The following is a 72,089-nucleotide window of genomic DNA, read 5'->3' on the forward strand; positions in this document are numbered from 1 at the left end:
ACAGGAGTGCACTTGAATTATGCCAGGAATCCTCTCTCGGTTGAAAGAAGGAAGGGACATAGCGTGGTTCGTTTAGGACATTTATTAAAAGAAAAGTCGGCATGACCGGTTTCGGCGTCAAGCCGTTTTCAAATGCCGCAGTTCGTAAAAGGTGTTTCCGTCAGGTTGATATTGAGCTCCTCCCATGCAGTGATGAAAGGCCCAGCTGCAGTGCATTATTGTGCTGACGTCCCAGCAGCCTCTGCCACGGACTGCTAATACCATCATGCACCTTGTTGGTATCCAATGAGCCGCAGCGGAAAGTGACCCACGAAAATGCTGGAAACAAATGTCCTTGGGTCCCCTACTCCCTAGCCCCCATAACCGATGTCACCAAGGCTGGAAGCGTAGGACAAATACACATATATGTATGTATTTTTTATTTATGAATTTTGTTAAATTCATTCTAAAGCTGTGACCAGTTCAGACCTAAACATTACCACCAGTATCCACTGAAATCATTATGAGGCCATTATCATTACATAGTATGTTCAAAATTGCTGCTATTAAACCATGCAATGCATTTTCGAGGTGGGCAAGAGCATGCCATGGATGACCAAAATTTGACAACAAAACACCAGAGTCAAAAGTTTGCAAGGAACTGCGCCTTTCCTTATCATCGGGGGATGCAGACGCAGCAGAACAGCAGGGTATATCAGTCAACTCCTAAGTGGTTGGAGGTTTTCAGGCATGGAGCACTAATCTGAACTGATCAGCGTTGTAGCTGTAATCATGTCCAAACGTCGTCCCTCTGTGTGCGTGGGTGACAGCATATGCTAAGTGAGACACAGTACAGTGAAGGGTCAGTGTCAGCAGGAAGCTGTTGAGTGGCATCATAGGCCAGTGGACACAGCTAGGGTCGGAATAGAAAAATAACTCAGCCCACCAAAGAAATGTTTAAACCAGCACCACTCTGCAAAAGGTAGTAAGTACACTGGACCATGGTAGCACCAAGACAGTCCATGCTGCTCTGAAATCAGCCACATAGCCTGTAGCCTACCAGGAAAATGCCAGAGTGGCGGAATGGCCAGTCCAGCCCCACCTGGTTAGTCCGGTGAACCTGAGCACAGTGACAGCATGTTGCACAGGGGCAACGCAATGGGTGTACAGTGGTAGGGCACTGGCAGCAGAGGGGAAGCACAATGGTAGTAAACATGGAGGAAGTGGGGCACAGCAAAAAGGCACTGATAATGAGGGGCATGGCACTCAGAGGGGCAGAGCATTGAAACCATGGTGGCATCAAACTCATGCATAAAGCTATCCATAGCAAAACCTAAAAGTAATTGATTAGTACAGCATGTCGGATGCCATCTAGGGGTCGCCAGGGGTCTCAACTACGGCCCCTGGCTTGCCCCCTGCAATCCCCTGCACTGCCTTTGCGACCCCTGGTTTCAGAGGTTGCAGAATCAGTGCTGAGATCACAGGTGCTCGGCATTCCTTACTGTCTGCCTGTTTTTTGAGAATACTAATAGTGATTAATATTGTATTATTTATTGTTGCTGCAATAAAAAATGGAGCATACTTAGGATCTCTGGAGGCCGCTGTGGGAAGAAAAAAGGGTTTTTAATGTATTTCGTGTGCGTGCTTGCAGATGAGAGTGTGTTTAAGTGAGCGAGAGTGTGTATGAGTGACAAAATGTTTATGTGTAAGCATGTATGTGAGTGATAGTGAACGAGAGTCTAGTGACAGAGTCGTGAGTGGGATTGTGTGAGATGGCGATCCAGTTTACTATTCTTTGACACAAGGCAACACTGCACCAAAGTTGCTGCACTGCCTTGCACCAAAGAGGGAGAGAAAAAATGTGCCACATTTAATAAGATATGCTGCATTCTTTCTGTCTCCATGCCCTGGTACACCTTTGCCAGCCATTCACCAACACACACATCCTTATGCCAGAGTGCAAAATGCTTGAATTTTCAGAAACATAGGTTTTGTAATGGAAGAGGTAATGTCCAGTACAAAAGACTATGCTTAAAGGCTTTTGTCATTTTGTATAGGACTGTACAATGCAGCACACATGCTAGGTTGGAAAAACAAGGAGAAATGCAAAAACTTCTCCTCGTTATACCTGCCTCAAGAAGGCATAAGATTCTGGTGCAAATTCCTGTCTACCAGTGTTTGTAGAGAATTGCTTCGAAACCCATGGGTGTTTGCATGGCAATTCCCATGCAACATCTATGGAGATCGCCCTTGTTCAGGGAAATCGGAAGGATTTTGGGGGCCCTGGGCCAAACGTATTTTTGGAGCCCCTGTTCAGAACAGCTCCAAATTTATGATCCAGTTTCAGCTCTTTCTTGCCGTCTTTGGCCAGGCCACTGTTAGTCCACAGGCACACTGGTTCAAATTCTAAATGTGTTTATATCTAATATTCAGGGATGGTGACACATGTTTTCAATATTGTAACACAGCAGCAGCTCACTAATATTACTGCAAATAATCACTGTGACATCCTCCCATTTCTCATAAGCAAGGTGTTGTTTTGATCTAAAAGATTTTTGTTTATGGATGCCGCATGAATCATAAACAAAACATTTCGCTATGAAATGTCTGCAATAGCCACTCACATCTCACCCACATTAAAATTAATTAAAGGACAACAGCATTTAACACAACATGTTTATTCAAGGCCATCAGGGCCAGCATCTCTGAAGAACAGAACTGGCTCTATCAGGGGGGGGCCTGAAAGACTGGGGCCCTGGCCAGAGCCCACTTTGCCAATGCCTTGAAACGTCTCTGCCCTTGTTACACAATAATACAAAGCAGAATGTAACACACCTTTGCGTTACTTTATGATATTATCTAACACCAACTTTGTGTGACTTTGTGTTAGTATCCAATGCAAATTTTCAATTGTTGTGATGTTAGGGTCTTGTGACTTGCCTTCCTGGAAAAATCATAGTCAGAGGTCATGTGATGTTACTCCCTGTGTTGTCATTAAGATCAAAGAGTGATTTTGGTGAATCAACACTCATGTGTAGCATGTGTATAAAAATAAAATAATGCATGCTTATGTGCCTTCTTTAATGAGATGAAACTCTTTTCTTCACAGTGGTGCCATGCTGCAACTCGCTCACATTGTTCAAATACAACAACAACTAGCATTCAAACTATTACCAAGATGCTGGGTGAGGTACTGAGGAAAGAAGGATTAGTGGATTGGAGATGAGTAGGTAAGTAGGCAGGAAAAGGAATCTCATAGGAAACCTGTCATGTCCTCACCTTGATTCGAAGAGGTCAGGGGTCTAATGCAGCATGCACATTTTTGGCTGATCCTAGAAGAGTAAAATAATTTCTACTGATGCTTCTCTGCTGTCAAGATTTACTGTGGCATGAAGGCCTCCCTAGGATGGGCTTTGCTCTTGTAGGTAACCAGAAGCGAAGCAGAGGGGTGCACAAGAGAACAATAGGGATGAATGGCCCTTATGCAAAGCACCATCACTCTACAACAAAAGCTATTGTTCCCTCCAGCAGAGCAGCACCGGAAGTGCTGTGAGGCATAAGTCACTGGGCTGGGAAGATCCGGTGTAGCAGAGATGCATCAGTACTGAGGCAGAGGAAGTCAGAGCAGCATGTAGCGCTGGCTCCTGTGCTACCAGGACAATCACGATTTCGGGGGTAGAGGGAGAGTATTTTCTGATGCAGGTGGAAAGATGCCAAATTGTGGATGCCTGGATGCCATGTGACCTTTTAGCCAACCATGGTTTCAGCTCTCAGCGGATTTCAATTCAGATTTCTTCATAGTAGTTCTGTGCTTGTAAGAAATTGGGTTACAGATTGAGGGGGGTGGAACCCTACTTAAGCAGAAGCACAATCCTTGCCAGGGCGAAGCGACGACCAAATCTGTGCTCAACCCTTTGGTAGTTTGACACAGAGCATTTTGGCCTAACTTAGAGGCAATGTGTAAAGTATTTATGCAGCACTAAATACGTGAAGACCAAAATGACAAAAATCCAATCAGAAGAATGGAGATATGCGATTTAAAGATTTCAGTGAAAATAGTGCCAAAAAGCACAAAGTGCCAGCTGTGGTTATCTGGTCGCACTAGACCCGGACAAAGTCACAAGATCAGGCCAACCGCAAAGGAGTGCAGACCAGCTACAGGGACCCAATTAGGCCCGCTGAACAAGAATGCCTTAAATCCTGGTTGAGCAGAGAGGCAGAGTCTTTGTCGAAAATGCTTTGTGCATCAGAGGCAATGAGAGGTCCAGTCGAAGAGCTGAATCATGGAGTGGTAATTCTGGGGAGCTACGAAGTGCAAGGCGATGTCCTTGTGTGGAAATGCATCATGCAGTAGCGGTTCTGATGGGCAGCATTGGGCGAGGCAATGACCTGGTGTGGAGAAGCATTACCCAACCGCAGTACCAATGGTCTTCTGTAGACAATGCGGAATCCTTGTGTCAAAGAAATCTGTGCAGTAGAGGCTATGCATCGGCTCCGAGGGTAATGTGTCAAGCAGCAGAGGCGATGTGCTGGTTCTGCTGGGTCAACAAATGGGCTCACATCACTTTCAGACCCTTTTCTAATAGTCCAGGACTGAGGTGGCACCACTTGGCAGAGTAAGACTCACAGTTGCATAGTTCAGGTGCTGGTTGCAAAAGACAAGCTCTTGGAGTCACTCTAGTGGTTCTGGGTACAGGTTGCAGGTCAGGTCTCACCCAAGCAAGGGGAAGAAGGGCAGCTGGTCAGCACATTAGGGCTGCAGTCATTGAAGGCAGAAGTCCAGCAGAGTGGCAGTCCTTTCTGCAGCAACAGCAGTCCTTCTTCTTGGCAGAGTCTTCCTCAGGTCCAGAAGTGTAGTGAAGAGTTAGTGTCTGAATTCCAATGTTTATATTTATACCTGGTGCCTTCTTTGAAGTGGGAGAAGCTTCTAGAGGATTCACCATAGTTTACTGTCTCCCCTGCCCTAGCTCCAGGCAAACTAGAGGGGGTATGCAATCCTTTGTGTGAAAGCTGGGCACAGCCTATTCAGGTGTAAGTGGGGCCGTGTCTAGCTCCATCCTCCCATCTTGCCATGGATGGCCCTACCAAGCACACAAACTCTTTATTGTGTGTGGCTGTCTAGGAGAAAAAACCAAAGACCAACTGCCAACTACACCTAGTCATGTGACGTAGAAACAGGCTACAGGCACAAAATTGTTAAGGCAGGAAAATGTCAACTTTCTAAAAGAAAGTATACAAAAATTGATGGATGGAATGCTTGAATTCATCTCAGCCACTTGTAATTACTCCTTGATTGCTTGTGTTCCAGTTCAGGGAGAGCCTGACTTGCCATTTCAGTCTGGACTGTTCCCATTAAAGCAGGCTCAAGACAGATTTGAATATAGCTGGGTTCAAACTGAGGTGGCATGGTGTAAAAAAAATGACGGACTGGGATATGTTACCGAGTAATTATCAGGGGCTAAGATTAATTCAAGCATTACATCCATCGCCTTTTGTAAACTTTCAACTTTCTCAAAGAGTCATTTTTAAAACTGTAATTGAAAATCCGCCTTTACCATAAAATATGATTTTTCATTACAGTTCCAAAGACACCAAACATGAACTGTTAACTTAGGCCGATTTGAAAGATATCCTTATTAAATGTAATAAGGTAACTCCAAAGTTATCCTAAAGGAGAGGCAGACCTTGCAAAAGTGAAAAACAAATGTAGGTGTTTTTCACTATCAGGACACGTAAAACTTAAAAGCACATGTCCTTCTTTTAAAATACAATGCACCCTGCCCTGTGGGCCGTTTAGGGGGTACTCTAGAGGTGGCTTATATGTACTAAAAAGGAAGGTTTAGGCCTGACAGGAGGTTAATTTTGCAAGGTGGTTATAGCAGTTTAAAACTGCACATGCAGGCTGAAATTGCAGACCTGAGAGAGGTTGCAAGGACACTTAAGAAGATAGCACACCAAATGCAGCAGGCACACTAGTAGTGTTTAATTGTACAGGCCCTGGGTGCATGTAATACAAGTTTACTAGGAACCCATCAGTAAATTAAATATGCCAATCGAGGATAAGCCCTTGCTACCATGTTTCAAAGCTTGAGCATACACGCGTTAGCATTGGTTAGCAGTGGTAAAGCGTCCTGTGTCCTAAGGCCAATAAAAACAAGATCATAAACATATGGAGGAGTAAGGCTTAAAGTTTAGGGAAAGACCACTCTAAGGCTGGGAGGTGTAACAGGGCTGCACCCCCCTACAATGTTCAACTACAAAACAATACATGTCATGATCAATATAACTGTATTTATGTGCACACAGGCCTGTGTATGTGCTTCCCAACCTGCTATCACTAAGAAATACTTTTTTTATGTAAGCATCCATAATAAGTTGCTTGCCTATCCAAAACATGACAAGCAGCCCAGGAATGTGTGAGCCGTGAATATCGAGGCCAGAATATCAATGGAACCCAATATTGAGAACAAGATATTGAAATAAAACTATCAACAGGAAAGTAAGTCTAGATTTTCTATACCTACTTGCACATATATACATCTACATACATCTTTAACATACGTAGATCTGGAGTTATGAAGTGTAAATCAATACTTACCGTTCAATCTTTTGTCCCTTGGGATTCTGTCCTCAGTATTTAAGTGCCACGAGACTCTGGGGGGGGCAATATTCAGTAGTTCCATCAACCAGGTAGCCGATTCATGGAAGTAGTTTACACAAACAAGCCAATGGCAGAAGAAAGATAACCTAAGTCTACTTTCTGAATGTTCTATGCATTATGGTGTGTAGTATTTGCAATGGTGACATGAAGTTTTGCCAGACAGCTAAACCCGACTTCAGCAAGATTTCATAAATATACATAAAGAGGGTTTGTGGGGGGTTTTCTGGACGGACTGGTATGCAGCATTGAACATATTATGGCACAGTGTTGAATTCTGATGTCATAAATTCAAGTTTTGATTTTGCTGAAGATATTCTGTGTGATCTTGTACAGATGCCTTTTTACATCTGTGCTGAGTTGTTCACTGCAACATTTGTCCCCTTTGTTTTCTGCTGCAGTTTATATAGACTCATATCTTTCAATCCTCTCTTCAACTAGTCTTGCTTGAGCTTTCATATTGCATAGCTGTTAATGGAAACTCAAAAACGACCATACATTGAAAAGGAACATGTTAGCTGTTATGTGCTTAACTAGTTCCCATCTCTGTAATAGGGAGGAAGTCTGCCACTGCAGTCTTGGTAAAGTAATGCATTAATCTCCAAATTCTGGAGAAGGAGGCTAAGTGGGATCAGCAACGATGTCAGAAAAATTATATGCAGAACTATATCATTTTGTGACAAGTCATCAAGTATAAAGATCCCCAGTCTTTTCTGCTTGCTCCAGCAACATAATGCCGGTTTGCAGTGTTTTGAAATAACTACATCTCGACTATGCGGCATACACTTCGCACTGGCCCTTCCCAAGCCGTGAAGCAAGGGGATTGTGAACAGTTCCTAATTTAGTCCCATGCTACAAGAAACCTGTCAGTTAGCAAACTGAACATTGCTTACTCATGGCATTTGGGATGAGGAACATACTGTGCTCTTTAATATGTGCACAGCATTGTACTCAAACTTGCAGCAGAATAGCGCATTAGGTATTTGGCCTTTGGGATGTGTCCTTAGTGCCGACGGACATTTCACCACCTTCACTGCACCGCATAATTAAACAACACAGCAGGAGGCGAACTGCAGGTGAAAAGAAAGAATGGTGGTGCATACATCACATTGGGGTCAGCACTCATGCCTACAGTGTGTCTGTGTTTGTCCCATGGTGAATGTCCACAAATAAGCCCAATAGGTAGGATTTATTATTAAAAAAGCTATTGTGTTGTAGCGCTCATATTTTACCCTGGGGGTACTTAGGAAGGCAGAGGAAGGTTGGAGTCAGTCACACACATACTCCTGTTTTTCTGTGTCGATGACACCTACACTGTGTCTGACACTGCACTAGTCCTGGGCAGAATTTCAATTACGCCGGAGTAATCAGAATAATATTGCTAAATCGGCATTATTATTTGATGCAGAATTGCCAATAATAACACAATTATGCCCAGTTGCGTGATTAAAAGCAATTTGGGGGGAAAAACTCCAATCGCAAGAGCATATTTATCTGTAGTTTATGTTCTGTTGCATTTTGCAATAAGAAGCTAATGCTAAATGTCAGGAGTAAGTGTGCATATCGGGGCATATTTACAAGGGCTTAATCTCCACTTTTTTGGCTTACAAAGCCAAAAAAGTGGAGATAAAACCAGCGCCCTATTTACAAGAGGGTGCTAACATGCATATTCGCATGTTAGCACCCTTTTCCCCAACACCTCCCTTTGCATCTCCAATAAGATGCAAAGTGGGCGTTACTGGGTGTAACCCCGATGGACTACCTTGCAAATATCACTGATGTTTACATCGCGATATTTACAAGGCAGCCCACATGATTTTAGCACATGTTAGATTTTGGCGAAAACGGTTGTTATCGCCAAAATCTAACGTCTGCAAAAATCCTGACTTAGCCACCCCTAACATAGGGGGTGGATTATGCTGATACGACCCTGTGGGTCGTATCAGCAAGGTTTATCGCCAATCGTTATTGCCAAATAGCCTATACAATACGATAGCCAACATATCAATCAATCAATCAGGGGTTTTGTAAAGCGCGCTACTCACCTATGAGAGTCTCAAGGTGCTGGGGGGGGGGGGGAAGCGGCTCCGGATCAGTCGAAGAGCCAGGTCTTGAGGTCCTTCCTAAATGTGTGCAGGGTCGGGGTGCGTCTGGTGTTCACCGGGAGCTCGTTCCAGGTTTTGGCTGCGATATAGGCGAAAGCTCTTCCGCCGTTTCTGTTTCTGCGGATGCGGGGGACCTCTGCCAGGGCAAGATCGGTGGAGCGGAGGTTTCTCTTGGGTACGTGGAAGGATAATCGCTCGTTGAGGTATTTGGGTACAATGCAGTGGAGGGATTTGTAAGCGTGGGTGAGGAGTTTGAAGGTGACCCTCTTCTTGACGGGGAGACAGTGGAGCTCTCGTAGGTGTTGGGTCATGTGCTCATGGCACGGTGTCCCGAGGACGAGTCTGGCTGCGGCATTCTGGATGGTCTGGAGCCTGTGCAGAAGAGTCTTGTTGATTCTGGCGTAGAGGGCATTGCCGTAGTTGCTAGTGATGAGTGCGTGGGTGACGGTCCTTCTGCAGTCTGGGGGGATCCGCTTGAAGGTCTTCCGGAGGATGCGAAGGCAGTTGAAACTAGTGGAGGCGACGGCGTTGATCTGGTGGTTCATGGACAGTGAAGAGTCAAGGATGATGCAGAGGTTCCGAGCGTGGTCTGTGAGGGTGGGTGGGTTCCCGATGGTGGAGGGCCACCAGTTGTTGTCCCAGGCGGAGGTGCAGGGCCCGAGGATGAGGACCTCGGTCTTCTCTGAGTTTATCTTCAGGCAGCTGTGCTTCATCCAGGCTGCCACGTCCTTGATACCTTCCTGGAAACAGAGTCTGGTGGCCTCTGGATTCTTTGTGAGCGAGAGGATGAGCTGGGTGTCGTCGGCGTAGGATACGATGCTGAGCCCATGCGGTCTGACGATGGCGGCGAGGGGGCCCATGTAGATGTTGAAGAGCGTGGGTCTGAGTGATGATCCCTGTGGTACTCCACAGTTGATTTCAGTGGGTTTGGAGAGGAAGGGAAGGAGTCGGATCCTCTGGGTTCTGCCGAAGAGGAAGGATTGGATCCAGTCTAGGGCTGCTCCTTGTATTCCTGCTTCGTGCAGTCTGGCTGCAAGAGTGCGATGAGACACGGTGTTGAAGGCTGCGGAGAGGTCTAGAAGGATGAGGGCCCTGGTCGAGTAGTGTGCAGATGTCGTCAGTGGCAGCGAGGAGGTCGGTCTCGGTGCTGTGGTTGCTGCGGAATCCAGATTGGGAGAATTCTAGGATGGCGTTCTCTTCTATGAAGGTGGTCAACTGGGCGTTCACGAGTCGCTAGGTGACTTTGGCCTCAAAGGGGAGGAGAGAGATGGGCCGGTTGTTTTTCAGGTCCGTTGGGTCATCCAACGGTTTTTACTTCCGCCCGTTTCCAGTCATCTGGGCAGATGCCTGAACTGAGGGAGGTGTTGATGGTGTGTCCTAGTTTGGGTGCGATGACGGTGGAGGCTCTGTGGAAGATGTGCGGAGGGCAGGGGTCAGTTGGGGCTCCTGAGTGGGTTTTCTTCATTGGTAGTTGTGATGATTTCAACGGTAGCGGGATCCCAGGTCGTGATGGTAAGCTTATTGTCGAAGGTGGGTAGGGGGGTGGTGCTCGTCATAGGTTTTCTGAAATTGTCGTAGAGAGCCTTGATCTTGAGATGGAAGTAGGAACTGAGCTTGTCGCCGAGTTCCTGGGAAGGTGTGACGTCCGTGGCTTCGCAGGTGGGTTTTGCGAACTGCTGTATGACGTTGAACAGTTTGTTGGTCTGGATTTTGTCTCTTATGAGGGTCTGTTTGGTGTCTCTTATGCGCTGGTGGTATTCCTTTAAGGCATTCTTGTGGTCGTTCCGTGTTTCTGTGGTTTTCAGGCTTCGAGAGGTTTTTTCTAGGCGTCTGCAGGAGCGTCTGGCATCTTGGAGTTCTGTGGTGAACCAGGCAGCTTTCTGCGGGTGTTGTTTGGCAGGGGGCAGAGGGGTGCAAGTTTGTCGGTGCAGCAGGAGATCCAGCGGTGAAACTCTCTGGCTGCAGAATTGGTGTCGGTAGCAGCTATGGGAGGACATTGACAGGGGGGGGATTTGAGGTGCTCCTCTGTGACCTTGCTCCAGTTCTGTCATGGCGGGCGTGGGGCGGGTTTGGGTATGGGGGCGGTGTTGAAGGTGAAATGGACGCAGTTGTGGTCAGTCCAGGGTGGCTGGGTGGTGTGGCAGAAGCGGAAGTTAGTTCCTCCCGCAAAGATGGGGTCGAGGGTGTGGCCCCGCTCTGTGGGTGGGTGTGTCGACGAGCTGTTTCAGTCCAAGTTTGGCGAGGTTGTCGAGGAGAGTAGTTAAGTCGGGGTCTTTGCTGTTGTCGAGGTGCAAGTTCAGGTCCCCGAGTAGAATGTATGTCGTGGAGGTAATGGCGTAGGGTGTGGCGAGCTCGGTGATGGTAGTTGCGTGGTGGGCGCGAGGTCCTGGGGTTCTGTAGATGTGGGTGCCGTGTAGGGTGGTCCTGGGGCTTGTCTGGATCTGGAAGTGGATGTGTTCTGTGTTGGAGTGGGGGTCACTCGTGCTGGATGTGGAGAGTCGGAGGGTCATTTAGTGTGCAATGGCGAGTCCTCCTCCTGGGCGGTGTGGACGGTCCTTTCTCTGGATCTTGTAGCCGTTCAGGGTGGCGATATCGGGACCGGAGGTGGTGCTGGTCCAGGTTTCCGTGAGGAAGGCGACGTCGGGGGAGAGGGTGTCGAGAAGGTCCCAGATCTCAATGGTGTGTCGGTGCAGGGAGCGCACGTTGAGCAGGATGCAGGTCAGGGTTTCGGTGGTGTGTGTCCTGGGCGTTCCCTTGGTGGTCCCAGGGCCTCTGTCGACGGTGAAGGATTTGCGGCAGGGTCGGCAAGAGATCTGCCCGTGGGTGGTGTCCGGCGAGGATCTATTGCAGTCGACGTGGCTTCCCGGGTTGAGTGTGTGAAGGGAGGTTGAGTCATAGCGGTTTGGCCCCGGAGGACCATGGTTCCTGGCGCTGGTCGTGTTCGGGTCACGGACGGTTGCAGACGGGTTTGCCTTAGGCGCGTCTTCGGCACGACCGCATAGCGGTCGCCATAAGTAGGGGAGGGGGGCGGGGCGGGACTGTGTAGCGGGGGGGGCTACAAGTGCAGTAGCAGCGGGAAACTGACCAAAACAGCGGGAATGTCAGAAAAAAATAAACAGTAACAGCGGGGAAGAGAGTGAAACTGGAATAAAAGGCAGTAATAATCTAAATAACTCTAAACACCCAAGTGAATACAGTAAAACCGCCAAATTCGGTAAAACGGAGCGCAAGGAATTGCGGATCAGAAGGCAGATGGAAATACAACCTGAGTGCAGGGGCGGGCTGCCGGCTCGAACTCTGCTGGCGAGGACACAGGTGCTCAACAGCGGAGTGACCGATGAGGTGGAGCTGCCGGGGAGAGTGCTAGCCTGGGCCAGAGGTCAAGGGTTCACACAGGCTCCCCCGCAGCGGTCGCCATAAGTAGGGGAGGGGGGCAGGAGCAGGTAGGAGGCGGGAGCGGGACTGTGTAGGAGGGCGGGGCCGCAAGGGCAGTAGCGGCAGGAAACTGACCAAAACAGCGGAAATGTCAGAAAAAAATAAACAGTAACAGCGGGGAAGAGAGTGAAATTGGAATACAAGGCAGTGATAATCTAAATCACTCTAAACACCCAAGTAAATACAGTAAAACCGCCAAATGCGGAAAAACAGAGCGCAAGGAATAGCGGATCAGTAGGCAGATGGGAATAAAACCTGAGCGCAGTGGCGGGCTGCCAGCTCGAACTCTGCTGGTGAGGACACAGGAGCTCAAGAGCGGAGCAACCGATGAGGCGGAGCTGCCGGGGAGAGTGCAAGCCTGGGCCAGAGGTGAAGGCTTCACCTAAACCAATAAACCAATCCTATAAACCAATGTAATGACAATGTAGACATCAGCGATATGGCTGTTACAACATAACAGCCAGCCAATGTCGGACGGAGGCTCGCTGAAACCAGCCAATGACAGATGAGGCCTAAACGAACATGCTATATGTGTATGTGTGCTGTTTGCTCTGTGTTGAATGGTGTGATGTGAAGGGTGTGTAGTAATTGAACGAGGTCTTGACAGATAGTTAAAGCGGTCTTTCGCAAGACCGGGAAACTGAGCCAAATATGTCGGTATCCTTCTGAACAGTGGCAACTCCTCCGTAATGGCAGAGGAGCATCGCCCCCCTGCCTGTCACAGAGACAGCAAAGAAAAAAAAAATGATAGCACTGTTTTATTTCTCGTTTGCCAGCTTGTGCATGGAGCGGCAGGGAATGGGAGGGGGAGGAAGAGTGCTTCTGCACTCCCTATTTTTTAAGTGCTCATGTGTGTTTGACTGGTGGTCTCAGGCCGACCAAAACACACATGTTCACCTAGGTTTCTCCAGACCGGCTGCCTTCAGCAGCTGGGCTGAAGAAACCCCTACAGACTCCCAGGTCCGAGGAGGGCGTCTTCACCGCCTGCTCAGACCAATCCCTGTGCTGCTCTGCAGCAGAGCAACGTAACGCTGGAGGGGGCCGGCAGCGTCAGGCAAGTTAAAAGAAAATATTATTAATCTCCCCCGTGCTTGCTTTTTCAAAATTCCCCCCCCCCCCCACTCCCCGCATCCGCCCACCACCCTTTGTTACCAGTGGCTGCCACTGCTTCTGTACCCCCCCCATGCTTGTGCACGCAAACACTACAATTTTAAAAAGCATCCTGCCTTTATCTATTTACAATTTATGTGCCCAAGTGCCAAATTGTTCCTGGATTTGCCAGTGAATGCAGCATTTGCAATACGAAATTAAACAGACTATTCCTATACTAAAATTTAAAAACAAGCCTGCGCTCGGCAAGTAGCGAAAGATCCCAAGCCTGCTATTTACACGTATTCTACTATATATTATTATCCAGCCATTTACGTGTGTTCCTTAAATATGCCCTTCAAATTTCCTGTTTTAATGACAGCGTGTTATAATACTGGTTTAAATTGTCTGCGTCTTAATGAACAATAGCCTTTTGTTTGAATTACAATTCAATTTCTCTGATCAATTAGCAACCCGTTTTTCAAAAAGGAAAGGACTGAATGTATAATCCGCCCACGGGGGACGTTCTTTTCTAATTACTTTTCACCCAGCTCCACTCCCACCCCCCTACGATGGTTCCAGTGGGATACACCAAAACCTGACTGAAAGCACTCAGGTGCACATTGAGAAGAATGCATGAAAAATGAAAATTGCAAAAATACTGAAATGCATGGTCAGGGAGAAGGTGGCATGGGGTGCATACATATGATGCATAGTTCATCATCATGATAGGTGCAGGGAGGCATTGCTTGGAGCGAACGAGAAAACAGAATTGTACATCAAGAGCATCATTCTTGTATGACACATTTGAGTTGAAACTCTCAACTGTTGACCACTGAGCTATGCTGCTTTGCTCCACCATCAATTCATCAACCACAAAATGGAGGATAAGCAGTGCTTAATTTGTGAAAAACGTAGTGCTGGGGCCCTCAACAGGAGTACACTAGAGTTTGCACCATCCATTGCCCCTGGCACCACTGCCAATGACAGCACCAACACAATACTAATTATCATTGTCTTAAAAGTGTGACAATTCATACTATTACAGGCCCCCAAAGCTATAAGATTGGCTTTGGGGGCAAATACCAATAATTGGAAATTTAAATTGAAATAATAAACAGAAGTTGTTGTGCTCGTATCTAAATTGGCAGACACCACTACCATGTGGCAGATAGTCATAAGCCCCGGTGCTGGCAATTAAGTGCTGGTGCTGAGCACCGGAAAGCACCGGCACAAATTAAGTACTGAGAAGGAACCCCTCAGCACTACTACATTTACTTCAGAAGCAGTGTGTATCCTGGGTGACTATTATGCCCCAGAAAATGTCCTCAACCTAACTCTAGAGAGATTAAATATGACAGCAAGATCACACATGTTATAGGACATTGCTACAAAACCGTCTGTTGTTTAAGTTACTCCATCAAATGCAATGGAAGTCACAAAAGTAGGTCACCCAAACAGGATTTTTATGTAGTGAACTGAGAAGGTACTGGTTGCATGACCACAATTATTTGATAGGAAAGAGAGACAGAAGCAACTCCAGGAGAGACAAACCTACCCTTGTATCCCTGCACCAGCAGAGTACAGAGCCACAGCAGGATGCTGTTTCTATGTGAATGTGCAGGCAAACTAGAGTATAAGGGGCACATTAAATGCTGCATTCCATGTAATGCGGTGCCTAATTTGCATAAAAAAATGATTATCGGTGCTGAAAGCTTCACTCAGAATCCAGCGGCAGGTGCTATTATATGTCAGCTGCCGAATACCAAGGCTGCGTAGTCTGGATTGCACCCAAGGTTTATTTAATCCACTGCCAGACACACCCTGTCTTTCATATCACTCTTGTGCGTTCCTGCTTTCTCCCTTTGTGACAGTTTTTCCATCTTTCTCTCATTCCCCACTGTGTTTTCCCCCCCTGTTGCTCTCTGGAAATATTCAAAAGGAAAAATAAGTGCCAGTTCCCAAAAATGAGGGCCCCCACCAGCAACCACCTGCCCAAATAAAGCACCAATGTGATCACATGGTGCTATAATTTGTACAGAGTGTGCTAGCTCTGATGTGGCCTTTAGAACATCTTGGCTGATTAGCCGTTGTAGCATTGTTATTTATTTCAGACATTAGATTAAACAACCTGCCATCTGGTGGCAACAGCATGTCAATCTGACATTTCAAACACAAATATATCCATCCTATCTACTATATGTGTGTATTGTCTTCCCCATTTCCCTTTTCTCATCCCCGGCATTGGTCTGCACAGGGATGTTGTAGAATGCCCAATGATGAAGCATGCCACTATAAGAGGGTGAGGGCACTTTTAAAAAAGGCTGCATTTTTCCTAAGAAGTATTCATGATTTGAGAGAAAATTAAATTTTCCTTCTTTTTCCCTTTTGTGTGTAAGTATATTAATTAGGGAGGGCAGAAAAGGAGAGGTACCTCTCTCTTTTCTCTATTTTGTGTGTATGAATCTCACATTACACTCATAATATATTATATTATACTACTGTTTTTTTGCATACTACCTCCTATGATGATTGGGAATCTTTGCCTTTTTTACCCCTCTTTGCCTTCCTTTAGTTATTTAGACAATGGCAGTGGTGTCTCCCCCTAGTGGGCACTCGAGCGCTGCCATCAACTTTATTTCAATGTTCGTTTTGTGCCTCAAATTATAAAAACGCAATGGGGATAAAAGAGACACATATACACACGCAAACTTACAGTATCGCTCTCTTGTGGCCTCAGTTTCTCTGAGTGGGAGTCCAAAGTGGGAGTTTGCTTCTGAAAAACAAAAAAACATAACACCCCCTACTCCCTGGGAGAACTACACCCTGGTAGTTTTCTCCCAGGGTGTGGGGTTATTTTTTTTATCATTTTGACCACCAGGATTTACCTGGCAGTGACAGACAAAATTAAAGGACATCAGAATGCTCTCTCTAAATGGGGCAGGCAGTCTGATGCCCTTACTCTGATAGCGCCTGCCTCACTGGACTGTTGGAATACATTTTTGAATTTCAGAGAAAGTGGAGTCACAGGTGTCGACTCATAATTGAGCAGTCAGACCAAGGGTTTAGTTGACAGGATACTCCATCCCATTTGAGGCAGAGCACCATGTCTGCCCTCTCAAAATATGGCCCTTAGTCTGGAGGTTAATCAGCATAACCATGGCAAATGTGCTATGTCATTCTGACTTAGGGAAGTGATTTTACACAAGTCAGCTTCATGCAAGCAAAGATGCTGGTAGAGACCATCCACAGGTACACCAAGTGGAAGCTACACCCAAACTCGTGAAACCCATTATTCAAACTACAGTGGCACATAGGTGTTAGTAGTTCACCGTACTATAGCAGAGCTGGCAGGTCAATTCACTCTTATGGCCACATAATTATAGCTTTATTATTAGGTGTATTGGGATGACCTCAGCTGGAAGGACATGTGAGAAATCTTGTAGGTCTAACAGAGACACTGGGACCTATGCAAATGCCTCAGGAGAGGAGAGATGCCTTGCTGACCAGCAATACAAATAAGTATTTCAATTCATAGGGATCTTTGACTCCTTAATGCTCACTGACCCCATATAAATAAAGGGCACAGAAAGTGCTAACTCCAGGGGGAAATATAGGATAGTGCAGAGTAGCTTTCTTTAAAAAAACTCAGTTCTCTTTAGTGGGAGCGGCCAAGAGTTGCTGGAACTGTTCCCTCACAGAGGGCAGCTGGTATTCTTTATACACACAATCTTGTGATCTTGCAGACAAAACTGTGGATTTTACAGTTCTTGATGATGAGTTCTTTGCATTTTCTGATAGCTTGCCTGCTTCTCACATCTGACAGGAGCAGTTCCTCAGTCATGGAACATGGTGCACTGTCCTTGATTGAGTTCTTCACAGAGTCCCTCATAGAGCAAGATTAGAACATCCTTACTCCTCGAAACAGTGATATAAGACTCACCTGCATTATCATGTATAGAATGGTATTTTCACTGTTCCAAAATGGTGACATCTGTATGCAAGACAATCCACTTCCTCCCAAAATAAGATGATGACATTTCCCGAAGTTAGGAACTTCAAGACCAAAACCAGTAGAGTGAGTATAAAAGACATCTGAAAATGTGCTCCCTCCTTGATAACTGTGCATCCTACTGGGTTCTGCCACCCATCTTCTCCATTCACACCAGCATTCACAAGGCCTAGTCAACCGGCTGTGCATATTTCAAACAGGAAGGTATGGATGCTAGGCAGCATAACCAGTACTCAAACAGGATCAGCTGCCACCATCTGTCAACCATGTCATAGAATGGTTGGAGGACAGTCTCCTTCCAAACAATGTTTTGGGGTACATATAGTGCATACTCCTTTCTCCTGTTGTGTCTAGCAAATTGCTTGGTAATGTCACAAACATGTAGGGCTACCCTGTGGATCCTGGAAAATTGAGGGCCCCTGGTCAGGAAAACCAGATGAGCAGAACATGAGGTTAAATCAGAAGCAGGATAGCCCGAGAATAGTAAACAAATTATATCTGACCCTTTAACCACAGAGTGTGCAAAAATACATTTTTTTGGTTGCGTGTAGTCAGGGTGGCCACCATGTTCTGCGAATGCTTTTTGAGTCACTCTGTTGTCAAGATGAGCAGTGCTAGCTCAGAGCATGGCATATGTAATACGTATTCACGATAGGGAACATACATGTTGTTCCACCTTGTCATGTTATGTGTCTTTGCAAAGCACACTTTCACTTGAGAGGCTATCCTGGTGCTGAGTAGGACGTATATGCCTAGCCCTGCCTATGATAGACTGATTAATTGAAAAGCCTGGTCTTCGGCTTCATGTTGAATTAAAAAAGATATGAGGAGGAGCTGATGTAGTGTGGGAGGTTGTTCCATGCTTTAGGAGTGATATAAGTTTGCCAGTCCTCCTAATCTGGTGCTCTATATGCCTGCGATGGGTGTGAGTAGGAGTTCCCCGGAATGGAGGTGTCTAGGTGGTTGGTGGAAGGAGATTTGATTCTTCAGTAAAGTGGGACCTGAGTTGTGTAGTTCCTAGAATGTCTGTGTGAGGAGTTTCAATTGAGCACGTTTGTGTATAGGAAGCTAGTGCAGTTCTGTGAGATGTGGTGTGATGTGAGTTCTGTGGGAAACATCCTTTATTACGAAGCCGGAATCACGCTGTGCTTTTACAATGCCTGCAATAGAACTAATGCGTCATTACCACTTATTTGTTTAACACGCAAGTTGTTACAACAATTTGCTTTAGAGGGTGCGCATTGGTGGAGTGGTGTTGGATTTTAAGTCCAACACCTTCCCTACTGTTGCACAGACTCGAGTTGGAATATAAAATGATACTATTCCAAAGTCAAACACCCCCCTTAAACAAATCATTGTAACAACTTGTGTACTTAAGGAATGCACTGTAACAACATGTTCGTTCTAATGCCGGCTTTGTAAAGGCAAGAATGCTAAAGGCATGCAGGAATCTGTCAACCAACCGAGTTCTATGATTCGGCTGAGGAAGAGTGTGGCTGCTGAGTTCCGGTTGGTTTGTAGTCTTTTAGTGTGTTGCTTGGTGTTCCCGGTGTAGAGTGTGTTCCCATTGTCCAACTTGCTGGTGACTAGGGCATGAATCACAGTTTTTCTAGTGTCTAGAGTCTTTGGAAGATCTTCCTCAGCATCTACAGAGTGTGGATGCAGGATGCAGTGACGTATGGATTTGTGCGGTCATGTCCAGTTTCCCATTGATAATTATTGTGAGGTTCCAGGCGTGGGTTCTGGTTGTGAGTGTGGGGCCGATTTCAGCCTGCCACCAGTAGGAGTACCATGGAGAGGGGTTCTTACCAAAGGTCAATTCTTCTGTCTTGTCGGTGTTGAGCTAGAGACAGTTAGCTTTCATCCAGTTAGCGTATTTGTTCATGGAGGCCATGAACTTCTTTCTTGTGCTGGGGTCTTGACTGGGGGTGAATGTTTTGATTTGTTCTGCATTCCATCCATCAATTGTGTGTCTTTTGCGTACTCGCCCTAAGTGCGCCAGGTATGCCCAGACGTGGGTCCTGCGCTCACTGTGCCACTGGAATCAAGCTATCCTGGCTGAAGAGGGGTGAAACCCCGAAACCGGTCCTTGGATGCTTATTTCCGTTCCAGGGTGGACCATGCTTGGCAGTTTGGGCTGGACAGTTCCCATGAGGCACAGTGTCAAGACTGATTTGCATGTGGCCAGGTCTAAACTGGGGTGGCATGGTGAGCAAAAGAATGATGGATTTAACCCAGATCTCTTGAGTGGGGGTGAATGTTTTGATTTGTTCTGCAATCCATCCATCAATTGTGCGTCTTTTGCTTTCTCGCCCTAAGTGCGCCAGGTATGCCCAGACGTGGGTCCAGGGCTCACTGTGTCACCGGAATCAAGCTATCCTGGCTGAAGAGCGGCGAAACCCCGAAACCGGTCCTAGGATGTTTGTTTCCGGTCCAGGGAGGACCTGGCTTGGCATTTCGGGCTGGACTGTTCCCATGAGGCACAGGGTCAAGACTGATTTGCATATGGCCAGGTCTAAACTGGGGTGGCATGGTGAGCAAAAGAATGATGGATTTAACCCAGATCTCTTGACTGGGGTGAATGTTTTGATTTGTTCTGCATTCCGTCCATCAATTGTGTGTCTTTTGGGGTCTTGTCCAAGACAGAGAGTATGGGTTGCATATAGTATGCATAGGAGAAATTGATCTGTGCACAGATTACGCTAGTCAGAGGGATAATATATGCATTGAAGAGGGTGGGGCATCATTCAGATGAGTCTTGAGTCACTTAGCAGATGACTTTGCGGGCTTATGAGGAGTCAGGTGCCAGGCTTGTGTTCTATCACCTTTATCTGTTCTTGAAATTTCACAACGGTTGGAATTTATTAGACAATGTAATGAGGTGAACTGAAGATGTATGTCCAAGACTGAGAAGAAATTTCAGAGGAATACGTGAAGCACAGAATATTTGCTCCGCGCATAACGTTTAATTCCTAATACAATTTATTTGGAACACCATGCATAATGTGTAGGGACACACTGTTTCTGCAGCTGTAAAGCTTAAATTATGCAGAGGTGACCCTGTATAGATTAACTCAAACGTTTAAGAAGGTGGCAGGCTGTGAAAGGCAGGACAAAGGGTACATTTTAAAACATGCATAAGACGTGTAGGGCAACAGGTGGAGGTCCAGCCACTGAGAAGTGGCTGTCTGTGATTGATGAAATGGCGCTTGTCATTATAATTTCACACACTGTGAACAAGGTTAGTGGCCTTGACAGTGTGGTAGGACCTGGGAATAAGTCTTACCACAAAACCTTGATTGCATTTGTACTGTCAAATAGTGGAATTTCTAAAAGAACCACAGTACTCAAAGAAGCAACTATAATTAAGGCCTGGAGTGGACTGTGTGGTAACAGAAGGGTGAATGATCTGATGCACTTTGGATGGTATATTTACAGGTGACAGGCCAGGCCATGTATGACTGTAATGTGTATGACACATCCACATATTAAACATTGTACAGGGTATGTAAATCAGATAAAGTATGCTTGAATGTGATGCACGTTCTCATGCAAGTGAGGAGGGCTGTTATCAAACATATCAAAACTTGAGTTGGGGAAATTTGCTTTCTGAAGACAATAGTTGCAGTGAATGCAGGGACTGATCCATCATGGAGGGACCCAAACCTTTCTTAAACCATGATGTGGATGGGTTTATGAAAAGGATGGGTCTTTCACAAGGAGGCATGTATTAGCAGTACAAAGACTGGATGTTGCAGATGAGGGATTGTGATGTTCGATGTTCATGTGGAGAATTGAAAAAGGAAATCATAATACGATTAGTCTGAAATGTGAACAGATTAATGGTCTGGCACCGGAGATAGCCTGTGTTGTTTTCATGGGAAGAGAGTTGTGTTTGATCGTGGAGAGTAAAGAGTATATTTTTTTCAATTTTACATACTTTGCTTAGCTGAAAACGTGAGTTGAATGGAGCACTAGCTAAGAACATGTTCCTATTGTGTTTTTCAAACCATGACTACATACACAGGTAAAATTGTTACCTTATGCAAAGTAGATTTATCATCAACATTTATCATGGCTCTCTACCTGTGGCCAATAACAATGACAGATATGGTGGATGGCTGTCAATTGTTTCAGAGCGCTCTGTGGTCTTAAGTGGAGTGATAGAGAGCCAGATTGCTGGTAAGGTAATTAATAGACTTTAGTTAAGTATTTGGAGCGGTGGAAGGTGTAAGATGTATGAATGAGTAATATTGAAATGAGTTCACAAATATACAGTGGGGAACCATTCTGTGGTATTTCGCTGGATGACAATGGCAGATGCAAGAATGTTGGTGATGGAGGACATTAGTAAATGAGTTAAGGATGTGGTAGCGTCCACTTAAAAGGCTCGGGAAAACCAATGAGGAGATGGTGTCACCTAGGGAGGAATTTGCAGGAAGATGAGAATTTGACTCTTAACAGAGCCTTGAAGGTTAGCATAAAGTAGAAGACTTTAGCATGCTGTTTGATATGTATAGGGAATGGACGATGATCAAATTAAAGAGGGAGAGGACATCTAAAGCAGAACGTCCAAAGTGGGTGATGTGTGGGCACTGAGGGACAATAGTGAAGTGAGCTGTACTTTCCTACTCATTGTTGGCATTGCAGGAATACAAAAAATTCTAGAAATGTCTGGATTTCTTTAGAAGCTTATCTTGTGCAAATGGTCCTATCAAAGGACATGATCCTCCTATATTTTAGAACAGGTTGAGTACATACCCCAAAATGGATATACCAGTGAATATGCATCTTTGCGATTTGAGGTCACTTTTTTGTTTTAATTTTGTGTTCATCTTCAGATCACTAGCATTTCCTCTGCCAGTTTCACAGGTTTAATATTCAATGGTAATTCTCTATAATCCAATTAAACTGATATATGTTTGTTTGGGCTATATAGCATAGTTAACATGGCACTGTGTACAAGAATGCTGATATTGTAGAGGTTTCACTACGTAGAAACAGATTTAGTGATGCCTGAATCTGTGTGCGGTTCACTCCTTTTCTTTAAAAGATCAAGTTTATCCAAGTGCTGCAACCACTAGTAAGGTGTAATCCTAAAGTGTTAAAATAAGTCATTAATTAAACCAGCTGTCCACCTGCTTGCCAACATAATAATAAGGTTGACTGAAGTGTGGATGCCAACACAACAAATGGTCAACTGTTGGTTCCTCTTTTATTAGGCATAAGTCACTTTGCAGGTCAATGAACCACACAACCTTTTTATACCAACAGACTCACCCTCATGTGGACTCCTGATATTCTAGTTTCAAACATCAACCATCTTGTTTCCCAATAACATGACCCATTCATTCACCCTTATAATGAATTGAAGAGGGACCTCTTACTTTTTCCAGGGCCTCACATGGTAGAACTCATGTGTTGGAAGGTGAGTTCATTTCACAGCAGAAAGTAAAATGGAATACTTTAGTAGGTGTATGGTGTCAGCTGCAGTCTATGCGGACTAGTGAGTTCAATGAGTTTGGGATGCACCATAGGGGAAAGATATCCATACTCTCACAAGAGTCTAATGTAATGAGACTATTAAAGGAAATAATTTAGTGTATCTAGGAGACAAAACACCACATCTCAAAAAGGCACTCTGGATCTATTACTACTGAATCTTATGGGATTCTACTGAAAACGACAACTAAAATTGACCTGACATATTAACACATCTTCACCGTCACAGTACTGTCATCCCAAAAATGATCCTCAAAATTCAAATGAAGTCAAAACATGCATGGGCGAGAAAACCAAAAAACATATCTTTTGAACATTGAGACTAAATGAGGCTTCACTTCTAAACCCTAATCTAGTGGTAGATTATATTGCTTCCCTCAATAAATTCATGGACGCAATTGCATCTTAAATCAGAAAGAGGACTAAAAATAAAGTTAACAAAGGATGGTTCACACCTAGCAATGAAATACAACAATTGCTCTCCATAGAATGTAAATGGAGGAAGCTACCCACATTTGGCAATAACTTAAAATTACATTGGAAAGACACAAAGTAATATCTTAAATATAAAGTCGGGTTCCCCTCGGAACCAAATAAAATCTGCAAAAAAAGGACGCAAACCTTTTTGGGGAAATTGTAACATCTTATACTACTTACTCATTCAAAACAACAACTGAAGTATATGAAACTTACAGTAGCTATTTAGCCAAATTCATTCATAATAAAATGAGTAAAATACATTGACAGCTGACATTACCCACACCCTCTACTAAGCGGACAAAAACCTCAGCATAAACGCTACAGACTGACAGTAGGAGATCGGTTACCCTTTTCTGATGAAATAATTGCTCAAAGCTTCTAGTTATCAACTGACCCAATTCCTCCTCACCCAGCAAAACCAGGAACTACCTGTTTACTTGCCTGATTGGAGAGCATCATAAAAAACCTACCTTGACCAAAGCATAGTTCATGCCTGCAAAATAATAGGAATAATCAATTCCGGACTCAAGATTAACTGCTGATCTACCTTCTGACAGAAAACAAACCACCTAATCAATTATCAATGGGTTTTTTATGTTATGGCATAGAACAGAAATAGCTACACTCATCATTATTGGCAATATTGGATAAATAGTCTCGCCTATTTATCCTACTTCGCTTGTCTGCAGTCTTCAATATGGTTAACCATAATGTTCTGCTGAATGTCCTATCCTCACCTAATGGTATTGTTGAGAAGGTTCTTCAGTGGTTCAAAGAAAATCTGTATGATTTCTTCCAGATGGTGAAATAAATTATTCCTAATTCAATCTTTAAAAAAACCCTTTTGGAGTTTCACAAGGGCCAATAATGTAGGATATATTTGGAATCCCTTACCTCACTGTTTTTTCACATTTGTCTCTGTTACATTCTTTTTTTCTTTTCTTTTTTTTTTTTTTTAATATATTTTATTGAGATTTACTGGTGTCATACAAAAAAGTTTTTACAAATTCATTAAATAGATATTCCTGTTAAACCATACAAGAACACGTTAGACAATAATAACCATAGTAGATACATATAATACAAAGCCAAACTATTAAATAATAATAAGGCAATAGTTCTAAACCATACATTGTCGGGAAATAAATAAAGCAATAATTAGGCGCTCAAACTCCTCCAGATGGCAAGTGGTGCCCAGATATTTCTTCCTAATTCCCTTAATTTTTTACCTTTTAGCTCATATAGGCAAGACTCAATATTGTGCACTCCCAGCAACCTTGCAATCCACATTTGAAAGGTGGGAGGGGAGGAATCTTTCCAACCTGCTGAAATGAGGATACGCAGCACTGCAGTAAATATAAAGACCAAGGCTTCAGCAGCACTACCCAGCTCCAATTTCCTATCTACGCCTAGCAGCATCAAAGTGGGGGAAAAAACAATCCTACGATCTAGCAGCCCCTCCAGAAACTTTGAGATTTCCATTAGTACCATAGATAGCTTATCACACTGGTGGAACATGTGGATTAGATCCGCAGGACCATTATCGCATCTAGGACACTTATCGTTCTCCACCAGGCCCCAGGCATGCAGCTTCGCCGGAGTAAGATACAGATTAAACAGCGTTTTGTAATGCTGAGCCCGTAGGTTAGAAGATCGAAATAATCTCTTATTTAATGCAAGTGCTAGATCTAAATACACATCAGGATCGCCTAATTTCCCTGCAATTGCAGATTCTGTTTTCTCCAAATCGTCCTGAATACCCACCAATAGGTGGTTATAAACTAATGTTATTTTATTACCCCCGTTCCGTAAATAATTGATCAAGGGGAAGCGTCTTGTTTCAGAGATCCTCGGTCTAAAGGCCCTCAACGTTTGGACTAGCTGTCCGTACAGAAACCAGTGATTAGACGGAATACCAAACTTGTGCTGGATCACTACGAACCTGAGGACCTCCCCCCCCTCCATAATGTCCCCAATAGATCTAATTCCATGTTCTTTCCAAACCGGGCAATTCCTGTCCATACCCATATGAGGGAACAGGTTAGAGTTCCAGAGGAGGAGGTGCGCATTAATCTTAGGAATTTCCAGCAGCTTTTGGACGGCTTTCCATGACCCCCAAACCCCACCCTTTATCTTAAGCCGGGCCTTCTTATAAAATCTCCGATCCACCTCACTCAAAAGTAGCCCAACAGCCTTCTTCCCCAGTAAAAGCTCAAAAATAGATGGGGGATCCTGACTCTCTACCTGGGCCGCTTCCGAGCTAGGGACTGATTGAAAAAGTATTGACATTTGAGCCAGAAGGCAAGATAGATGATATAAGCGAAGGTTTGGTAAAGCCATGCCCCCCCTTTCAAACGGGAGCGACATAAGCTTCATGGAGCGCCTAGTCTTCCCGTATTGCCAGATAAACCGGTTAAATATTGATTCCAGATTTTTTAATAGTTTTTCCTCCAGCAATAATGGGATGGCTCGAAACAAGTAAAGGACCTTCGGGAATATTGACATTTTGAGGACGTTTACCCTCCCTACCAGAGAGAGGTGTAATACATCCAGCCTCTTTAATTCTGCTTCAATCGATCCCATAAGGGGGCAATAATTTTCTGTGATGACCTTATCCACTGAGGCATTAATTCTTACCCCTAAATAGACCGCTGAGTCTACGTATCTACTGTCCGACTTATTAATGTTCTTAGTACAGATAATCTGGGTCTTCCCCTCATTTAGCAGATACCCGGACCTGCTACCAAAGTCTTTCGCCAGCTCTGCAAGTACAGGCATCGCCTGCTGCGGATCGGTAGTAAGAACCGCCAGATCGTCAGCATATGCTAGCAATTTACTTGTATACCCGTTCAACGTCACTGGACTAATCTGAGGGCAGCCCAAGATTCTTTGAATCAGGGGGTCTATATATAGTGAGAAGAGGATCGGGAAACAGGGACATCCCTGACGCTTTCCTCTCTTGATCACAATTTTCTCCGAACTCTCCCCCATTACTGACACCCTGGCCACCGGATCTTTATACATAGCTCTAAGAGCCCTGATGACCTTGGGACCAAATCCCCTGCCTACGAGGATACCCCACAAATACTCCCAGACCACGCGGTCAAACGCTTTCTCCGCGTCGAGGAGGATCATGGCCATCCCTCCCCCCCGGCAGCATGGGCATCAAACAGTGCGATAGCTCGGCGAGTGTGGGCCCTTGTGCCACGCCCAGGCACAAACCCATGCTGCCAAGGAGAGACAAGACCGCCAATGACCCTCCCCAACCTTTTGGCCCATATTTTCGAGTACAGTTTAGTATCCGCGTTGATGAGCGAGATAGGCCGGTAAGAACCTGGGTTCTCCTTGGGTTTATCCTTCTTGTGAAAGATAATTATATTGGTCTCTTTCCATGAATCTGGAATGTCCCCTGTACACAGTATACCATTAAAGAGATCCAGCAAGATAGGGACTATCTCAGATTCAATGCTTTTGTAGACTTCCAGGGGGATTCCGTCGGGGCCTGCTGCCTTACCGGCAGCAAGTTCCCGTAGGGCAGCCTGAATCTCGCTTCCAGTCATGTCCCTATCAAGCTCTTCTCTAGATAGATCATCCAGCATTGGGCCCCTAATACCATTCTCCTCCATTTGCTGTCCTTGGCGGCTCTCTTCATCGTACAGTTTTTGATAGAAATTTTTAAAAACCATTAAAATTTCCTTTGACTCCGAGTAAGTCTTACCGTCCTCTTGTATGCTACATATTATGTTCCTCGTTCTACCCTGTCTGATACGAAGTGCCAGGACCCTACCTGCCTGCTCCCCTGTCTCATACCGCTTAGCCCTTGAAGCCTGATAATCCCCTACTGCCTTCTGTGTAACCAATTTTTGAAGTTCGACTTTAATGATCCCCAACCTTCTTTGGCTCTCCGTCCCATCTACACCGCTGCCAATGTCCCTAATGTGCAGTTCCTCCGCCTTCGCTAAATCACCCATAAGCCTATCTAGCTCTCCCCTGTCCGCCTTATTCTCGCTGAGCAGCTAATGGTTTCCCCTCTAAGGGCCGTCTTAAAAGCTTCCCAAACGCTGTTGCTAGATGTGCTATAGCGGTTTGCGTCAAAGAACTCCCCTGTTCATTTTTTGATATGGTCTAAAAATCTTTGATCCGATAATAACCTTCTTTCAAAAGTCCAGCTAGTATGACTTTTCTCTGCTAAATCTATTCTGCAAGATAGGATCAGCGGATTGTGGTCGGAAATTATTCTTGGGATTTTCTTTATACTAACTCTATTCAGTTCTGACATCGATATAAAGAAGTAATCTAATTGAGAGTATTTTTGGAACGGGTGCGAGAAATACGTATACCCAGGGTTCTGAGTCTCCTTCTCACCCCAAACATCCTTAAGCCCATGTGAGCTCATTAGGGAGGACATAGCCCGAAACACCCTGGGTTTCCGTCCTGAGTACTTAAATGCATTATGCCAGCCAGTGGATATGTTTAGATTACTGCAAACTATCAAGGGGGTTGGCCAGCCCGCTAGCTCTTCTTCCAGGAAGTCAAAAACCTCTGGATCATCGCAATTTGACCCGTAAATCGAACAGATTGTATATCCTAAATTCAGCTCTGCAATGACCCACCTGCCTAAGCTATCACTTTTAACCCGTGAGGGGGTGTCATTCTTCGTTCGGCCAGATTTCTGCCATGCCACGGTAGAAAGGAGATGGAGACTTCGGCAGCTCATCAAACCCTTCCAGGAAAAAAAATTACAGGCCTACCTGATAAATCCCGCTCAGTTAAAGGTTATAAATGAAGGGAGGACCCTTTATTTTTCATCTGAGATAAAGGCGAAGGAGTACCTAGACTCTTTGGGCAATTAGGTTTTTGCAGGAAAGAGTACCAGCCGGATATCTTGTTTGTTTAGGGTATTTCCACAGGGTCACAGTATCTTTTTCTCTTTTTCTCAGCGGCTTTCAGGTTCTCAGGTTGTTTAGGGGGCTGTATGGTGCTGCCATCTCACTGCTTATGTGTGCCTGTTCCTGGGGCGTGTTCCTAGGTTATAGTCAATGGCTTTTGTTTTTTTTTTTATTCCTCATTGCGACCACTGCATTACATCTCATGCACAGACTAGGTCTGAGCGCCTCGTCTGAGGGGGTACAGGGGAGGGTGTGGGGGGGTCGGGGAGTAGGGGGGGTGAGGAGGGAGTGGCGTGGGGGAACTGGATGTGGGGGAAAAAAGGAAAAATGAGATAATCTGGTGTTGTAAGGAGTTTGGTAGCTATGAATCCGGTTGGGTCAGTGTTGCAAGGGCGTTAGCTGGGATAATGTTACAGAATATTCTGAGACAAACAGGGCATACAGCGGCAAGGATGATCAGAAATGTATATAATGCTGAACATTAGAATATGTACAGTCAACGTTAGCGGACTGAATGACTGGAAAAAACGTCAAAAGCTGGATTATTTTGCTAAATATAACGGGATAGATGTACTTTGTTTGCAAGAGACCCACTTGCCGTGGGCCAAACGGAATTTACTTTGTATTAGGGGTTTTGATTTGATAGCCTGCACATCACAGACATCTATAACTAGGGGGGTTGCAATCCTAGGTAGATCTTCTTTAGGGGGGGCGAAGCGGGTTAAAAATTCTCTATGTTACATTCAAAGCTCTAATATTAAACATTTCCCTTCATTTGATAAACTCATTAATATTGACAGACAAACAAAGAAAAAGTTCCTCAAAATATTTCAAACGTACTAATGCTTTGTTTACTTCAGCACTACCTGAAATACACCATCAAGAACGCCAATGGTGCAGAGAGTATGCCCCACGCTCCAGATTTAAATGGCAAATGTTCTATAATAATATTAAGTGCACCAATACATCTGCGAAGGGCTTTTATGTTCATGGAAAAAAATTCTGCTTTCTGAATATGGCTGCTAACATGTTTTCAACAATTAAGAAACTGCACCATCCAATCTGACCAGCCTCACCACAAAATGCAATCTAATTGTGTTTTTAAGGACAAAACGCCTACTATCCTAGTCAAATTGGCTTTGTAAACAAGCCCCTATCAAACTGCCTAGCCCGCTGACCTATTTCTCTGCCCTTGACAAAGGCGATTTGGTTTAGTTGGTGTGGAATAGTAGCAAACCCAAGGAGATAATGGACAGAGCGCTGAAGCTTTTCAGACACTCACCCCCTGTCACAGATCTGGGTTGAATCCATAATCTTTCTTTAGCTCACTTTGCCACCTGAGTTCAGACGCAGCCATATGCAAATCAGTCTTGACCGGGTTCCTCATTGAATAGTAAACCATCTGGTCCTCTGGAGATATTCTTCCTGCCAAAGTGCACTAAATTCTTCTGCTGCTTGAAGACTTCAAACAATCAAGGCTATATGCCTCATTCGCATTGCTTCAATTGATACAAAACAGAGCTCTTCTTAAGATCAAAGGATTTGTTTCTGCTCAAAGTTTCTAAAGTTAGATGGTCTCTGATTTGTGGCAGTGTGTTTTCAGTGGCTGCTCTCAGCAAATGGAACTCTCTTCCATCAGTCATCGGACCGGAACCAAAGTATCTGAAATATCTGTCTCTTTCTTTGCTAGTTGAATAAGTATCCTTACATTTTGCTCCTGATAGACACCCGTCTCTATGAGCATTTTGTAGCCCGTTAGGCTGAGGCTCTGCTTTAGTAAAACCATATAAATAAATAAATTAATGCATACATATATAACATAAATAAGTAAACGTAGCTTTAGAAAAAAACAAGTCTCGAAACTGCTGATCACATCCTGAATGACTCCTGTTTCAAAACAAACCTTACAACCGTCAAGGTTTTATTACTTCTGTCATGCCCTTGAAAGATTTCAACTGACAAGATATATCAGCACTTGTATTTACCAGGTTCCACATACAACTTTCCACTTTGTTACCCACCCACAATCTGCCTTTATATCCCCAAACGTGCCCTTTGTATGTGGCCCTTCACGTGTCTCAAAACAATTGAAATTGTGCACTTATTATTGCATTATATTTCCATCTATTTAAGTCTTGGCTATGAGAGATTAAGGTGTCTGTTGCCCAGACCTATTGTTTCCAATGTACCTAAAGTGGGCTTTGGTTCAGCCACTTGCTCATGGCTGGATGGCTTTGTTGTTCATCTCTGGTGTCTGCTTTTGAGTCAGTGCCGTTCTTCCCTCTGTTTCTCCCACCGAAGAGCATTTCAGTTTTACAGGGTTCTGACTGGTTGACTGTGTCCTTCGACTGCTGAGGTTCTTTAGCCCTACATAGGTGGTTCTCTTTTTTGTTAGCTCTCCATAGAAGGAGTGCATGTGATGGAGCAAGGTTTCGTGGAAAAGTGACTTGCTCGGATGCAATCCACTCGTTTAACTTACTAACGAAGTTATTAACAAAAAATATTGTGAGTAAATAATAAGCTTGCTTATGTGTGTACTAATGGGAATAACGATGAAGACGGACTAATACCGCTTTAAACGGGGAAACTGTTGTGCGCATGCATCAACTGCATCCATGCAGTATGACGAGTTAACGCTTGGAGGGAAATTCTGGTGCATGAGCAGAAGATACTAAAATGGAGTCTTGAAGACTCATGTGCATGGCATCTAATTGTTTGAACTAAATCGAGTGGATTTTGCTAATGCTAATGCGGTAAAAGACATAAATAAATAAACTGGATTAGAGTAGAGGTGGGTGGTATACAGTGCGACCACTTCATTTGTGAAATTAATATTTGTCTTTCTGACTTTATCACTAGTGCATATTTGGGCTTCTCTCATATAACTGAATTAGGCTGATTGACGCGACATCCGCGCATGCCCACTGAGTGAAGCCATAAAGGCCATGACTGTGCAGTTGAAAGGGAGCCAAGAATGAGTGTTACACCATGAGAACGGAAGGTGAAGAGTTCAACAATGAAGACTCTTATTCAGAATGTTATTAAAATGTTGCAAAGTAAACTTTAAGACATATGAGAACTAAATTTATGAATAAAAATTAAGGGGATGGATTTGCGAACAATAGTCAAACTGATTTTAATGACATGTAAGCATGGTGTGATGGAGCTTCCTCCCTTGCCTGACCAATAATTTTTCGTACTTTTACGATATTGAAACAATAATGGGTGGAACATGCAGAACAAAGGGTATAATTGAGATAGCTTTAGTTAGTTAGAGAGAGCAGATGATGATGGAGCTTTGCCGAATGCTGGGAGAGATGCTGTGAGATGCTGAACCGAATACAGAACCTGAAGCAGAACTTTCTATCCTAATTTAATTGGGTTAGATCAGAAGATCGCAGAAGAATCTCGAGGAGGAAGAGAGTGTCAGAGAGGAGTGCGGCGCAATCGTCGGTATTCTATAGAGGTAATCTATCCTGTCCTGAATCCTGTCCTGGAGTCTTCGTCTCCTACCCTATCCCGGGGGACCCTCACCAGACTTTTGGCAAGGGGGTTGGTCTTGCACACCATCCTTGGTAAATATATTTCTTGTTATTTGTTGATGTCCATTTCTCGCTATCCTCTCCCTTTCTAAGCACTGATTATTGTATGTGTCCGAAGTATATGCTTGGTGTTTATGAATTGAATTTTCTCTCCTATGAATGAAGGTGACTGCACTGTATTTCGGAATGGTTAACGTGCAATAATTTAGATAAAGATTTAAAACTTTCCCGAGTCTGTGGTTATTTACATTGAACCAAAGTATAGTTAATTTTATGTAATTTTCACCATCAACTAGTTCAACTAATGGTCCATTGACCAGAGGAAAGAACTTTTTGATCAGTGAAAGGTTAGTTAGGAGTATTAAATAACTAATCTTGAACACTGTGGAAATTATAAACTTGACCCCCAGCGGTTTTACGCACTGTGAGTTTATGGGCCCAGGTGAGTACATGATAGTTGAGTATCTGTTGCTGTTGAACCGCTGGATCACATGTTTTCAAGCTCTCCCCCCATGTGCTGATATTCTAATCAAATCCCAGCCCCACTCTCCTGTTGCTTTCTTACTCAATGCCCACCAGGCTTTTTGAGGGCTCCCCAACCTGCTCTGCTTATTCTTTTTAAATGATCTCTTCCCACCATCCCACCACTCTTCCCCTATCTTGCTCTATATTGGCCTTTGCTATTTGCTTTTTCAATGTCAGTGCTTCTGTTTGACTTTGTCGATGCTTGAAGCAGTCATAATGCAACAGCACCGGCAAAGCCAACAATTATTTTTATTTCAGAAAGAATTTCCCCTGAGGAAGGAACCGTCAGGTTCCGAAATGCATTGGGCATGACCACTCATCTATGTATATTACAGTACATGTATAGATTTGTTTGAAACCAGCATTCATGAGTAATAGATACATCTGATTGGGACGGGTACATTATCGTACCGCTATCTCTGGTATATCTATATGGTCTTTGGAGGAAAAGAATTTTTAACATAAAAGTGTTTAGGTGTTGCTAGATGCGACAGGATAACGGCCGCAAACTCTGGTGAATAATTGGTCACGAACACGACTCCGGGACCGAATTATGATTAAAAGAGTTATGAATTCCTTCTATCGTGCGTATGACGAGACATGCTGAACAGAATATCTTTTAAAAACAAGTATTCCCTGGGCTCTATCGTTTCTGAATACATCCGTGGTCCTGATGAAGGTGGCACCTACGCCATCGAAACGCGTCGACCATTGACCTGACATTACTATTCTGCGCCTGCAGTTGTTTTGTTAGTCACAGGAGGCCATTGTGTATCTTGTACCTCCAATGTTCAATTAACGATAACAAAAAAATTATGCCTTTTTTCTATGTTTTTATGAAATGTGTATGAATGTGGAATGATGTGGGATGTGTGTAGATGTGATTGTGGGATGAGACAGATCCTTTGTGATCTATATTAGGTTGTCCCAGGGACTACTGCTAATTATTAATCAATTTGATGCACATTCACTGTAATGCATTCAGTCAGTGAAATTTAAAAGTTTAAATCATATTTTTGTGATAAGAAAAAGAAGTATATTGAATTTTCACATGAAAAATATAAAATGGTAAATGATAAAAAATAAAAAAAGTAAAAAATTAGAAAAAAAAATTTCTTTGTGTTTGGTATCACTATTGTGTAGGCCCTTGCGTTTCCCTTTCACAATTAATTTGTCTTCCATTAATAGAGGTCGTGAGGGAAATTTTCTGATATGATTGTTTGTTTTCCCCTTTTTCCCTGACCTGAAGTAAATCTTAAGGGGGTCCCATATTTGTTGCACTGCATTTGCCACCTATTCCATAATCTGCAGATTTAAAAAAAAAAAATTGTTTCTAGCTCAAACTGATCAATAATAACTAAAAACATGGCGATGTGTTCCCAAACAGATCATTTGCAAAGGTTGACCGGTCATCTTTCAGTTGCTTGTTGTTGTATTCTGTTATTAAGTTGACACCAATGAGGTGAAATCTTTGACCAGTATTACCATGAGTATAAATGTCAAAATATGAAATAGCATCATAAAATGTGATGCATTAGCTGCACTATTGGCCTTTTCTTACTGAATAATTTATTCAACACTGCCACAGCATATGGACCTCCCTTGGTCATACTACAGAGTTGAGAAACACGTTGCCATTCCGCTCCAGAAGCGTAAAGTAAAATGATAGACCCCCGCGTAATGTGATGAGAGGCCCCTAAGTCTCCTATATGTCACAGATAGTCATTGAGTGTAGGCTGAATAGGGGACTCTTGAAGAGTTAGTGGCCCTTTGAAAGGTTTGCCCCCCCCATCCACCAACCCACATTTGCCACAGGAGCTGCGGGGGTCTTTGTTGTGCTCCTACACCTATCATGATGGGGTGTAACTTTATTCTCCCACTTTAACACCCCTATACTTGATTGCTTAAGCTGTGCTTCATCACAGCACTATAGTTGAGTGCAAATTAGTTGTGCAGGTTTCAGGGCCGGGCAAGCTTTTTATTCCACAAGGCATTTCCAGAGTAGACAGGGACCCTTGTAGGTCGGTTTTGAAGGCCCAGGGTAACTCCTGAAGCCTCTGTCAGGTCCCCCATCTTCCCCGTGGTTAATTGCAGCAGGTATGGGGAGACTTTGAGAGTGAGGTAAGGAGGAGGAAGGTAGAGAGAAAGATGCCAGAGCTGGAGAGAGGAAAGACAAAGAGAGAATAATGGATGGATGAATAGAGAGCAAGTGTGTGAGGAGGCAAATGGAGTTTCCTATCCTATTGGTACTCCTCCCTTATCTAAAAAGAAACACTTTCCTAATTTTCTGAGAACAAATGCACAATTTGTTCAAGCTTTATAACATATTCCATAATTTGAATAATTTAATCATCGCCAGATAAATGCATTTGACACCCAATTCCTCCTGCATACTTCCTGGACAACACCCTGATGCACCACAACCATGGATAACACCTTTCATATAAGCCTTCATAACTACAATTCTCACTCTTCTTTGCAATTGGTGTGTTGAACCTGGCCCTCTATTCAAGGTCACCCCCAAAAGTTTTGCCTTCACTCCTTAAGTATAGCTGAATTTGTTTTTGTTGGCTTGAGGACTCTGTGCACGTCACTACTGCTAACCAGTGCTTAAGTGCATATGCTCTGTCCTTAAAAGATTATAAAATTGATCTATGCCTGATCAGCACATTTAACTTACTTGTAAGTCCCTAGTATATGGTACTCCATCTACCCAGGGCCTGTAAAAGTAGATGGTAGTAGTGGCCTGCAACTCATTGTTCCACCCACTAAAGAGGCCATTTTCAACATGTCTCAGGCTTGCTGCTGCAGCCTGTATTGTAGTTTTGAACTGCCACTTCGACTTGGCAAAATAAACATTTTGCTAGACCTACACCTTCCTTTTAATACTTAGAAGTTACCCTTAAGGTAGGCCCTAAAACCTTCCAGTGCATAGTGCATTATTGAAAAAAAATTAGGACATGTGGGTTTAAGTTTCAGATGTCCTGAAAGTGAAAAACTTCTAAGGTTGTTTTTCATTATTGTAAGGCCTAGCTCTCCAATGGACTAACACTGAGTTACCTTATAACATTAGATAAGTGTTCACTTTGGATTGTAAGCAGGAGTAGCTATGCTGTTGGAAGTCAAATGCATTGTGATTTAAAATCCTTTTTAATGGTAAAGTTGGATTCTTAAGTCACAATTCTGAAAATGCCACTTTTAGAAACCATTTATGCCTTTTGCCAGTGTCCTGGGTCACATGACTGTGAATGGGTCTGAGATTGGGCTTTGTGTATCCCAGACTGTGACACAAAAGGGATTAAGTGTGGCCAGGATGTGCCATCCTGCCGGGATGCTTGTGGACAGAACTGTTCACTGCCCCATTTACACTTCAAAGGGGCTTGTCAACAGTGCACACAAAGGAACTTCAATCAATCAATAAAGAGACATGTAAAGAGCAACTACTCACCCGTAAGGGTCTCAAGGCACTGGGGGACTGCTGATCTATCGCAGGCACTGTGGTTCAATTGAAAAGCCAGGTCTTGAGGTCCTTCCTGTATTGGGGCGGTGACGGTGTTTGCCTTAGGTGGAGAGACAGTTCTTTGCTGTGAGGTAGGAGAAGGATTTTCCCCCGGCCGAGGTCTTGTGGATACATGGGATGGCAGCCAGATGGGTGGAGCGGAGGTCTCTGGTGGTCGTGTGGAATGCGAGGTGGTGGTTGAGGTATGCAGCTCCTGTGTCATGTAGGGCTTCGTAGGCATGTGGGAGGAGCTTGAATGTGATTCTTTTATAAGGGGGAGCCAGTGGAGCTCTCTCAGGTGGCTGGTTATGTGGCTGCGGCGGGGCATAATGAGGATGAGTATAAAGCAGGGGTTCTGGATGTTTTGCAGTTTCTTGACGAGTTTATGGGTGATGCCAGCCTAGAGTGCATTGCTATAATCGAGTCTGCTGCTGATGAGTGCATGGGTGACTGCCTTTCTGCACTCGGTGGGGATCCAATTGAAGATATCTTGGAGCAGGCGTAGCCTGTGGAAGCAGGGTGATATGACAGTGTTGATCTAGTGGTTCATGGTGAGCGAGGCATTCAAGATGATGCCAAGATTTTGTGTGCGGTCTGTGGGTGTGGGGGGGACAAAGATCGACGGGTCAGCAGGAGTTATCCCAGGCGGAGGGGGTGGATCTCAGGATGAGGACTTCGGTCTTCTATGAGTTTAGGTTGAGGCAGCTGTCCTTCACCCAGGTAACACCATTCTCCCCAAACTCATTGGACTGCCCTGCTGCTATTCGAGTACTGCCCTGCTGCTTGAAGGCAAACTGGACTATCTCCTTGTACCTAGGAACACCTGAAGAGACTCCAAGGGCCTTTTAGTTAACCTCCTGTGTGAGCTACAGGGACATTAGAAGCTCCTGCTGCTGGTCTCTGTTGGATTGAGTCCTAACACCCCCAAGTGATATCCCCCCAGGTCCTGGACCCTTGGTAGTGGTGTTGATGGTACTTCTCCAAAAGCTGGGAATTAGAAAAGAAATTCCGCAAAAATATTCTTGTTGAACTGACAGAAGATCGGAACCTACCTGCCAGCTGATCCATCCTAAACTCATCACCAGTCGGCCTGATATTGTGGTAGCTCCCACTATGATTTTCTCCACAGCAGTGGGATCTCCCACAAAGATATTTGGCCTCTTAGAGCCTTCTCTGGCTACAGCCTGCAGCTTCGACCTTCTGAAGCCCTTCGACTTCTAAAAAGTTATCCAAGTCCGAAGGTAAAAATCTTCACCGTGACCTCATCCAGCGGCTTCCCAGCGACAAGGCCTCCACCTAGGACACTGTCTGCTCCCTTGCCTCACTAAACTCTGCCTTTTCAGTTACTTTTCTTCAGAAATTCTTCTTAGTCCGAAGGTAAGCCAAGACTGGGCCCAATCCACGCCTTGTATCTGACCCGTGCTCCATTTCATTCGGCATTAACTTTTTACTTTGACCAGGTCTCATGCGAGCAGATACCTGCAATGATGTGTAATTCTTTTAGGTGCTATTTTACACTAATATCTTAACAAATTCCTAATTCCAGTTCTACTAATTGGATTCAATTTCTTTTTCGTGCTATTTTAGTAATTGGAATGAACACCATTTTTTAAAATTGATTTGGTATTTTCCTTGTGTTGTGTTTTCACTTTATTACTATTTGTGTGCTGCATAAATACTTTGCACATGGCCTCTAAGTTAAGACTGACTGCTTTAATGCCAGGCTACCAGACAGGTTAATTTAGTACACAATCAATACGTTTATTGTCTCAGCATAAGCCATAAAAATTACACATCGTTAATTTAGTGGGTTTTTTCTGGTACACCCTGAAAAGGATTGTGGTTGAAACCTGAGTGGGGCTTCTACCCCCCTCAATCAATAACCCAATTTCCTACAAGGTGCAAAAAACTAATCAAATATACAAACATGCATGCAAGCACAGAAAATACAATCAAAAGTCTACAATCTCACGTCACTCTGATCCCAGCAATGATGACTAATAACCATTCAACAACCTCATCACTCCATTTTGTATAATTCTTAAAATACTCCTTCTCTCTTTCATCCAACTTCTTATATAAATTATGTCTGTGTGAAATTTGAATTGCCAAATTTATTGTTGCTTATTGAGGAATTTTGCACAGCTTTTTTAGAGTGAGCAGGCACCTTGTATAAAAAAGTCTCATGAGATATCAGTGGGAGATTGACCTGCACACAAAGTGGCATATTATTAAGGAGATGCAATAATTATCGCAAATCGGGCTTAGCGCAATTTACTCTATTGCTGGATTACATCGCAGTGTTAGCGACGTATTATCAACATTTTGCTAACAGGCGATGTAATTCCAGCGATAGAGGCCGATTCCAAGGAATAGCGCATGAAATCCTGCAATTATTTCACAACGCTAAGGAGAGGCTTGCTGATGGGGGAATGTGGACCTAACCTGGCAATCCACCTCCCATTATCAGTATGCCTAAGTCACTTTTAAAGCAGGTTTTACATTCCTGTAATAACCGCGGTTAGCACGGCTATTTTTATCGCTTCGCGGGTCTGCTGCATGGTTTGCTAATATCGCAAAGCCATGTTAGCGAGGATTCCCATGTTGTTGTACTCGGGAACACCTACTTTGCATGTCATTAGCGATATTGATCGCTGACATGCAAAGTCGCAAGGAAACACGCGTTAACACTTGTTAGCGTGTCCTTGATGATATTGAGATAAAAAAATCGCCGCTTTTTTGGCGCTATGTGCTGAGAAAGCGGCGATATATCTCTTGATAATATGCCCCAAAATGTCTTGTCTAGAGCCTTTCTTTGTTTGAAGCAGTTTCCTGCTGGTATCTCACACCACATATTTAAGTGAGGTGAGCGCTGGCTTAAAATAGTCAGGTAAGATACCAGCAAGCCATATTTTTCTCTGAAAGTGATATTTAGAGTAATGATGCAACATTTTCATTGAATTCCAAAAAGTTCAAAACATATGCAAGTTCAGATACTTATTCTAAAACCAGTACTATTAGACACAATCTTACTCTATTATTCATTGCTCTACCCCAACCTTCCGACAGCTCTATTACTCTTCTATTCACCTTAAAGACTCTAGGCATCACTGGGTCTGCATTCACATGGTTTTACTCCTACCTGTCTGACAGGCTCTTCTCTGTTGCCTGGCAATACTGCCTTCTCCATCACTGCTATAGGTTGGAAATGCCCAATAGTAGGCAATGGTCCTCTACTTCTGTCCTCTCAATGATCCCTCTCTTTGCCACATCATGATATTTTTGTTTGTTTCTCCTACCATCTGTGTGCAGATGACAATCTAAATCATCTTCTTCTCCCCAACTTTCGCTCCCCAACTGTGATCTCTCATGATAAAGTTATCTAAGACATAGTTCCTAGACAATCCTTCCTCTTTCACATCTACCTCAGTTTCTAAATCATTCTATTTTTCACATGACACGCTGACTTTTGTTCCCTTGGCACCTTAAATCCCACGATGTGAAAGGAATTCTTCATCACTTCCATAGTCACAGCAATAGGATACCAGGTCACAAACGTTGAGGAACTTACAAGCAAATTGGAATACTTAACCTCATCAGTACAGCAACAAGTTCAAGCACAGCAGAAGCAATCCCAGGATATGATGGACAACACAGATGACAGAGAGAATCAGATGTGCCATAATAAACTTCAGAAGCTAGACATTGTGGGAAACACACAAAGGCATAATTTGCATGGCTTAATTGTTCGACTCTCACTCAAAGGCGAGTCTCACCTATACAGGCAGTTTTACCTTTTGCCACTGCTTTACCAGGCTACCTTCTTCATTAATATCAGACTTTTCTCATCATGCAGTCCAGTGCAGATGGCAACCACATCAGTTGATCCCAAGTTTTCATGTTATATTTAAAACATTGAGGCAAAACCTAGATGACATTTACCAAGCCACACAAGGCCACCTTGTGTGGCCCTGCGATGCTTGGTAAATCTGGAGCAGCACAAGCAGTGCAAGTCACTACTTTGTGTTTCTCTGCCCCAGGGAGGTGTTCCATGGTTGGAGCATGGGTGTTCTCACTCATTCACCCATGGATCGTGGCACATCCTCATATTTATCATGAGTGGTAGACCAGGGAATGTGTCAAAATGCTGCACATTCCCAGGGGAGTATTAACGTGGAGGAATATCTTCATTTCCCAGATGTCCCTTCCTACACAAAAACAATCCTGCCTGCAATGCATGCACCCTTGCACCATGGCACAAACGTGCCTGCATTGGCGCTAGGCAGTCAAAAGTATGCCAGGTAGCGCAGCAATGTTGCGTGAAAAAATTATAACTATGGCCCCTTATTTGAAACATCTTCTCTGCTCCTCTAATGATCCTCCAATACTCCTTAATGGTCTATTCCACTAGACTGCAGCCTATGCAGACGACATCCCATTTTCACTTTACACCCCTCGATCACTCTTCCGGTTATTGAAAATGATGCTGCAACATTTGGTGCTATTTCTTGCTCTCTTTTCAATATTACCAAAACACAAATCTTATCCATTCAAAAGACAACTAGCTCCATACTTAGAGGTCAAAATCTGTACTCACCTCGATGAAATGTTTCAACTCAATTATTTTGCTTTGCTGGTGTTCATTATCGCTAGTTTACATAAATAGAATAGACTTCTAGGGATTCAGGGCAGATAGAAGATGTCATTAAAATAGCCAATCAAACCAACTTTATTCGGCATTTGGAAAAAAAACATAAAGTTACAACAAATCGATGCATGTGCAACATTTAGAAAAAAATATATCGTCAGTAAATATACAAGATTAATGTTGAATTATCAAAAACAATTAAAAACTGGTTAAAATATACAAATACAATTGAAAAGAGAAAAGGGTCATCATACAGAGACAACAATCAGCCCGAGATACCCCAGACTTTTAGTCACAGCTGGATCTAAGCCTAACAACAGACTTTAAATAGCTAAAAACATAAAGTACAGTATTACCCAAAAGCAATTGCAAAAAAATTAAAAGTAGGCTGAACCTGGTTAAAATGTGCCCTTTTTAAAATGCAGATGATATATGACTTCCTGGGTACCTCATAAAAACATTAAAAAGTGGAGCATGTCTTGTGGAGACATTCCATCGCATCCAAAGGGCAAGAGATTGTGACCCTTGTTTACCCCACGAGCATGAGCCAAAAGGAGATGAAACAAATCCAACCAAAACCTAGTTAATAAAAAGCTGTCCTATCTACTTTTAACCCATAAAGGTACGGCTCCATTGAATGCACAGTTTTCAGCATAATGTAACTGCGAGTGCTGGTCTTCATCAGCACCCCTTCTTCTCTATCCAACATCCGCTTTCTAAAAAAGGATTTGTTCCCCCAATTCAAATCATTCTTACAAATGTTATCTCACCTACCCAAATTCATAGGACAGTCCTTGATATATTTAAGCCAGGAGATATGATGAAAATAATCAAGGGCCAGGCAATTCTTTAAAATCTTGTTACTTAGATCAATCTCTGTCCTAAGCCAAATTATCAACCATAGAAAAAGAGGGTGGTAATCCAAAATATCAAAGAGGTAGACCACACCTAATTCTTCATGTAATGAAAAGTTTTAAGTACCCTGGGCCACACATAGTAACCATCTTAAAAAAGTGTTTTCTAGAATTTGTAACTAGTCAGATCAGAAAAAGCTTTATTCGGTAAGATATTCACAAACCATAAAAGCATGTACATTTTATGTTGAGCATTAATACTATACATTTCGATGGGTAAAAAAAAACATCAATTTAAAAACTTTAAAAAGGGAGAAAAAAGAAGGTTTGTTAAAAGTATCCAGTTTTGCCAGCAGTATACAGATCTGTGCAAAATAACAATCTTAAGTGCATAAATAATCAATTATTTGTCATTTTTCTCTTACAGGATTAAGTTTTGTGTAAATTAACGTCTCTATTAGACGGAAAAGAAAAGCCCCCAATAGCAGATTTAGGATGCAATAGGGGATATTCATAGTTCATCGTAGGATACGTTATATTTGGTGAGATCCGCCTGAGGGTCGTTCGGTATTATACGTTTAAAGTGTTTATTAAAAATGGTTAAAATACTTTCCATGAGACGATTTAAGATCTAAAGATTTTTTCTTTGTCGTACACTAAATTTTAAAAACTTAGTCATGTTTATCACCAACAATTCTGTGTCTAACATTTGAAGAGCCAAAAGGGCAGGTCGGCATTGTTTTAGACCAAGCAGTTTCAGCAGAGGGATCAAGTACAGCTTTCTTGGTTCAGCATAAAATTTACAGAAAATGATTACGTGCAAAGTGGACTGAGCTGAAGAATTGTCGCACGGACAGTGAGCCAGTTGTTTTGACCAGTCGTTTGTCACTGGAAAGGTGATTAGACGATAAAAAATATTAAGTCTGAATCTTGTCAATACAAATTTATCATAACTACTCAGATTCAAGGTCAGGTATGGCTCAATCGTGTCTGTTGTTTGAATTAAAAGAGAGTGCTGTACAGATGTTTTGTTTACTTCTAGGGCTAGGCGTAGGTCAGCCAGATGATTTAGGTAGTCATCTCGTAATTTCTTTCTGGGGATCGCGTTTAATTCCTGTGGGCTAAAGTAGAAGTGCTCATATCCCAAATCAAATAGAAATTTTTTAACATATAGTAGCCAAGTAATTTTGAGCCCATGGTCTAAGTTCATGCAAACAGTAATAAGTGCCTGCGTAAATTTTAGTTCGGTTGTGGTCCAGATGTGATGCCATAAAAGAACTGGCTGCGTCCGGATCACATCTGTAATGTATGAAAGGCCCGTTTCACTGTGAATGATATATGTGGAAGTAGACAGCGGGACGGCCAATAGAAATTTCAGAAAATTATTCTCTGTTTTTTGGATCGAGTCCACTTGGGCGTTTCCCCAGATCCCTGCCCCATAAATAGCCGTGCTAATGCATCTTGAGTGGTAAATATCAAGCAGTTCTTTTGGTGGTCTTTTTCCAAGCCTCCATGTGAAAGCAACCAATGCCATAGTTGTTTTTGAAATTGGAGCTTTCTCATCTCTATAGCCCTTTAGTACCTTTATGGTCTATTATAACTCCCAGGTATGGATAGGTGGTTGTATTTTCTATTCTTGTTTTATTTAAGTAGATCCTGTTTCCCTTACAGATTTTTTTTCCTGATGTCATTATAAATGTCTTTTTTACGTTGATTTTTAGATCCAGTTGTATCATGAACTTTTTGTATCTGTCTAAGGAACGTTGTAGTTCGAGAGGGGTACGAGCAATTATAACTGCATCATCCGCATAGAGGAGAGCGGGGATCGGGCGTTTTCGAATTTGGGGAAGGTCCTGACATCCCTTCAGCATAGCTGCTTCTAGTCCGTTAGTGTATAGGATAAAAAGGAAGGGGGCGAGGACACATCCTTGCCTGACTCCCCGCTCTACCCTAAACGGTGATGTTAACTGCCCCCCTGAACCGTAACTTACTTTTGCGGTTGCGTTAGAATAAATTTCTCTAATACAGTTGACCAGTTTAGTATCTGCCCCCATTTCAGTCAGTATACTCCACAGTTTGTTATGTGCCACGCAATCAAAGGCTGCGGAGAGGTCTACGTATGCCATGCAAAGGCTGCCACCCTTAGCTTGGACATACTTTCCTCTAAGTAATGTGAGGTTTAGGACCTGTACGATGGTACCTTGTCCCTCCCTAAAACCATACTGGAGGTCGCATATTATGTTATTTGTTTCCGCCCAGCCTTGAAGGCGTTCCAGGAGAATTCTTCCTACTATTTTGCCTAGCGAATCCAGTAGGGATATCGGTCGATAACATGTTGGGCTGCTTCTATTGCCCTTTTTGAAAATTGGGACGAGAATAGAGTCTGACCAAGAATCAGGTAGTCCCACCTTACCCATTGCTTCTAGAACGTTAACTAGTAAGGGGGCCCAAAGGTCCGTATTTGATTTATAGAGGTCCACAGGGACCCCGTCAGGGCCCGGGGCCTTCCCAGATCTACTTGCGTTCAAAGCTAAATTTACCTCGAGGAGAGTGAGATCTAGTTCTAATGGGGTAGTTGGATCGATTAGGTGGGTATGTTTCTGTCCACTTGTCCCTACAGGAACAGAGAATATTTCTTAGAAGTGTATGATCCATTCTGATTCCGTGATGGTTGTTTCAATTAGGCCACTGTCTTTTGGGCCTGAAAGAAAAGAAGAATTAACAACTTCCCAGAAGGCCGCAGAATCCTTGTTTTTGCAGCTGTCGTGTAGGGCGGCCCACTGTACCTCTTTTAGTTCTTTCTTTCGGGAACTTAAGGTGTTGTTATATAATTTCTTTGCTTTTGAAACCTCTACTCAGTCTCTTGGGAATTTTTTTTAGGGCCTTTTTAAGGGTTTTATGGGCTGCTGAACATGCTGAATTAAACCATCCAAACTTCATGTATGATTTTGTTGTAATTTGCTATGATCTCATAGGGAGATGAGCTCTCTGTCAGACACACAGAGAAAGCTGGATTTGCCCCTCTAAATATGGTCTCTAAGATGGCAATGGGGTCAATATGGGACCACTTTAATGCGTAGCCGTTCGGTCTAGTCAACAATAGGTTGTTCTCATGCTATAAAGTTTGTGACTTTTCCCGTGGGACTGTGGTTCGGATGGTTATAGATATTGGAAAGTGATCGATGAAAGCACAATCATGAGTTGTGAACATGGTGATCGCTTCTGTGGGACTGTTTCCCACTAAAATGAAGTCGATACAAGATGACAGGCCTCTACCGTTAAAGGTTGGAGAGAAGGCGGCAGCAGGCACGAGCAGTTCGTTGTCAAAGACTAGTTGGAGAAGGGTCATAGTCTCGTTCATAAGGGACCCTTTTTGTGAGTGCAGGAAATGTGTGATGTTATTCTTTTGATAGTCTACATAACCGCATTTGTTGTTATGACTATTCTCACATAATGTTAAATTGAAATCGCCTCCCCATACGATTATAGGCTCTTTCCCTGGGTAGGTATTGTTGTAATCTAGTGGGAAATGGCGTATTTCTTTTAAAACCTCCATGAACTTAGTGTCAGTAAGATTATTGTATATGTTGACTATCAAAATAGGTGGTGATTTTTTGGTATTTATTCTTAATATCTGATATTGTGTCTCGTTTTTCAGGGCGTGGGCCTCTAGAGTTGGAATTAAGTTTGAGACGTAGACCACTAGACCGCCCTTTGCTCTGCCTGATGCTGGGCAGAAGAATGTTTTAAAGCCATTTAGGTGGATGGGGGAGATTGCCCATGTCTCCTGCAAACAAACTATATAATTTCCTCTTATAAATGTCACCCACCCTTCGTGATTGGCCTTTGTGCGGAGACCCGAGACGTTCCAAAAGACTATTTTTAAGTTTGAGTCAGTCAAGGAGTTACTTTTTACGCTATTGCAAGCGTTTTGAGCAGTTGATTTATTGAGGGAAAAATCCTTTGAGGGAGGGGTACTATCGGGTTTGTGTTGACTATCTGTAATGGGAGGGGTGGGTTCGTGCATACCTTTGGGTTTCAAAGTTAAAGTGTCGTGAGGTTCGACTGTGAGAAAGGTGTGATGGAGAATGGTATATACCATACTTTTTTCTCGACTGTGGTTTGAATCGGGCAGGTTTTTTACTACACTGTCTATCCGAGTTGTATTTTGGGGAGTGGTATTATCTAACGGTGTTAATTGTCAGTCCACCTCCTCTAATGTCGTCAGCTGTTCAAACCTATTCTGTAATAGGATGCAGCCATTCCGTCTATTATCGAAATTAGGTTCTGGATGGTAAAAAGAACCGAGCGGTACCAGATTAATTGCTGTTTTTAAGTTTGTTTTTTCCTCTTTGGCCATAAGTAGGGATCGTACTAGTCTCGGTGATTTCAAATTCACAACTATACAGTCTCCTGTTATGTTTTTTTGGGAATGACCGATCCAGCCCACTCTCCTAACCATCAGGATTTGGTTGATAGAGTTTGGATGAAAGTATTTGTATTTAATGAGCCAGTCCGTGACCTTGTTTCTGAGTGAGGTCCATGTTTCTATTGATCCTTTGTTTAAGGGTGGAACACCTGTTAAAACTAGGGCGTAGGGGCAAGCTGCAGGTGGCAAATTTAGGAGGTCTCGGTTTGGTTGAGGAAGAGGGTTGGGTGGGGCCGTTTTTTCCTTTTTATGTCCTTCTTGAGGTCTTATTGGTTGTTTCGTTGTTCTAATTGTTCTAGTGTCTCCTTTAGTTGCCTGTGTCTTATCTTGTGTTATTATAGGTGAAATGGTGTAGATATTTGTTATTGTATTATTAGGGGGTTCCTTAGCAGATAATAGAGGGTTTGACTCTTGAGGGATTGGTTGATTAATGTCAACTTGGGGTCTATGCAAATTAGTTTGTGTTTTGCTATCAGTTATCAATTTTTCTAGTCGGGTGAATTTATCTTCAAAGACTGAGGAGAGTATGGAAATCATTTCACCCATTTTTTCTTCCAATGCTTGGTTCACTAATGTCTGTAATGATTTTTCACAGTTTTTGGAAATTGTCTCTATTGTCGCAATGTGTGTTTCTAAATGTGCGACGGAGTTAAGCTGGTTCTCCTCTGTCTGCGTTCCTATGTTACATAGAGCTGGGCGAGGTGAAATCTTCCCCTCTTTTCTTTGAGGGCACCCTTTTGTAATTGCCCCCCTCCCTCCATTCGATTTTTGTTTAGTTTTCCCCCGAGTTAAGGGTCCTTTCGTTTGTAAGGGGGTAATATTTGGGTGTACTTCTATGATCTGATGATCACGTGATTTTTGAGGGGAGGGGACCGAGGGATCAGGTGAAAAAATCAAATTAGGTGTTTTGTTTAGTAGGGAGGAGCTGATGGTATCAGAATCTCTATTTATTCTGCTAGATAGGTCCAGGGAGAGCCTCCTCTCGGTGGATTGTATTTCCTGGTCTATTATTGATTCTGCTCTCAATAAGTAGGCGTCTAAAGTGCCCACTGTACTTTTACGTTTTTCCATTATTAACAGTAAGGTTATACTAACCACTTTATACAATGTCCCACTTTGTCGAATACTCTTCTATATGTCCTTTACAAAGGTGGATATAGCTCAAAACCGTATGTATTTGTTGTCTACACGGTCATAACGTTTTAGTGCGTATCGTATATCTCCTTACCAGTATCTTTCTGGCAGAGCCACGAGAGGTGGCCCGGCCCTTCCTCTGTCTGCCCCTGACGGCCACAGACGGCCCGCCCTTTGCCCGGGCTTCGCCCGGCGCGACCCGCGCGCGGTCCCGCAACGTGGGGGCTGGGCTTTGCTTAAATGCGCCTCCGGGCGCGGAAACAGCGTTGGCGGCTTTCCTGCCGCTAAGGAGCCTGGGATCAGTAGTCCCCACCTCCACTCCGCGGCCGCGATGGCTGGAACTGCGGCGGCGGGAGGCGGGAACAGGTAAAACAATTTGCAGCAAGGGAGGAGGTCGGATTCTCCGCAACAGCGTGACCCCCTAAAGTGTTCACCAGGCGCCCGCTCTGCCGAGGCTGGGCTTTGCTTAAATGCGCCTCCGTGAGCGGAAAGAGCGTTGGCGGCTTTCCTGCCGCTAAGGAGCCTGGGATCAGTAGTCCCCACCTCCACTCCGCGGCCGCGATGGCTGGAACTGCGGCGGCGGGAGGCGGGAACAGGTAAAACAATTTGCAGCAAGGGAGGAGGTTGGATTCTCCGCAACAGCGTGACCTCCTAAAGTGTTCACTAGTCATGGGTGGTGTATACCAAAATCTTGCTTCCATAGGTTGTTTGGAGATACACATATGTTCCCTCTAACGTGCGCGCCTGAGCGCCCGCGCACCTTTAAGGCACCGAGCGTGCAGTGTCCCATGTGAAGCGCAAACACATTCTTGCCGCCGCTCGCGTTTAAAACGGCAATTAACCGGTTGCCTGAGGCCTTTGTGAAAGGATTTCTGTTAATCCAATCGCCCGTCATGCGCTGCAATTAACAGGAATACTTTAAAAAATGCCCACAATCAGCACCCAGACGCACTCTATTGAGAAAAGACATGCATCAAGTCCAACAGCACGACGTGTGCTTTACACATCGTGCTTTTGGACTTGCTTCATTTCTTTTCCAAATACAGCGCAGCTGGGTGCTGATTGTGGGCCATTGTGAAAATATTCCTGTTAATTGCAGCGCATGACGGGCGCTGGAATTAACAGGAATCCTTTCACAAAGGCCCAGTGGCGTAGCAAGGGGGGCATTAGGGGCGGTCCGCCCCAGGCGGCACTATTTTGGGGCGGACAAAGGCATTCAGATAAGGCTTGGCTTGCTTTCATGGACGTTCGGGGACGGGCAGAGAAGGAATAGGACTCGGGCAATGTCCTCTTCTTTTTTGTGCTGGCAGCTGTACCCCCCTCTCTTCCTATTATTCCCTCTCTTTCTGTCTTGCTTCTCACTTACTGAAAAACGTAACTTGAAGAAACGGTTCACAATCTCTCTTTCCTTCTTTCATTTAGTTGCTTCGCTGTGAAATGGATCCAAAAAAGAAAAACACTCTTGCGGGAAATGCCCTTTTTCTGACATGTTTCTATTCCAAAGTGCAGCGGGATGGAGAGAAATAGAAAGTTTTAAATATGAAAAATAAATACATACCTAAATAAAGCAAGACAGTTGCAAAGTGGCCAGATTGGTTTTATTCACATCCAAATACATCAGCCTCACTTTACAGATTTTGCCAGTGAAGCGCTACTTTTGTTTTCTAGTCTTTGAACAGCATTGTTGTCCCCAGGCTGGAAAGTGTACCATTCCTGGAGGTACTTCAATGGTGGGTGGATTGGAAAACAAAATGTGTACCATGGCTCTGTGTTTATGGATGTGGTCTTTTTAAACCATACTGCTTACGTTTTGTAAGGATATAAGCAATGGACTTTGAAACGGTTCCCTTCAGGGCCTTGTAGTCATGTCCTTAACTTTTCAGGTAAAACCACTCGCTGATTTCTGAACAGTGAGAGAGATCGTTAAGGTAACCATGTTGTTTCTGCTTACATTTCACATGCTTTACTTAATCTTGCATTCCCTATGAGTGTTTGCTTTTACTTTTTTTTTTTAGGCAGCATATTACTCTAATCAAGTGCATAATTTGAATTGAGCCACATCCACGTGTTTATAGCGGGCACAATTAGGTTGTAGCTGAAGGCAGTGCGAGTTTCTCTCAGTGGGGCAGTATTGTGTTCAATGGGGGAGAGGATGTGGCACTATGGCCAGAGCTGTCGAATTTGGAACTGGGGAACTGGGTTCGGCCTTCAGGACCAGTCCACCAGACCACTCTACTGAGGGAGCATATTCCCATGCTAGACCTTAGAAGGCCCCACTAGACCTTAGGAGGCTTGATGTCTTAGCACAAGCAGGTGTAGCCTAGTGGTGTCAATTGTGAGTTAACCTTGAAGGCCTGTAAACCACAATCCATACTGAAGTTCATCTCCAGTCTTGCAGGCAGGCCTACGAAGCAGCACACCCTAGAGCAGGGGTACTCATAGTACGGCCCGCGGGCTGCCAGCGGCCCGGCAAGCCTTTCTTGGCGGCCCGTGGACCTTGCAGACATCGTACCGGTGTTTGTTTAACAGTGTCAGGAAACACGTGGAGCTGCTGGGGCGCTAAGAGGTGAAATACAACAAAGCCTCGTTATCATGCAAATGGTCTTTTAAAGACCTGTGAAGTACTCGGGTGGGGCTGTGTGTGTCCCCTGGAAGGAAAGCTGCCTCAGCTGCCAGGGGCATAACGCAGCCCCCGCGGTGCGGGGGCCCCCACGCTCCAGGGGCCCCCTCACTCTAAGCGAGGGAGACGGCTGCGCCTGGAAGCAATCCTCTTAAGCCTCCCCAAGTCCCCATAAATTAAACTGTGCGCGCACACCACGGTGACGGCATCTAAGCCTCAGAATCTTCCCTCTCATTCTGTCTCGCTCCTCAGTTAGTGAAAACCGAGACTTCAAGAAACGGGTATTACCCTCTCTTTCCTCCTTTCGTTTATTTGCTCCCCTGAGAAATGGATCCAAAAAAGAATACCATTTTTGCTGGAAACTTTGTCTTTCTCTGACACAAGTGCAGCCTCCGGGTGGAGAGAAATAAAACATTCCAAATGTGAAAAATAAATAACTAATTAAAGCAAGACAGAGTGGTTGCAAGATGTCCAGGTTGATTTATTTACACCTAAACACATTAGTGCTACTTTACAGTGTTTGCCAGTGAAGTGATACTTTTGTTTACTCCTCTCTCTTTGAACAACATAGTTTTCCCTGTGTGGGAAAGTGCACCTTGCCTGGAGGTACTGAAATACCTGCTTGATGGGTGAATTGGAAAACAAAATGTGTACAGCGACTGTGTGTTTACGAATGTGGTCTTTTTATACCATACTGCCTATGTTTTGAAAGAATATAAGCAATGGGCACTGAAACGGGTCCCTTCCAGGCCCTGTAGTCATGGCCTTACCTTTTCATGCAAAAGCACTTACCAATTTCAGAATAATGAGTGTAAAAGAAAAAGGTAACCATGACTGAGAGGGAGGGAGACGGGGAGAGGGAGGGAGATGGAGAGGGAGGGAGAGAGGGGAAGAGGGGGAGAGGGGGACGGAGGGAGGGAGACAGAGAGGGAGGGAGACGGAGAGAGAGATAGGGGGAGAGAGGGGAGGGAGAGAGGGAGGGAGACAGGGAGTGAGGGAGACAGAGAGGGGGAGACAGAGAGGGGGAGACAGAGGGAGACGGAGAGGGAGGGAGAGAGGGAGAGAGAGAGGGGGAGAGAGAGGGAGGGAGACAGGGAGGGAGGGAGACAGAGGGGGGAGGGAGACAGAGGGGGGAGGGAGACAGAGGGGGGAGAGAGACAGAGAAGGGGAGACGGAGAGAGACGGAGAGGGAGAGAGACGGATAGATGGAGAGAGGGAGGGAGACGGAGGAGGGAGGGAGATGGAGGAGGGAGGGAGATGGAAGAGGGAGGGAGACAGAGGGAGAGGGAGGGAGACAGAGGGAGAGGGAGGGAGACAGAGGGAGAGGGAGGGAGGAGACAGAGGGAGAGGGAGGGAGACGGAGGACGGAGGGAGACGGAGGAGGGAGGGAGACTTAGGAGGGAGGGAAGGAGATAGAGAGATATGTGTATGCCGGGTCCGGTGGCTCAGTGGACGAAGGCATCCGCTGCAGGGACCTGTGTTCCACCTCATGGTCACAGGTTTTTTTGTTGCTCTAGCCCCGCCCCCTCCCCCAATGACCCCGCCCCCAAGGTGCGGCCCTCGGCCACAAACCACACTGTAAATTTGGCCCCCAAGAGAAAGTTTGTGAGTACCCCTGCCCTAGAGCAACAGTGATTCAGTCACTGTGACTCTGTCACTGAGGTCACCTGAACCTTGAGCAGGTTAGGGCGGTGCGAACGGTGTGACCGCACTGGGTACTTATTTCGGGTGGGTGCATAGTGTTTGCAAGTATATTATGGTTTAAAAAAAACGTGCTGCCTCCTTCCTGGCCTACAGCAATTTTCAGAAACAATAAAAATGTCATAACTTCGGTGATTAATGTTCTTCCTAGAGAGAGATCCCAGTTTTGTCTAGTGGAAGGGTTGACTCCTGGAAAGGTAGCACAGAGGGTTAATGTGCCTGATGCAAAGAACATGTACCATGCAGATCACAAAGTGCACTGCTTTAATGGGTGGACCATGATGAATGGTCATTTAATGTCAGTTGTAGATGATGGATCCCTGAACAGTGTCATGTATGTGCATGTTTGCATTGTGCTGAGGGGATTACCAGGTAATTGTTCACGCAGCTCTCTGATGGATGTCACATGCGGTTTTTCTGAGTCCCCAGATAGATCATGCAGTCTGTGTGTTCTCTTTTGTACTGCCAGTCACTGCCAGTGACCATTGTATTCAACTGTGTAGCCTTGGACCGGGTCATGTATGTGCATGTAACTTGCATGATCGAGGTAACTATTAGCGGCGATACTACGTGTCTCTCGGTCCTCTTTCAAGTGCTTGCCGTCCTTTTTCCCCAGCAACCCCCCCTCCCAGGGGCGGCAATCTGAGGGATAGCCCCGGGCGCCAAAAGCTCTAGCTACGCCTCTGCAAAGGCCCACAATCAGCCGCAGGCAGGATCCATTACAAATGCAGCAAGTCCAAAAGCACGAGTGTAAAGCACACGTCGTGGTTCTGGACTTGATGCATGTCTTTTCTCAATAGAGAGAAGCCGCGGGCTGATTGTGGGCATTTGTGAAAGTATTCCTGTTAATTGCAGCACATGACAGGCGCTGTGTTTAACAAGAATACTTTCACAAATGTCCACATAATTCACATGCAACGTCCATGTACATAGCTGCCAAGGTGTCAGATTGCTGTGTGTGACATTTTCCTAATTTTAGTATATTTGAGTGACATTTCAACGACAATGAATGACACATTTTGCGAGCAAAATTACGCAGTGATGACCGGAGAAACCTATAAATATCAGAAATTACACTCTGTCCTCCCTAGAAGAGGTCCTTTCATCCCTCCTATCTATTAATCTCTCCAACCTTTAAGCCTTTCATCCAGCGTCCATTTCACCTGTCTATTCATGCTCTCATCCGTCTGTCTTTTCATCTAATCCATCCATCCTTCCTTTACCATTCCATCCATCCATCCATCATTTCACCCACCTTTTTATCAATCACCCATCCTTTCACCCTTCCATCCAGGTTTCCATCCATCTATCCAAACATTCATCCTTCAATCCATTCTTACGTGCACCCACCCATGCAAATATAACTTTATTCTTCCATCTCTCAAACCTTTCACCTTTGTATCCATCCTTATATTGACCTCTCCTTCTTGTCGCAGTTTCTTCCTTCTTTTCATATTTCCTATATTTAATTCTTCCTTTCTGCCCTCTCTTTCTCTGTCCCTCTATTTCCCTCATTCTTTCTCCATCTGTTATGGTTTCTACCCTGCATTTAAAAAAGAAATGCAGTAAGTTTTCATATAGTGCGAACTCAACCCAAAAGTATTGGAGCGCTTTACATGATTTATTATTATATATTTTTTGTATGCATGGGGAGATTAATTGATTTGCCCAGAATCACAGGATGTTAGGCTGACCCGAAACTAAAAACCCATCTCCTAAACTGACAGCTTGAGCATTAAGCCACAACCCCAACCACAAGATCGGAAGCATTTTCAATTATATATTCAACGTGATGCAAAAAACAGCCATTGACAAAGACAATAGTCTTGGCTTCTTGTAGGTGTAATGTTACTTGTATTATATATCTGGATGCAATGACAGAAGCAACAAAATATCAGTAGGGTGGCACACTATCCGATGCACATATTTTTAGCGTAATTGCTTTAAAGCCACACCCTTAATTGCATTGGTTACGCCCCTTTGAAAGATCCCCGAGTATTTTCATTCCTCTCAAAGCCATGGTCTACACGCGTGGTCAGGTTCTTGGCGCACATAGCCTTGGCTGCAGCGCACAGAGACCTTACTCTGCCACACACAGAGGAAAATAATTACAGGGAACATTACACATGGCCCTGTAAATCTGTAAAAGAACCCCAGTTTGTCTATTGCCCAGTCGAGAAGCAAAGTTAAAAATGGCAGCATTAGCCCTCACAAAGTCATCTTTCTTTCTACAAAGTAGAGGCTGCCAATTCAAGGTAGTGTCGAACAGCACCCCAGATGAAAAAAAACACTAGTCTTTGGGACTGGGGCGGATCCAATCATCAAAGTGTGAGATTTTGTTGAGCAGAGTCCCACTACCATCACATAAGATTTTTTCTTATTAACCGAGAGGTCCAGATCCATGAAGTGAACAAAAGAGTTCAACAAAATGTGCAGCCCCCTAGCTGTCTGAGCCATAAGGACAGCATCGTCTGCATACAGTAATACTGGCAGACTCCCCTTCCCCATACAGGGGTAATCCACTTTTAACTTCAAAAGGACCTGCTCCAAGTTGTTAACTTATAAGTTAAAAAGAAAGGGGCCAGGATGCAGCTCTGCTGGACCCCTCTGTGTATAAAAAATTGCCCGGTAACTGTAAGATCTTTTGTATAGTGAACCACAGCCTTAGTGTCTCTAGGGAGATCCCTTAAAAAGAAAACAATGTCTCTGTCCACCCCAATTGACAACATGATCTGCCAGAGCTTGGCTCTGTTAACATGATCAACCGTGGAAGACAGGTCCATAAAAGCAAAGTGGATAGAACCGGCACGGCAACAGTATACTCATTAAGGACCATAGAAAGGTTCAAGCATTGATCAACCTTTTGACAGTCCCGGGCGGATTATATAATGAACTTCCGATAAAATATTATTGTCACCTGGTCATTCGGAAAGTCTATCTAGTAAGATACGTCCAACCACCTTGATTATCGAATCGAGCAGGAAAATTGGCCTATTAAAAAGTGTGCTATCTCTGTCTTCCTTTTTCAAAATGGAATAATGATAGATGTCGCCATGGAACCCGGGTGACCAGTCACAACTGCTACATTGAAGAGGGAGGTAAGGGACAGTACCCAAAAATCAATATGAGAGATATAGAGATCGAGAGGGATCCCATCAGGACCCGGGGCCTTGTTTTAGGACAGGCCCAACATGCCCCTTCTTATTTCTTCCGCTGAAAACTAAATAGTGGGTTTCCCTTCCATCAGGCCAGTACCCCCCACTCAAAACGGAAGAGGACTGATAGGCTTTCTCAAAATAATTTATCCAGTCATCTTCTATAATATGAGCCTTCAATGGATCAGCAGCATCGGAAGCCAAAAATAAAATAGGGCTGTTAATAATGCTCTGTAACTTAGAGCTGCTCTTCAGGATGCTAGCCTCTATAAGATCTGACCAGGCCTCATCCTATAAAACCACCTTGCATCTTGCCAATTCAACCTTATACCAGCTACGGCATTTTTTAACTAAATGGAGTTCCTTTTGTTCAGTACTTAATGCTTTTTTCAAATTTCTTAGTGCAAATGAACAATCAGCGGCAAACCATCGCAGAACCAAATCCTAATGTTGCAGGGCCCAAGCCTTCAATAACTTTGCTATTATACTAAAAAAATTGGTAAAAGCCTCTATTATGTTGGGTGGATCAGCCTTTCGATCTAAGCAGGTAACAAACTCTTTTTGGCACTGAGCAAACAGGGAATCGTGAAAAGAGTCTGGAATTGTCTGTGGCCACTTGAGTCTCCTACCTCCATCAACAGCCTTAATGGTCCCTCTGGCCCCTATCCCCAAGGTTTGTGCCAACATCGGCAAACAGGTCATAACACACAATGGATTATTATCAGTAAAACACTTGAGAGGATGGCAAAATCCAAAACATAATGAAAGAAATGTGTGGAAACAAAATTAAAATCAATACATGACTCACTGTCCTCCCAGTAAAGGTGGGGTTGATATCATGCTTATCGGAGGGCAAAATTACTCATTGCCGAGACTAAATCAAACTCACTCACAATGGCATTAAGATTACCTCCCTGGTGGATATTTTCCAGATGCATGCCCGTCATGTGAGGACAACCCATGACCTGTAGACCATCGGACCTCAGGTCCCCACACAAGTGAAAATTAAAGTCACCTGCAATCATGGTGTTAGCACAATATAAATTATGGTTGCTCAAATTTCTTATAAAAAACACCCAACAGAGAGATGTTACAAATTCCCAGCAATGATGATGTAGGATTATAAAAATTCACAAGCAGCAACATAGTAGACCCTTTGGAAAATAGAAGGGCCTGCAGAGTACAAATTCCTGTAGGCAACACAACAAGACTGAATTGAATTGTTGAGGAAACAAAAACAATCACCCCCCCGCCCCCATTGATCTAACCATAAAATAGTCATTCTCCCTATATCTCTGCTTTTTTGTACTGCCCTCCCTCTCCTTGTTGCAATTATTTTTCTTAATAGAGTTAAATCATCATGATCTCATGTTATCTGGCAGTATAAGAAGTATAAGTCACCCAATTACAGCTTCACCTGTAGAAAGGAGGCTGGACAATCCCCTCCATTAAATTTACTCCAGATCATCCTTTCCATCTAGGTGTTCACAAGTAGTGGGACTTTCTAATAATCTATGGCCTTTTTTAATCTACAAGCTGGATTTAGCAACGATTTGTGGGGTTTTCGAATCTTCATATTTTAAAAGAACACTCACCCATGGAGCTAATAACTACATGCAAGATTCATATCACCAGATTCACTTATTGTACTTCTATTTGGCACATCCATCCTAGTCTGGCTTTTCCAATTATTCTCTTGATCAAATCTGGTCACACACCTAGTTTCAACATTTGGGACAGCTGGACAATGGATCTGTTTGTCTCTTAAAACTCTACGTCTAACTTGTGTTATTTTAAATACCTAACTATGTGCGAATACTTAATGAATGATCTAAATTCTGTCATGAACCTGGATTTGATTACTTTTCTAATTCTATTTGCCACTGCAAAGCACAAAGGCTTTATTTGCCAAATATATTGGTTATGCAGGAGGCATAAACTGCAGCACATAGCTGATAGATGGGTAGTAAGAATTGGTGAACCAGTAAACACAGATCAAATATCAAAGAGTATAACCAATAATCAGACATTTCTTAATGTTTATCATCCAAAGATTATTCATTATATATCCATTCTATAAACATAATACACTCCCAAAAGATTGTTCTCATAGACCTGCCATAAAGAATCTACATGATATCTCTGTCTTACTACCTGAGCCAATACAGCCCATATATTTACTAATTGCTCCAAAATCCAGACTTCTGGAATGCACGTTTTTCAAGAAATCAATAATCTACTTGTTCTCTCTCTTACTCCACAAAACTGAAAATTCTGGACTAATTTCCAATAACCCCCTCACAGTGCACCGGAATTGTTTTTATAGCTGTAGTTTTGGAAAAACGATCTATTGCTAGGCTGTGGCTTGACAGTAACAGACTGAATATGCGGAAATCAGTGCTTAATTTGAGCCGGTGGATTTCGGTGCTCAGCACCTGCACTTAATCATCAACACTGATGTTTTTCATGAGCACCAGATAAGGAAACATTAATTTATGGAGAGATTGTGTAATTTACCCAGAATCACAGGATGTTCAGCTGATGCTGAGACTTGAACCTGGTCCCCCAGCTCTGAACACGGCAACTCTGGCCATTATGCTGCATCCTCTCCACACTTTCATGGTCAGTAGTTGATTCTGTTTTAGGCAGAGCTAACAGAAGAAATGAGCTGGTGCAGGCTTCCTCCTGAGGAGAGCCCCAGCACTTCTTTTTTTTTAAAATGAATTACTGGCAAAAATGGAGGGATCAATTTATTTTATAGAGATGTGGGCTCGAAATGTCGATTACACAAAATAATATGTGGGAAGCCATGATTTCCCAGATACAAACACTTCTACCAGAGGATTTGTAATGGCAAACCAAAAGTAATCTTTTATGTGAGTCTCTGTATTGTGTGAAGATCACTTTTCTATTTGTTTTCCTTATTGTAATATATATACTCTAGTACTGAGAAAACTGGACTATTGCAAAAGTTTACTGATGGTCCTTCTACATTATTAATTTGCTACTCTTGAGATCGTCTGAAATTATGCCATCAGAATCTAAAATCTCCCAAGAGACACTTAACCTCAAGCTGCCTGCCATGTCCTCAAAGCAACCCTGCGACATCCGGAGCCACCTTTCAGATATCTTAACCTACTACCTTCACTTGTAAACTATTATCTGTGAATTAGTACCTCCTAAACCCACCTAACAGCCATGTTCTACTTCTAGATTCACGTTATTCCCTCTCTTCAGAATTCTCCATAAGAACTCACTTCAACTCACAATTCAGGCTAGTGGATCCCTCAAGTAGGTCAAAGCAGCTCTACAAATTAACGTTTTGCTACTTAAAACTCCCCTATCACATAACACCAATCAATCATAGTAACTATGTTAATATGAAAATAATCAAAATATGAGGAGGAAAACAAAGTATTCAAACTTGTTTATAACCCCTAAATTAATTAGTACTCCAACTTTCCTAAATACCTGAATAACAGCACAATATTTAACAATATACTCAAATGTATTCAGACACTAAATCATATTTAACTATTCCACCACATTGATTGCATAATTAAAAAATGGTTGTCACATATCACTCTAACAAAGTGTGTTATTGAGAGAGTGAAAGCCCCACTCAAATATTAAACACAATCCTTGTCACGGCGAGCCACAAAACTCATTATTTAGCCTTTGCCTAACCCTCTGGTAGCTTAATATTACCCAGTCATCCAGCCAGGCTTAACTTAGAGGTAATGTGTAAAGTATTTATGCATCACTCAAACAGTAACACCATGAAAACAAAAGAAAAAACCCCAAACCAATTTAGACAAATAGAGTACATTTTAATAAATGAAATTACACTAAAACTAACAAAATCCCAACATTCGTCAGTCTGCAGGGCAGTCCCTCTTTCTTAGAGGGCAGGACAGTACTTGTTCTAAATCTTCCATAGTCCAGGAATGTTCTGATAATAGAATCTGAAAGTCCCATTTTTATGCTTTTATGTGGGTAGCTACCCCTAAACTGGTTCTGGTAGGTTCTTACCTTTCCTTTGGGTTTGGCTATAAACTGTCAAAGGTGTTAAAAGCAAGGGCACGCCTGGTGTCAGGTTTGTTTGTGTGTGCCGCAGGTAGTGCCTTTGAAATGTAATCAGGGGAAGGAATAGCTCCTCTATAGCTCCTCCTCAGCCATCCTGTCAGGAAGGCCACCTCCTCTCACTCCTAGGCTACTTTTATCTCGTTATTTCACAATACACAATACACAACAACAGAGCAATTCACATTCTTGTCACCCTGGGCAGAAAAGCACATTTTGTTTGGGCAGCAAAGTGTAAACTTTCAAAAACTGGCATTTTTAAAATTGTAACTTAAATTCAGACTTGACTATTAAAGATGATTTTGCATGATAAAACATTTTAGTGTAACCATGATTGAAGATAGCATGTGTTAAAATGTAATAAGGTAACCTAGTGTTAGTCAATGGGAGAGATAGCCTTACATCAGTAAAAAATGGCTTTCGGAGTTTTTCACTGCCAGGACATGTAAAACTTAAACCCACGTGACCTACTTTTTAAATACCGTACACCCTTCCCTATGAACCCTTAGTGCTTACATTAAGGCGAACAATAAGCACTAAAAAGGAAGGTTTAGGTCCTGGCAAAAGGTTTACTTTACCAGGTGGAAATGGCAATTTTAAACTGTACTACAGGCTGTAGTTGTAGACCTGGGACATATTTTAAAAGGCTACTTTAGTAGGTAGCACAATGAGCGCTGCGGTCCACTGCTGCCATTTAATTTACAGGCTCTTGTTACATGTAGTACCCTATACTAGGGACCTACAAGTAAATTAAATGGGAGAGGGAGAGAGCACAAGCACTTTACCAGTGGTGAACAGGTACAAAGTGCACAGAGTCTTAAAAGGCAACTAAATCAGGTTCAGCAAGTGCAGGCAGAAGAAGGCAAACATTTGAGATGACCCTGCAGTAAGGGCCAGGTCCAACAATTACCAAACAATATTACCTTTTTTTGTATTAAACCTTATTTAACAAATTATTTCCAACTTTCTAAATCACTCATACATTATATTTAATTATTGCATATTATTTAGAATGATTATCAAACTACTCACTTTTAACTATTTTTTCACACTAAAAAATCATTTAGCAATTGCTTCTAGTAACATTCATTTGTATATACATTTAAAAGATTTCTACCTTTTCATGTGAAAGTCACTAAACATTTAACTACTGTTCACCTTTGATTGAGATCTTTAAATAATATACAGAATGAATTATTTCATTTTCTCATAAAATGCTGCTTTTATTAAATTAATGGCTCTAAGATTTTTAAAAGTATTAAGAATAGCTTTGCACTTGGCTTCAAAAAGGTGAACATTTGTTTCAAACTTCTATATTGTGATACATGTTATTGACCATTCCATACTTTATAAAAAATTACATTTTTAAGACCATCACATTTTCTCCATCAAATCAAGCCATTAGGTTGAATTATATATATGTATTTGTCCTTTGACCTTTTGACCAAAGAACTTACCTATGTATAGTTTATTCAAAACTAGTTTTTGCTGCCTTATACACATTTGTTTATAAATAATTGCTATTTTTTGAAAATTGGAGAAATTCTTGTTTAAAACCTTTGTAGGAATTATTTGTTAGATAATATCTTCAATTCCAGAGTTTGCCACTGATCTATAAGGACTGTTCATTAAGAACTATAGATATATTGTCAGCCAATTAACTCTCGCATAAAATTAAAATGCTCATATTGAGGAGGGGTTTAAGATCATGGACAGCTATGAAAAATTGTCAACAGTGAATGGTAAAATATATAGAATAGCAAATCTACTGCATGACAAACCAAGAATGATAGCATTTATATAGTGTTTTACAATGGTATAAAGTTGAATTCAACATCATTTAGTTATGTGCCCCCATCTTTCAAGACGGTGGTATTAGGCAAATTCATGCAGCAGTACATCAGCCTATCAAAGATATACAATGTTTTCCATATAATGTTTTAACATTAGACTGGGCATCTCTAAATAGTTTGTTTAAGAAAGTTGCCATGCGAACCTTTTAACTTCTGTATTAAAGTTTTGATGGAAAACAATATTGATGTTAAATGTCTTGTTTATACTTACTTTCAGATTTTGTGCTGCTACTCCATTTAATAGAGATGTTATTACTATTGATCGCTTTGAAATTGCATGTTCTGCCTCTTTCTCTTCAACTTATTCAAAAGGAATTGTTAATTGCAAATGACGCTTGTTGATGTCACTTCCATCACTACCTAGAAGAGAATGCTTATAAATAGCTGACATTGCCATTTTGTAAAGAATTAAACTATATCATGTTTTTCTCTTGTTAAATCAGTAAGAAGAATTTGCTTTAATTTCTAATCAATTCCTTGACTTTAGTCACACCTTGCTGTGCTGTGTATAGTTGGTTTCAGATCTAAAAATATGGAGGTATCAATTGGCAAATTGAAGCCAGAGCCTAACGCAGTTGAACTTTGTACATAGCACAGCTTGCCTCGTTTTCTCCGAAGCATTTTTCTTTTACAGAAACATCAATTTGAGTGTTAAAGATTTGTCTTTCCTGCAGGTGGCCTTCTTTATTCCTGAAACACAAAAGAATATCCCTGGAGCGATCTCCATTTTAGGACACCATGTTGTGTGGCGACTGCAGTGGACATGAGACTTAATTGAATGAGTTTCCGCTGTCAAAAGCAATGTTGTTTGAAAACTGCGCTCATGCCTTTATTGGAATGCATGAAAACACAAAGAAAAGTTCCCGGGTGTTCTGTCTTTTGTGACACCTTGTTGTGGTAATTTTTCATGGCAAATGCAACTTTATTTCTTGTGCTTTCCCTTTGCGTTCTAAGAAATCTGCCGTGATGGCTTTGTTGGATTGTGTGTCATGTCACACATATCAAAACTCTTTCACTACCGCAGACTTGAGAAAGAATGGAACACTGAAACGACTGTGCTTGTCCCATGCTGTCATCATGATAGGTAAGAGTGTAGACAGTGGGGGAAATGTTACAGATGTGTTAAAAAACTCCCCTGCTCTTTGTGGTGCGTTACATGGTTTAATTGGGAACCCAATACCTTGCTGCAATGCCACAGCGGAAGCTGGTCTCCAGTTGACTCACTAAAGGCTTTGCCTCATCAAACAGGACTATCAGTTTGACTCTGCCTTTGACATGTCTCTCTGTGTACTAATGATCGCTGCTATATCCTTTGAATAGAGCACATTTTTGCTTCTCTAAATGTTTGAGCTGAATGTGCTTGATGCCCTTGAGAAGAACTTTGGGGCATATCAGCAAGGGCCGGCGATAACTATAGCTAAGCGCACTTAGCGTGAGGATAATTATCGCTGGGCAACTCTGAATTTTATCGCGGAGATAGCGTGCTATCAGCAACGCTTATCTCCAAAGCGATAAAATTCAGAGCGCAAGCTGCCAACTGTGCAATTATCGCTGGAAATGCAGCGATAATTGCACAACTTACGGCGATAGCTTGCTGATAGGGCTACACATACTTAGCCATGATATCCACCTTCCATAGGCTATCATGGCTAAGTCAGTTTCAAAGCAGGCGTAAGGAAAGTAGCGATAACAGAGGTTATCACTACTTTTCTTGTCGTTATGCTTCTTAGCGTGAGGCTTGATAATAGGAGAAATGTCGCTTAGCGACATTTCTCCCGTTATTCTTGTGAGGAATGCCCACTTTGCATCTCATTAGAGATGCAAAGCTGGGCGTTAAGGGAAAGGGCGAAGAAGCATGGATTCACGCATCAGCGTTCCTTGCTAATAGGGCGTTACAATTATCGCCGCTTTTAGTCTGAAAACGGATGCAAAAGCGGCGATAATTTTTTATCGCCTCGTTGATACTATGCCCCTAAAAGGACTCTAAAAGTCAAATCCTTTGACCTGGCAAATGTAGGCGTTTCATCACAAGACCTTGGTTGGCACATTGACCTTTAACAGTATGAAGTCCACAGCACTGACTTCCGAAGTGCCATCATCGGGGAGAAGTCAGTCAGTGAGTCAAAAAAACTTAATTCACAATTTTTCTTTGTATAAAAGTGTATACTTCACAATCATTATACACATAACACATTGGATCAAATATCCTAAAACATCACAAAAGAACCATACAGAATTAAAATTAGATAAAACACTTTTTTAGCTCAATAAATATAAAAATGCATAAATAGTTAGCTGGTCCTCCTGCCGAGTTAGTCTAACATTCAACAGGTTAAAATCAATACCCAAAACATTTCTAGTAAGACCTATTGACCAATGGCAATATCCTCCCATCACAATAAGGTTAAAATACTTAATCTGATTTGTATTTTAAAATTTACATTTGCCCGACTGCATCCAAATTTGAGGCCAATAAATGATAGGAGCACTTATTCTTAGTGTACCTAGTTTCTTTGATCTAAAGTTCTTTACTACGATTCACTGCTGGCCAAAGGTAAGTGGCCAGAACAAGCACACCAATGGATTCTCAAGGCGTTGAAAATGCACCAGTTCATGCCTATATTGTATAAAATTAGTGCTGCACAAGTATGGTAACATTATTCTATTTCTTTGTTGAGTATAAAATTAAAATAAAAATAATAAGTGCTGGGATGTCTGTTTAGATACACCATCACACGAACATCAGGGCAAGGCTTTACACGAATGAGTATGGGCCGGAAATCCCTAAATAAGTGGGATAAAACGTAAGCGAAATCTAGTCAGAATAAAAAACGTGCCACAGACTGTGAACAAAGGTCAAATAGTTTTTAATATCACACTTCAAAGGGGAAAACTTATGATAGACGCCAACACTGATTTTGTTTTTCTTTGTCTCCCACCTAGTAGCAGCTGTGTTTAAAAAAAAAAAACTGCTTCAGCTTGGCTTTAGGAAAAGTGGGGCAAACTATAGGAGAATCAAATAACTCTTGCCAGCCCAATCTTGCCATTGTGGAACCTACATACCTCAACCGGGGAATCTGTTTGGCATAGTTCAGATTGAGGCAAGTCCTTTACAAGGCTTAATTTAAGGCCATCATCTCCCTCCTCCAGATGGAATGCCACAATAACAGTGGTGCTAAACTAATTGTGTCACTGATATACGTGAGTCCTTGCTCACAATCGAAGGTATAATTTGAGTAGTTTCAAGGCAATAGAAGCAACCTTTGAGCAAAAGCATCCTGAATGCGTTGCAGACGATCTATATTTACTATGCCCCACACTGCCGCCCCATATGTGGCTATCGTCTTTGCATTAGCAATATAAATATGTAAAATGTCAGAGATGGTTTAATTCCCCATCTTGTTTGCAAAATTAAAAAAGCTGCAATGCTTCTCTCCAGGTAAAGAGCTCTATTTAGAACCATATTCTTCCTTGAGAATTTTCCATCGAAAAGAATCCCAAGGTACAAAAATGAGTCAAGCACCTCCACTCTACCATGGGCTAGATAAAAAACAGGGCATTTCTTTGGGGCTGACACTGTGATCAAAACATATGATTTAGACTCATTAACAAGCAAATCCAGGGAGTTAATAAATCTTTTATATTTCTCTATGAGGCTCTGCAGTGTCATAAGGGTTCAGGCCAAGAGTACTGAATCATCTGCATAAAGGTGAATTTGGAGAGGGTCACCCTCAATGTATGGAACATCCCTATTTTTCTAGTGCCTTCTCCACCCTATTAGTATAGAGGGAGAACAAAAATAGAGCGAGAACACATCTTTGTCTCACTCCACGCTTAATACCAAATTATTTTGTGCATTCCCCCTCTCTACCAAACCTTACACAGTTTGTAGCCCCATCATAAAGCTAACTTATAAAATTTATATTTATTGTATATACTCCCATGGAGTTCATGATTTCCCATAACTTACTATGGACCATGCAGGCGAATGCGGATGATAGGTCCATAAACGCCATGTACAGATTGCCCTTCTCCGCAATCATATACTTGGCAACCACCATACTTGAGTTAAGACATTGAGCTATAATCCCTTTGTCCTTACTGAACCCATATTGAACTACAGAAAGAACTTGACTCTCCTCAATCCAGTCCTCCAATCCATTTAGAACTAAACGCTCCATCAATTTGGCCATACTATCAATCTACGATATCTGCCTGTAATTTTTGGGGTCTCCCCTGTCCCTGTTTTTATAAATGGGAAGGATTGTAGATTGTTTCAATGAGTTAGGGGGCCAACTTTGGTTATTGCGTTAAAACATTTATTAGTTCTTCAAAATAGACTTTAACCTGTTTGGGGTTCAGACAAGGGTCTCAACAGGCAATAATCTCCGCCTGTGTACAACGCAGTACCTTAGGGTGGAATTCCGCTTTGTCCACTTTATCCCATTTTAAAATATAACCATTTGACCGCGCTAATAGAGGTTTTGGAACTTTGTCTAGATAATTCTTCAGTTTACCCTCCTATTTCAGATCACAATCAAGGGCAGCTATATCACTAAGCCCCAAAAATATTTTCTGCATATTCACCCCTCTCCCGCTGAAAATGGCTTAAACACATATGTAATCTAATGTAGACCCTTTATCCTAGCTCCCAAATGTCACCTCCAAGCTACCAGTGAGTGGGTTTATATGATTTAAGATCATCAGGTTCCATATATTAAAAATCCTGTTCAAAGCATTGTCATAGGTATCAAGCTTGAGGTGAGTCATGTTATCACCAGCACAGTCTGTTATCCCACATACAGGTCTCCCCATCTTTAGACAACATTTAGCATTAACCCCCCCACTATGAAATCCAATGTTTTGTGATAGGGTAAAATAATTTTGCAAACCACCTGTTCCATGGAGTCAACCACTTGTGCCATATTCCCCTCAAAAAGTTATTATAAAAATTGATTATGATCACATCAGAGTCACTATGCCCCTCACAAATCAAGGCGTGAAAGTAAGGCTAAATGTAGAAACCTCAAGATTCTAACCTTGATGGTATTAGCTAACAGAGTCAAAATGCCAACTCTGGCATGACATAATCTGGCGGGTATCGCTAGAGTTTGGTAGAAGTGGAAGTCAAAAAAGAAGGCTGAGCACGTATCCCATGTCTCCTGGAGATATAATATATCATATTTAGATAACCTTAGAGTGTCTACACACCTCCCTCCCACCTCTCTTTCCTTTATTGAGGCCACCCTAGACTCCTCGACTTCCACAGGTGTTTTAACTTTAGGGGTCAGTCAATCAAATCCTCTATTCTCTCCAGTGGAGCATATCTGTTACTCGGAGGTATCTCACCAATTCTGGTCTGTGAGTTAGTTTGCATGTTAGGATGACTAGCCTATCTGGGTTTACTCACCTCTGTTCTCACAGGAGGGCACGGTTTATAGAATTGGCTTAATGGCTGGGCAAGTATCTGAGAGCTTGAGGATGGTGCAATTTGAAGTGGATTTAGTAAATTCCCCACTAATACTGGGCTGTCTAGGTTCACCACAGTACATGCCCGCATTATATTTTTTGGAGCTAAGCTCACCCATGAGACTCTTTTTGCCATTAAAATATGTCTATATAACTGAGGACTCTCTTGTGTAAACTTAACAAACCACTGTAACACCAAAGGTTGTTCTGTTGTCTAAGCTCTGGAATGTTTACCAGCACCAGGATGTATGCACAAGCTTCTGGTGGCAGGACTAGTGTCTGCAGCCTCTGAGGCCTCCCAACAGGAACTTCCTCTCTTACTCCTCTCATTCCCAATGGGGTTTTAGCTTTCTCTCAGGGCAGGGGTCATGAGAGATTTTATTCTACACATGGGTTGGTCATATTCGAGGTTAGATCTAGCCTTGGGCCAGAGTTATCTGCCATCAAGGGGGAAATTAGCCCTTTCACAGTTTGAGTCAGATGGAGCCCCCCCTTGATCCACTTCTGGATGTAAACTACTCTTCCGTCCCCTTGCCTAGCTGCATTGCTTGAGTTGGATGATGGAATGAAGGAACTTCATAATGGGTTCAAGGGACTGAGGTGAGTGCTAGCTGGCATGCTCTGAGTGGGCCCTTTATTATTACTTATATGTATAAGACGTTGCTCTACAAGATCCAGTCAACTCAAAACGGGCTGTAACTGTGATGTAAGAAGGCGTTCAAGTCAATTTCAGAAAACACCCATATTTATGGATGGTAAACTCTGGGGTAAAAGTTCAGTTCCAACTGACTTCTTCAACTTCCACCCTTTCCTCTTTCTCGGAGGAACCTGTAAAGTGTTAGACTTACAGGTTGTGGATCAATATGGTTATAAATCAAGCTCAGAGGCAAGTTCCTTTTCTCCTCTGTCCCTGCAGCAGCATGACGTCCCAGCAAGGGCTGAGTATCATAACGAGCTGGACAGTTCTTACCTCCTTAGTACAAAGCATTGTTTTGTAATCTCAATCTCTTTGTTTAGGACATTAGCTGCCCTCACGAGAAAGGATTCAAGAGTGTTTATTATTTTTCCACCCCCATTGCCAATTTGTTTGTCCTTTTTCTTCCCCATTGATCTTGTATGTGCCATCACAAAAGATTGGATGTTAGGGGTTGGTCCAGCCCAGCCTCTTCTGAGCTATGACAGGCATGTACAGGCCCAGTCTTGGCCCAGGCTTGCCCAGCGTAGCCTGGGTGCATCCCGCGCATGTCCAGCAACGATGGGCCACGTCATGCTTAAGAGTGAGTGATAACTACTGACTGGTGCAGGGGCTAATAGGGCATGTAGTCCCCCAGCAGTGCAGGTGTCTTGGCACAGCTTCCCCCTTTCATGATCCAACAGTGGATACAGTGTAAAGCAGGGCTGAGTCATGCTTAAGAGCATGTCATGACTGGTGCAGGGGCTGATGGGGCGTGTAGTCCCCCGGCGGGGGTGGCATCTTGGCTCAGCTTCCCCCGTCCAGTTTCCAACAGCTGCTGGGGTAATAAATAATAAGTCTACACTTGCATTGATGATATTTTAAGAGTCTATATGGTCAAAATATATAGTTAAGTCAATATTTGGGGGATAATGATCGTGATAAACAGTTCTCAATTTATAACCCATTACCTCATAGAAATCATTTAGAAGAAATGCGAATTGAGTACATCATTTATCAGTGTTCTTTTAAAAAGTTCAGTTTTATGGTATAAAGTTTTATTTACTTCACTGAAGAAAAATGAAGAATTAGCATTTCATATGCCTTTGTTTTTTCTCTTGATTTTTTAATACACAACTTTGTGATATGCAAAACAATAGCATTCCACCATGCTGAGAGCGCTGTAACTTTCCAGGTTCTAGCTTAAAGAAATCTCAGGCAATCTTAAAAATAATGCACAGGTACAAATGTCCTTCTGGACCATGTCACAAAACCGGAGCATACAGTCCAGGGATCAAATAGAGAAAGCAAAATGTAATGGCAGATGTATGGTCATATTCTTTTACTGTTGTCATCAGGTACGAGAAAGTCGTTTTATAGCAAGCAAGGAGTTTTTCCATTCGTGAACCATCCTGGTTCGACAAGCAACAAATTATAAAACGTCAACTAGAATTCATATACTACATGACAGAAAACCAATCTTTAATATTTTGCTCACATACTTGCACCAACTTTGTCCTTTTACTTTTGTGAGCTGTAAGTCAAAATGGCTGGGAACCTGTCTATCACTGGCTAATGTATTCACCCATTCTCACCACCTTCACAGAGAACAAACCATATCAGCTTTGTTTACTTCAACGGGATTCAACACCTTCTACCAGTACTGTTCCAGACTCTCCTGCAGGATGTTGTTGACAGAGTCGTACAGAGACCTTTTCTAGAAAAGAGCAAAGTGCAAGCTGATTTACTGACAAAAAAGCACCAAGTGATGAGCTCAGGTCACTCCCTAATCCCCTCCTTGAGCTATTCTGCAGGTGCTCTTTGAAGCATTTCGTATCAGAAGGCATGTATCTCATGTACATTGATGTGAAAACATACAGTCACTAGACAAATCTCATTAAGACACTAAGGGGTCGATTCCGATCTCGGTAGGAAGGGCTCCGAATCAGATTCAGAATTGCCGAAACTGATCCGGAGCCCTTGTTTCCGACCGAATTGTTCACAGTTCCGAACGACCAAGTACGATGCCTGGAAAGCCTTAGCGCTGACCGAATTGGTTACAGAAGGCATTTGGAGAGATAGAGCCCTCCTGAGCCGATTTGTACAGCTCTATGGACTAGGTTTTCCAAGCATGCAAGTACAATGAATGATTCGGACAGCCTTTCCGATTCGGTTTGCCCGGATCAGAAAGGCTTCCGGAATCAGTCTTTGGGGGCCCATAGCTGGCCCCCCTTCACCCGGGGCCTTCGAATCGGGCCCATAGGGGTACCCATGGGTGTCCTTTACCCAACCATGCACAGTATGGCAGGCACCAAGGGGTGCCTCCCACAGGGTGCACGATTATCCCCAACCACCCCTTTCTTCAATGCGAGCTCATGTTTAGAACACAGAGTCCCATTGAAGTCAATGGGAGCCCGACTGAATTAAATTAATCATACTCATTTGGTCGGACTCTCCCTATCCGAGTCGTCTGGAAAGCATTTCGGACCCAAGTCGTTTGGTTTGCTTTCCAAACGAAATCGAAATCGGGCCCTAAGTTTGTATCAGGCACATAATATCCCATGTCTCAAATGCTATAAAGCTAGCATAGGTGTGTTAATATTGGTGATTGCGTTGTCAATGTACACCATAATATATGTACACATAACAATGTCAATACCTGTAAATGCAGTGTCAATGTACGCCATACTATATGTACACATAACGATGTTGATGTACGCCATGACAAATGTACGCAAATAATGAGAATATCAGTAAATGCAATATCAAAGACTGCCATGTTATATGTACTCTTAATAACAAACTAGTATCATTGCAGTCGAATCCACCAGAGATGACCTTCCCATCAACCCAGAGTCAGCAATACATGGTCAGACAGGCCCTGCAACCCAAACCCAAGCCTACAGATTGATAGGTCACAGCTGGGATTACACTTAGCCCAAAGACAAACGCGTAAACAAGGAAAACTCAGATCGATCCCACAGATAGGCAACTACACCACAAAAGTTACAAGGAGAAAGGCTCCAATAAAACAAGTTTGGCCAAAGGAGCATGTGTTCCCAAAAATACCACAAAGTCAGATGCCACATGCAGTTAGGAACAGTCAGCCAATCAGAACACAGCAAGCACACTACACTCAGTTATCATGTGCTTGCCATGCCGGACATCTGGACACACAAACACACTGGCCCACATTTGGTCTAGACAAAGTCGAGAGCCACCTATGCCCCCTTATCAGATGGTTGAATTTATGGTTGATGACCATGGCCCTGATTTATGTGCTATACAAGAATGTGTAAATGGTTTATTGTACTTCAAGAACTGTATATAATGTCGGCCAAAACCTCTATACATCGAGACAGTCTTAAGACACAACTCTGTTGCTGCTCTCCTGACCTCTGCGTTTAACTAAACCAATTTGTTCCTGTTTTGCCAAATGCCTCTTGTTCTTTCGTTTTTTAAAGTAAATTCATATACAAGAAACATTTCGGCGAGCCAGATTGAAGAGATTGGTTTACCGAGCCTGACTGCTGCCTAATGACAAGGACCCATGCCTGAACGGATTCTCATCTGCGCATCAAGACGGGTGAGCAGACACGATCATTGACTAAATGTTCTGCTGAATCCATGGGGTGGAGGTCCATCCGGAGGCTGCTGTCACAAGGTAAAAGACTGCATCTGATCCTTAGTCCCAGCATGAGCCAAACTAGGACATGTGCATAAATTACTTTTTCCCTAGTCAGCACGATAGAGAAGGTGAAGGTAGTTTATAATTTAGCTTTCTTGGACCACTCGGCCTTACACATAGAGTACGCATAGGCCCTGGATGTGATGTAGGGTCGCTTTTTAAATTTCTTCATTTGGACTGCTGGGCGCTACACAGATGGTACGCATAGACCCTGGGCATGATATAGGGTCACTTATTTATTTTCTTCGTTTCGACTGCTGAGCATTACACAGATGGTACGCATAGGCCCTGGGTATGATATAGGGTCACCACCTTGATCTTATTTTTTAGTATAGAGGAGTTTTCTTAGTTTACACTTATTAACACTGACGTTGCTCAAAGAATGGAAGAGGTGTTTTTTTTTACTTGGACCACTGGGCTTTACATAGACAGTGCACATGAACCCTGGGTGCGATGTAGGGTGAAATGCGTACCTTAGGGAAAATTTGGACCTTGGTGAATAAGGTTTAGCTTGTGTCTGGCCACGGAGGGTCGATAATTGTCAGGTCGTTCCTTCTTCTCCACATAAATCGTTGCTATTTTTGTCCCTGAGCCAATAATGACAGACTATCTGGCTCACTTAGCTCCAAGTTCCACGCAGAGTATTCCCTCTTCATCGGGCAGTAGGCGCTATGAGCAGGCTTCTTTGTACAAAATAATCACTTTTTCTGCCAATTTTTTCTCTTCTATTTTCATGTATGTTTTTTAATTTATGCATTGTTAATGTTGTGGTAATGTTAAATTTTGTAATTGATTTTTATGTTGAAATGTTATGTCCTGTTAGTAAATGCATGCACCTTTGCTATTTCGCTGCTAAAAATCAACTTGTATTGTTCTGAACTAACAATTGCACTTTCTTACAAGTTGTTATTATTTCATTTCATTGTCTTTGTCTACTGTTAAATCTTTTTATGTGATGCATCGTTTTCCTTAATGGAGCTCATAACCAGTAATTGTTACCGGCACAGCCCCATGTACACATTTTCCCCACGGTCAGAATAAAATTTAGAATTATATAAAACTCAAGAAAGTCAAAGGTTTACAAATTTCTAAAAAGTTTCCTAACTCATCATGGAGTCACTGCTAGACCACATGCAAACTAGATTCTCCACATAGGCTAGGTAGCTAGAGAAACACTGCAGTGAGTGGAGGGCACGTACCAAGGAGTACACATTCCCTTGGCCTGAGTGGGGAACATACCAACATAATAAAACACACTTAAAGACCAGATATATAGGTCAAAAGAGGGCTAAAAGAGAGGCCCTACTAAAACTATGGGCCATCTTTGAGGTGGCCCCATCCTGCAAAGTTTCCTCAAAACTGCAAGCAAGGTGTCTGCACCTCCTCCGCCACACACCAGCAGAGAGGTGCTCTCTCTGATGCCTGCCATCCCAGCTGCCCCAGTGCTGGTTACACCACAGGGAAGCAAGCCACTAGAACCAGGTTAGGGAGACTACCAGACCAACCAGCCTAGGCAAGGCTAGCCACCTCCCAGGCTGGTGCCAGGTTCCACCAAAGTTCAACCACCATCCATTGGTCGCAGCCCATCAAGCCCCAGCGGAAGGAAGAGCACATCGCCAATCACCCATTAGAACGTTCTAGATTCAGAGAGAGGTTCATAGCAGTTCTGGATGATAACACCACCAGTGGGGTGTAGAACAGGGGCCCCAGCCCTCCGAGATGTGACATTGAGGGGGGAAACGTAAGATATCCACTCCCAGGGTATGCTAAGGCTGCTGAGGGAGCATCAAGGAGTGAGCTTGAGGTCAAAATGCTACCAAGGAGAACTGGATACAGCACTGAGTAAAGGAGGCAGCCCAGGTGGGAGTTAGAGGAGAGGTGTGAGTTGAAAATAGGGAGAGAAAGGGCTCTCACCTGGGAAGCCTAAAGGGAAGGAAGAAGCACACACCCTTCCCCTGAGAAAGCCAGAGCTTGGCCCTGGGCTCCACTTGATGATGAGCCCAGGGAACAGTCAGAAGGAAGGCCCCTAACAGAAATCTAACTCTACCTGGTCATCAGCGTGGGAGA

Source organism: Triturus cristatus, chromosome 8, assembly GCF_964204655.1.
Source record: "Triturus cristatus chromosome 8, aTriCri1.1, whole genome shotgun sequence".
NCBI classification, from domain to species: domain Eukaryota; kingdom Metazoa; phylum Chordata; class Amphibia; order Caudata; family Salamandridae; genus Triturus; species Triturus cristatus.